The 72089-nt window shown below is 44.8% G+C and overlaps 2 protein-coding genes across 3 annotated transcripts in view; both read left to right on the top strand.

Moving 5' to 3' along the window:
• The window catches only part of ngfa (nerve growth factor a (beta polypeptide)), a 35275-nt gene extending 27981 nt beyond the window's left edge, over positions 1-7294 (top strand). Inside the window, exons 2-3 of the mRNA XM_042299858.1 lie at positions 5878-6307; positions 6343-7294. Coding sequence (XP_042155792.1) covers positions 5889-6307; positions 6343-6763 — 840 coding nt within the window. The 5' untranslated portion in view covers positions 5878-5888 and the 3' untranslated portion in view covers positions 6764-7294. The remainder of the gene's footprint in view (positions 1-5877; positions 6308-6342) is intronic.
• Positions 7295-26468: 19174 nt separating this feature from the next.
• LOC121839669 (CD9 antigen-like) lies at positions 26469-57981 on the top strand. Of its 2 annotated transcripts, none has more exons than XM_042299856.1 (8): positions 26469-26806; positions 48008-48110; positions 50580-50677; positions 54268-54342; positions 54534-54620; positions 56380-56436; positions 56543-56626; positions 57823-57981. In XM_042299856.1, exons 1-8 carry the CDS (start codon positions 26738-26740, stop codon positions 57886-57888), a joined length of 639 nt encoding a protein of 212 aa, XP_042155790.1. In that variant the 5' UTR covers positions 26469-26737; the 3' UTR covers positions 57889-57981. The 2 variants fall into 2 exon arrangements, with proteins under 2 accessions (XP_042155790.1, XP_042155791.1); XM_042299857.1 differs by lacking the exon at positions 26469-26806 and adding an exon at positions 28157-28282.
• The last annotated feature ends 14108 nt before the right edge of the window (positions 57982-72089 follow it).

Raw genomic sequence — 72089 nt, 5'->3', positions numbered from 1 at the left:
TCCATGGTGGCATCAACAGTCCTGAACCTAGTTTACAGTCCATGGTGGCATCAACAGTCCTGAACCTAGTTTACAGTCCATGGTGGCATCAACAGTCCTGAACATAGTTTACAGTCCATGGTGGCAGTAACAGTCCTGAACCTAGTTTACAGTCCATGGTGGCATCAACAGTCCTGAACCTAGTTTACAGTCCATGGTGGCATCAACAGTCCTGAACATAGTTTACAGTCCATGGTGGCAGTAACAGTCCTGAACCTAGCTTACAGTCCATGGTGGCAGTAACAGTCCTGAACCTAGTTTACAGTCCATGTGGCAGTAACAGTCCTGAACCTAGTTTACAGTCCATGGTGGCAGTAACAGTCCTGAACCTAGCTTACAGTCCATGGTGGCATCAACAGTCCTGAACCTAGTTTACAGTCCATGGTGGCAGTAACAGTCCTGAACCTAGCTTACAGTCCACGGTGGCAGTAACAGTCCTGAACATAGTTTACAGTCCATGGTGGCAGTAACAGTCCTGAACCTAGTTTACAGTCCACGGTGGCAGTAACAGTCCTGAACCTAGCTTACAGTCCATGGTGGCAGTAACAGTCCTGAACCTAGCTTACAGTCCATGGTGGCAGTAACAGTCCTGAACCTAGCTTACAGTCCATGGTGGCAGTAACAGTCCTGAACCTAGCTTACAGTCCACAGTGGCAGTAACAGTCCTGAACCTAGCTTACAGTCCACGGTGGCAGTAACAGTCCTGAACCTAGCTTACAGTCCACAGTGGCAGTAACAGTCCTGAACCTAGCTTACAGTCCACGGTGGCAGTAACAGTCCTGAACCTAGCTTACAGTCCACGGTGGCAGTAACAGTCCTGAACCTAGCTTACAGTCCACAGTGGCAGTAACAGTCCTGAACCTAGCTTACAGTCCATGGTGGCAGTAACAGTCCTGAACCTAGCTTACAGTCCACAGTGGCAGTAACAGTCCTGAACCTAGCTTACAGTCCACAGTGGCAGTAACAGTCCTGAACATAGTTTACAATACACCATAGTCCTTATCTTCAATGTCCTTTTCCTCCAATTACAGTAAATGTTCTATTCAGTTCAGTCCCACAATCCATTAAGAAATCTAATGAATCCAGCCTTGTATGTGTATCTGTAGTCTTCGTACCACTAATCGAAAAGAAAAATTGTCCGCATAGAAAAAGCCTAAATATTTTATCTGCGCCGGTCGGACTATAGTGTGCATTGTTTGAAACTCAGTGGTAAATTAAAATCTCCCTACCATCATATGTAGGCCAATATGACACCAATGTTGATTAAAAGAAATTTGCAAATCAACAATGTTTCGGAGGACGCATGACTCGACCTTGGCCTCTCCCGCGTTTGTTGGGGAGTTACAGCGACGAGACAATCGTAATTGGATCGCAATGGGATTGGGGAGAACAAAATGGGGTTAAAATGTATAAATAACTAAATGTATAAAATAAAATAATAAAAATGGCTGATTCTAACAGGACCAAAAGAAGACGTCCAAAAGACACTGGCGTAGGTACCCTTAGTGGGAAGTGGACGTCAACAACTAAACAACTGGATGGGGGTCTGGGGGAACTCTCCCGGATTTGGGGGGACTCCTTTCCGAATGCTCACTCAGCCAACAAATTCAGTACTTTCAGTCTCTTACAGGAACTGGTACGTGCCTGATGTAAAGCAGCTGTTGATTTTAACCCCCTTCCCCTCTTTAAAAGGAGAAACCATATGTTTTACATAAATGTAATAGCCAGGAGGCGATCTCCCGATAGCGATGGAACTTAAGCTTAACGATGCATAGTTTCTATAACAGCCAAAGAACACACACGCGTTTCCCAACACGTGCAGTAGTTAGAACATGTTTCTGATCAGATCGAAAGAAAGGCAGCCTTGATGATGAGCGTTCTCCATTCAAATCTTGCCTTAAGCTTAGATACCGAGGAAGGATCAGCTCCTAGAAATAAATGATCACCCATTGCTGCAAATATTGAGTCGGCTTATTCTAATGCTTAGGACACATGTTGTTAGACCGACACATCATGCAATTAGACAGTAGCCTACAATGAGCAAAATATAACTAATTGATTGAACATGAAAATGATTTCAATATGATTTAAATACACAGCTCAAAAAAATAAAGGGAACACTTAAACAACACAATGCAACTCCACGTCAATCACACTTCTGTGAAATCAAACTGTCCACTTAGGAAGCAACACTGACTGACAATACATTTCACATGCTGTTGTGCAAATGGAATAGACCACAGGTGGAAATTATAGGCAATTAGCAAGACACCCCCAATAAAGGAATGGTTCTGCAGGTGGTGACCACAGACCACAGACCACTTCTCAGTTCCTATGCTTCTTGGCTGATGTTTTAGTCACTTTTGAATGCTGGCGGTGCTTTCACTCTAGTGGTAGCATGAGACGGAGTCTACAACCCACACAAGTGGCTCAGATAGTGCAGCTCATCCAGGATGGCACATCAATACGAGCTGTGGCAAGAAGGTTTGCTGTGTCTGTCAGCGTAGTGTCCAGAGCATGGAGGCGCTACCAGGAGACAGGCCAGTACATCAGGAGACGTGGAGGAGGCCGTAGGAGGGCAACAACCCAGCAGCAGGACCGCTACCTCCACCTTTGTGCAAGGAGGAGCAGGAGGCGCACAGCCCTCCATGTGCTCGCCAGAGGTAGCCTGACTGCCATTAGGTACCGAGATGAGATCCTCAGACCCCTTGTGAGACCATATGCTGGTGCAGTTGGCCCTGGGCTCCTCCTAATGCAATACAATGCTAGACCTCATGTGTCTGGAGTGTGTCAGCAGTTCCTGCAAGAGGAAGGCAATGATGCTATGGACTGGCCCTTCCGTTCCCCAGACCTGAATCCAATTGAGCACATTTGGGACATCATGTCTCGCTCCATCCACCAACGCCACATTGCACCACAAACTGTCCAGGAGTTGGCGGATGCTTTAGTCCAGGTTTGGGAGGAGATCCCTCAGGAGACCATCCGCCACCTCATAAGGAGCATGCCCAAGCGTTGGAGGGAGGTCATACAGGCACGTGGAGGCCACACACACTACTGAACTTCATTTTGACTTGTTTTAAGGACATTACATCAAAGTTGGATCAGCCTGTAGTGTGGTTTTCCACTTTAATTTTGAGTGTGACTCCAAATCCAGACCTCCATGGGTTGATACATTTGATTTCATTGATAATTTTTGTGATTTTGTTGTCAGCACATTCAACTATGTAAAGAAAAAAGTATATTTCATTCATTCAGATCTAGGATGTGTTATTTTAGTGTATATACACACACACACACACACACACACACACACACAGTGTATATAGGCCTATGTAGCCAACCATATTTATCTTTCGATAACGTATCTTTTTACCCTTAGCTTATTTATAAGACAACTTTATATGTAGTCAACTTCATTCTGAAGGAGGTCACAGAGAGGCCGCTTGATTTTATGTTTAGCGGTCTTCAGTGTATAAAGTGCTCAGGCAGAATTAGCGGTTCTACGAGTGGTTTGAGGAAGTCGCTAAATAACGATCGTTTTCAAGGGCAACTTTAGTAACTATGTTTTTTGGAAACAGCTCAGAGATTTAATGATGTGCGAGGTTCTAACCATGATCTTATCATTTCTGTACAGCTGATGTACGAAGGGCTATATAAATAAATTTGATTTGATTTGATTTGATCTTAGCCTTTTGGATGTTTTGGGGAAACTGGGTTCTGGACAATACATTATGCGAGACAAACAAAAATATATAATATAAATAAATAAACAGAAATATATTACATAAATAAATAAATATAAATATATTACATTTTCATCATTTGGTACAATCACCTTCCGGTGTAAAAACCTTGGAAATTAAAAACAAAAAAAACAATGTTTGAATTAAGAAGTGAGTGTTGGTCTTAAGCCGAAAAAGAAAGGAAATTCACATGAGTTTAAGGGTTGGAGGGTTGGTGGGTTGGAAGGTTTAAGGGTTGGAGGGTTTGAGGGTTGGAGGGTTTGAGGGTTGGAGGGTTTAAGGGTTGGAGGGTTTAACGGTTGGAGGGTTTAAGGGTTGGAGGGTTTAAGGGTTGGAGGGTTGGAGGGTTTAAGGGTTGTAGGGATGGAGGGTTTGAGGGTTGGAGGGTTTAAGGGTTTGAGGGTTGGAGGGTTTAAGGGTTGGAGGGTTGGAGGGTTTAAGGGTTGCAGGGATGGAGGGTTTGAGGGTTGGAGGGTTTAGGGGTTGGAGGGTTTAAGGGTTGCAGGGATGGAGGGTTTGAGGGTTGGAGGGTTTAAGGGTTTGAGGGTTGGAGGGTTTAAGGGTTTGAGGGTTGGAGGGTTTAAGGGTTTGAGGGTTTGAGGGGAGGGTTTAAGGGTTGCAGGGATGGAGGGTTTAAGGGTTGGATGGTTAAGGGTTGGATGGTTAGGGTTGGAGGGTTGGAGGGTTATGGGTTGGTGGGTTAAGGGTTCAAGTGTTTAAAAGGGTTGGATGGTTAATGGTTTGAGGGTTGGAGGGTTAAGGGTTGGTGGGTTGGAGGGTTGGAGGGTTGGATGGTTAAGGGTTGGAGGGTTGGATGGTTAAGGGTTGGAGGGTTGGAGGGTTAAGGGTTGGAGGGTTGGAGGGTTATGGGTTGGTGGGTTAAGGGTTCAAGTGTTTAAAAAGGTTGGATGGTGTAAGGATTGGAGGGTTTAATGGATTGAGGGTTGGAGGGTTGGTGGGTTGGAGGGTTGGAGGGTTAAGGGTTGGTGGGTTGGAGGGTTGGAGGGTTAAGGGTTGGTGGGTTAAGGGTTGGTGAGTTGGACGTTTTAGGGTTTTTACTTAGTGATGAGAATTGGTACACACACACACACACACAGGATGTTAAGCTCATCCCATAGACTTTGCTAGATGACACATTTTTGTATCGGTCCCATTATGAAGCATGTGCAGCGCCATTAAGGCCATCTCCATTTTGAAGTAGGCAATTTTCTTCCACTACTTCTATGAGTAGGTTGCATACAGTCACCTGGAGGTTTTTTACTGGTGATTTACTGTTATGGAATTCATCTACAGCTATGGAATGTTTTCTCAGGAGTATAATTCATTGGCTTATTCTTCCTGATAACCTGGATGGAATTGTTTGATTCTTCTTTAACCCATAGGAAGTCCCACCCAGTTCCTAAGTCTTCAATGTCCATGCCAAAACAGGTCATCTTTATCTCTATAGGGTATCTGTAGTGACTGTCTGTGTTTCAGGACGTGTGTCCATCAGGTCCATGTGGCTATGGCATGATGTTGTTGTTGTTGACATGCAATGTGTTGTTTTTGTTGACAGAATGTTGTGTTGTTGTTGTTAACAGGACGTGTGTTGATGCTGTTGTTGTTGACAGGATGTGTGTTGATGTTGTTGTTGACAGGATGTGTGTTGATGCTGTTGTTCTTGACAGAATGTGTGTTGATGTTGTTGTTGTTTACAGGGCATGTGTTGATGTTGTTGTTGACAGGACGTGTGTTGATGTTGTTGTTGACAGGTTGACAGGACGTGTGTTGATGTTGTTGTTGTTGACAGGGCGTGTGTTGATGCTGTTGTTGTTGACCGGACATGTGTTATTGTTGCTGACGGAACATGTGTTGTTGTTGTTGTTGACAGGACATGTGTTGTTGTTGTTGACAGGACGTGTGTTGTTGTTGTTGTTAACAGGACATATGTTGTTGCTGTTGTTGTTGATGACAAGACGTGTGTTGTTGTTGTTGACAGGACATGTGTTGTTGTTGTTGACAGGACACGTGTTGTTGTTGTTGACAGGACGTGTGTTGATGTTGTTGACAGGGCATGTGTTGTTGTTGTTGATAGAACATGTGTTGTTGTTGACAGGACGTGTGCCCATGAGGTCGTTGCTGTTGGTGCTTCTGCTGATTGGCGTCCAGGCTGTACTGAACATGGGAGGTGTCCTGGGCCCGGTGGCAGCCAACCACAGCGCAGAAATCCACACAGTAGCCAATGGCAGAGCAAAACAGCAGCGGGCGGCCCGCCTCTCAGTGTCACCTCAGCAGGAGCAGCAGACTCAGCAGAGACCCAGCTGGACCAGACAGGCCCACAGGCCAGCCTCTCTACCCCAGGGCAGGATCTCTTCCCTGGGCCACTCTGAGACAGGCTCCCCCTCTACCTCCTCCATCCCGGAGGTGGACACCAAACTGTTCAGCAAGCGTCTCTACCACTCCTCACCGCGTGTCGTCTTCAGTGACGTACCCCCTCTCACCACGGCCTGGGGGGGGAGATGGGGGAAGAGGAGGGAGAGGAGGAAGTGGGGAGGGTGATGGGTGGGGGAGTGAGGGTGAGGCGGAAGGCGGGGGGGCAGCCCATGCACAGGGGGGAGTACTCCGTGTGCGACAGCATCAGCGTGTGGTTGGGGAATCTGACCAAGGCCACAGACATCGCCGGCAACGAGGTGGAGGTTCTGCCAGAGGTGAAGATAGACAACGTCCGCAAGAGACAGTTCTTCTACGAGACCACCTGCCGTGTAGCCACACCCCCGGGGGGCGACGCTGGGGCTGGGGGAGGAGTTATGGGAGGCGGGCCCAAGGCGGGGGCCAAATCAGGGTGCCGCGGCATCGACAGCCGTCACTGGAACTCGTACTGCACCAACACGCACACGTACGTGCTCGCGCTCACCAAGTCCAAGGAGCAGATGGCGTGGAGGCTGATACGCATCAACGCAGCGTGTGTGTGTGTCCTCAGCCGCAAGTCCTGGAGGCACTGACCTTTAACCCCTGGGACTATGGACCCTGAACCACACACCATCATCACTGACCTTTAACCCCTGGGAATATGGACCATGAACCCCAAACCACACACAGTACACACACCATCAATACTGACCTTTAACCCCTGGGAATATGGACCCTGAACCACACACCATCATCACTGAGCTTTAACCCCTGGGAATATGGACCATGAACCCTGAACCACATACAGTACACACACCATCAATACTGACCTTTAACCCCTGGGAATATGGACCCTGAACCACACACCATCATCACTGAGCTTTAACCCCTGGGAATATGTACCATGAACCCTGAACCACATACAGTACACACACCATCAATACTGACCTTTAACCCCTGGGAATATGGACCATGAACCCTAAACCACACACCATCATCACTGACCTTTAACCCCTGGGACTATGGACCCTGAACCACACACAGTACACACATCATCATCGGCCATCATTAGGGGTCGAGTATGATTGCCCTCCTGGTGGGTCTCACACACACACTCTTGAATCACCCCCTACCTCAGTCAGTGTTCTGGTTCTTCTAAGTTATGAGGACTGTAAGTCATATTTATATTTTAAACAGTCAAATATGAATATATATATTATATAAGTGTTTATATATACACGCATCATGAAATCAAGCTTTCATTGTTGTGTTGTTGTTGATGCTGTTATTTATTAAACCCTTCAGTATATGCCTGGTTCCTTTCTCTCTGCCTCATTGGCTGTTGGAGGCTTTCAGAGATCTCTATTTACACCATGCAGAGAGACATGGTGTGTGTGTGTCTGGTGATACTCTCCTTATGGGTACCAGAAGTCCTCACAAGGACAATTCAAACAAGTGGGGACATTTTGCCGGCCCCTACAAGGTTAAAAGGCTATTTTAGGCTTAGGGGTTAGGTTTATGGTTCAACTGAGGGTTAGGGTTAAGGGTTAAGTTTAGGGTCAGGTTTAACGGTTAGGGAAAATAGGATTTGAATGGGAATCAATTGTTTGGTCCCCACAAGGATAGTATAACAAACGTGTGTGTTTGACTGTTTGAGTTCATGTGTGTATGCCGGTGTGAGTTTGCATGGTGCCTGTGGACATGTCGGAGAATCTCACCCTGGCCGCGCTGGGCCTCACTGGTCAACCAGGCAGAGTACAAGAATACACACACTGTCTGGGACCAACCTGATGCTGGAACTTCGGTATTCCTGTCACCTTGGAGTGCTGGTGTTAACAAAGCCGATGTTGTTGAGAACTATGTGATGTTAGAGCTATCACAGGAGGGACGGTCCCAACTAACATCTGGACACCAAAGGAGAGGTGGAGAGAGAAGGGAGAGGAGGGAGTGAGTGCAGGGGTAGGATAGAGTGGAGGAGTTCTGGAAGGAGAGAGGAGGGGAGAGAGGGAGAAGAGGGGGAGAGTATGAGGAGGTATGGAGAGGGAGAGAGGATGGAGGGAGAAAGAGAGGATGGAGGGAGAAAGAGAGGATGGAGGGAGAGAGAGGGGATGGAGGGAGAGAGAGAGGATGGAGGGAGAAAGAGAGGATGGAGGGAGAGAGAGGGGATGGAGGGAAAGAGAGAGAGGAGGGAGAGAGGGAGGATGGAGAGGGGCTGGAGGGAGGATGAGGGAAAGGGAGAGGATGGAGGGAGAATGGAGAGAGGATAGAGAGAGGATGGAGGGAGAGAGGATGGAGGGAGGATGGAGAGAGGCTGGAGGGAGAGGATGGAGGGAGGATGGAGAGAGGCTGGAGGGAGAGAGGAGGGAGGGATGGAGAGAGGCTGTAGAGAAGATGGAGAGAGGCTGTAGAGAAGATGGAGCGAGGATGGAGAGAGGATGGAGGGAGGGAGAGAAGGAGAGTGGATGGAGGGAGGGTGGAGAGGGTGGAGCGAGGATGGAGCGAGGATGGAGAGAGGGAGAGAGGATGAAGGGAGGCTGGAAAGAGGCTGGAGAGAGGATGGAGGGAAAGGGAGAGGATGGAGGGAGAATGGAGAGAGGATAGAGAGAGGATGGAGGGAGAGAGGATGGAGGGAGGATGGAGAGAGGCTGGAGGGAGAGGATGGAGGGAGGATGGAGAGAGGCTGGAGGGAGAGAGGAGGGAGGGATGGAGAGAGGATGGAGAGAAGGAGAGAGGATGAGGGAGGATGGAGAGAGGCTGTAGAGAGGATGGAGGGTTGGAGCGAGAGTGGATGGAGGGAGGATGAAGGGGAGAGGATGGAGAGGGAGAGAGGATGGAGGGAAGGGGAGAGGATGGAGAGAGGATGGAGGGAAGGGGAGAGGATGGAGAGAGGGAAAGAGGATGGAGCGAGGATGGAGATAGGATGAGAAAGGATGGAGAGGATGGAGCTACTTTCTTGCAATTCTATTTTGTAATGACTTATGCCATGTTAATATGATATCTGAGTGAGAATGTCTACCAAAATCAATGTGGTATTCAGCCATGATTACTACAAGTTTAGATAGCTGGATAGACTAACTACAATCTAAAAATGGTTAGCTGACATGGCTAATTGAGTGACTGACAGTGACTGACATAACAATAATGATAATAATAATAGTTTGTGAGTCGGGCCTGTTATGCCAAATAGTGTCCCCTGGCCTAATAGTGTCCCCCTCTGGTTCAACATGGGATTCGATGACTTCTAGCTTCTGTTGCTAGGGCTGTTGCTAGGGCTGTTGCTAGAAATTCTGACTGGATTACGTCATGAACCAAAGCGTCCGTTGCTATGCCGGTTGCTTGGTTACCACGTAGCGGTCGCGAAGGAAGGAGGACAGTTGGAGTTCCATTTCACCTCAATTATTACCTCAGAATTGCTCTCCAAGGACGGTGACAATCTGCCGCTTCAGAGGACCGAAAAGACTGGAAAGAGATCACTCTTTCTTTACCATATATTTGTTTTTATATAAGAACATTTGTTAAATCGGAATCAATTATTTAAGCTGTTTTTAGATTTGACGTTTACTGTACTTATTTACCTCAGCCTGTCGAGTCAGCTAAAGCCGGCTACAATAGCCAGACAGTTTTATTTAGCTAACGTCAGCTAGCTAGCTACTGTAACTGTTATTGTAGCTTTCTGTTTGTATGTAGCTTGCACTTCAATGGCATCCCTCGAGGAGATTTTATTTTATCTTTCCAACCAGGCGAGGTACTATAAAGACACCACTGATCTCGACAAGAGACACCACATTCAGAGAAATTCACAATTCAGGGTAACGTTAAGCAGTTCACTTCTATTAGATAACTGGTTGGATTTACCAATGAAAAAACATTTTTCAATGACCGAGATGCATGTCAGAGTGAAGCACATGATTGCCAAAATCAACCTACTCTTCTTCTGGTGGGGAGGTGGTGGACAGCTGGGTAAGTGAAAGAACCTTTTGTTTATCAATCACATTCTAGTATTTCTGAAATGATTAGGATTTCAATGAATGTCATATCAGAGAGCACACAATGTTTCAATGTGTCACTTTGTACTTAAAGGTCAGTACCTTGTCTTGCCTGCCAGAAGTCTGAGAGTGTGAGGACTGTGGTACCAGAGTCCTGTCTAGCCTGCCAGAAGTCTGAGAGGGTGAAGACTGTGGTACCAGAGTCCTGTCTAGCCTGCCAGAAGTCTGAGAGGGTGAAGACTGTGGTACCAGAGTCCTGTCTAGCCAGCCAGAAGTCTGAGAGGGTGAAGACTGTGGCACCAGAGTCCAAAAGAGCCAGCCAGAAGTCTGAGAGGGTGAAGACTGTGGTACCAGAGTCCAAAAGAGCCAGCCAGAAGTCTGAGAGGGTGAAGACTGTGGTACCAGAGTCCAAAAGAGCCTGCCAGAAGTCTGAGAGGGTGAAGACTGGCGCCGGAGTCCAAGTCCATCAAAGTTGTTTTCACCAGAGCACATGATCTGTAAGTGTCCCAATGCAAATGATGCCCTGATGATGCCCTGTAATGGTTGCTGTATTTGACCACAGCAGAATGTGTGCTTACAAATATGAACATCTGCATACTGTATGACACAGATACAGGTAAGAATGAAGTAATCTTGTATACACAATTATCTCATATTTTTTATTTTTTTTATTTAACCAGGCAAGTCAGTTAAGAACAAATTCTTATTTTCAATGATGGCCTGGGAACAGTGGGTTAACTGCCTGTTCAGGGGAAGAACGACAGATGTGTACCTTGTACCTTGTCAGCTCGGGGGTTTGAACTTGCAACCTTCTGGTCACTAGTCCAATGCTCTAACCACTAGGCTACCCTGCCGCCCCGTACCGTGGTCTTTCAAATGTGTGATTGACTTTTAGTGTTGTTGTTTGTCTATTGCTATTTTTGTATAATGTCCTTTCAGATCACTGAAACCCCACCTGGTGTGGTGGACGTTGTCGAACCAGATCAGGACCACCTTCAGGACCACCTTCAGACCACCTTCCGACCAAATCAAATCAAATCAAATTTTATTTGTCACATACACATGGTTAGCAGATGTTAGTGCGAGTGTAGCGAAATGCTTATGCTTCTAGTTCCGACAATGCAGTAATAACCAACAAGTAATCTAGCTAACAATTCCGAAACTACTACCTTACAGACACAAGTGTAAGGGGATAAAGAATATGTACATAAAGATATATGAATGAGTGATGGTACAGAGCGGCATAGGCAAGATACAGTAGATGGTATTGAGTGCAGTATATACAGTGCCTTGCGAAAGTATTCGGCCCCCTTGAACTTTGCGACCTTTTGCCACATTTCAGGCTTCAAACATAAACATATAAAACTGTATTTTTTTGTGAAGAATCAACAACAAGTGGGACACAATCATGAAGTGGAACGACATTTATTGGATATTTCAAAAAAAATTAACAAATCAAAAACTGAAAAATGGGCGTGCAAAATTATTCAGCCCCTTTACTTTCAGTGCAGCAAACTCTCTCCAGAAGTTCAGTGAGGATCTCTGAATGATCCAATGTTGACCTAAATGACTAATGATGATAAATACAATCCACCTGTGTGTAGTCAAGTCTCCGTATAAATGCACCTGCACTGTGATAGTCTCAGAGGTCCGTTAAAAGCGCGGAGAGCATCATGAAGAACAAGGAACACACCAGGCAGGTCCGAGATACTGTTGTGAAGAAGTTTAAAGCTGGATTTGGATACAAAAAGATTTCCCAAGCTTTAAACATCCCAAGGAGCACTGTGCAAGCGATAATATTGAAATGGAAGGAGTATCAGACCACTGCAAATCTACCAAGACCTGGCCGTTCCTCTAAACTTTCAGCTCATACAAGGAGAAGACTGATCAGAGATGCAGCCAAGAGGCCCATGATCACTCTGGATGAACTGCAGAGATCTACAGTTGAGGTGGGAGACTCTGTCCATAGGACAACAATCAGTCTATATTGCACAAATCTGGCCTTTATGGAAGAGTGGCAAGAAGAAAGCCATTTCTTAAAGATATCCATAAAAGTGTCGTTTAAAGTTTGCCACAAGCCACCTGGGAGACACACCAAACATGTGGAAGAAGGTGCTCTCAGATGAAACCAAAATTGAACTTTTTGGCAACAATGCAAAACGTTATGTTTGGCGTAAAAGCAACACAGCTCATCACCCTGAACACACCATCCCCACTGTCAAACATGGTGGTGGCAGCATCATGGTTTGGGCCTGCTTTTCTTCAGCAGGGACATGGAAGATGGTTAAAATTGATGGGAAGATGGATGGAGCCAAATACAGGACCATTCTGGAAGAAAACCTGATGGAGTCTGCAAACGGGACGGAGATTTCTCTTCCAACAAGACAATGATCCAAAACATAAAGCAAAATCTACAATGGAATGGTTCAAAAATAAACATATCCAGGTGTTAGAATGGCCAAGTCAAAGTCCAGACCTGAATCCAATCGAGAATCTGTGGAAAGAACTGAAAACTGCTGTTCACAAATGCTCTCCATCCAACCTCACTGAGCTCGAGCTGGAGGAATGGGAAAAAATTTCAGTCTCTCGATGTGCAAAACTGATAGAGACATTCCCCAAGCGACTTACAGCTGAAATCGCAGCAAAAGGTGGCGCTACAAAGTATTAACTTAAGGGGGCTGAATAATTTTGCACGCCCAATTTTTCAGTTTTTGATTTGTTAAAAAAGTTTGAAATATCCAATAAATGTCGTTCCACTTCATGATTGTGTCCCACTTGTTGTTGATTCTTCACAAAAAAATACAGTTTTATATCTTTATGTTTGAAGCCTGAAATGTGGCAAAAGGTTGCAAAGTTCAAGGGGGCCGAATACTTTCGCAAGGCACTGTTAATATGAGATGAGTATGTAAACAAAGTGGCATAGTTAAAGTGGCTAGTGATACAGGTATTACATAAGGATGCAGTAGATGATATAGAGTACAGTATATACGTATACATATGAGATGAATAATGTAGGGTATGTAAACATTATATTAGGTAGCATTGTTTAAAGTGGCTAGTGATATATTTTACATCAATTCCCATCAATTCCCATTATTAAAGTGGCTGGAGTTGAGTCACTGTGTTGGCAGCAGCCACTCAATGTTAGTGGTGGCTGTTTAACAGTCTGATGGCCTTGAGATAGAAGCTGTTTTTCAGTCTCTCGGTCCCAGCTTTGATGCACCTGTACTGACCTCGCCTTCTGGATGATAGCGGGGTGAACAGGCAGTGGCTCAGGTGGTTGCTGTCCTTGATGATCTTTATGGCCTTCCTGTGACATCGGGTGGTGTAGGTGTCCTGGAGGGCAGGTAGTTTGCCCCCGGTGATGCGTTGTGCAGACCTCACTACCCTCTGGAGAGCCTTATAGTTGTGGGCGGAGCAGTTGCCGTACCAGGCGGTGATACAGCCCGACAGGATGCTCTCGATTGTGCATCTGTAGAAGTTTGTGAGTGCTTTTGGTGACAAGCCAAATTTCTTCAGCCTCCTGAGGTTGAAGAGGCGCTGCTGCGCCTTCTTCACGATGCTGTCTGTGTGGGTGGACCAATTCAGTTTGTCTGTGATGTGTACGCCGAGGAACTTAAAACTTACTACCCTCTCCACTACTGTTCCATCGTTGTGGGTAGGGGGGTGTTCCCTCTGCTGTTTCCTGAAGTCCACAATCATCTCCTTAGTTTTGTTGACGTTGAGTGTGAGGTTATTTTCCTGACACCACACTCCGAGGGCCCTCACCTCCTCCCTGTAGGCCGTCTCGTCGTTGTTGGTAATCAAGCCTAACACTGTTGTGTCATCCGCAAACTTGATGATTGAGTTGGAGGCGTGCGAGCCACGCAGTCGTGGGTGAACAGGGAGTACAGGAGAGGGCTCAGAACGCACCCTTGTGGGGCCCCAGTGTTGAGGATCAGCGGGGTGGAGATGTTGTTGCCTACCCTCACCACCTGGGGGCGGCCCGTCAGGAAGTCCAGTACCCAGTTGCACAGGGCGGGGTCGAGACCCAGGGTCTCGAGCTTGATGACGAGCTTGGAGGGCACTATGGTGTTAAATGCCGAGCTGTAGTCGATGAACAGCATTCTCACATAGGTATTCCTCTTGTCCAGATGGGTTAGGGCAGTGTGCAGTGTGGTTGAGATTGCTTCGTCTGTGGACCTATTTGGGCGGTAAGCAAATTGGAGTGGGTCTAGGGTGTCAGGTAGGGTGGAGGTGATATGGTCTTTGACTAGTCTCTCAAAGTACTTCATGATGACGGAAGTGAGTGCTACGGGGCGGTAGTCGTTTAGCTCAGTTACCTTAGCTTTCTTGGGAACGGGAACAGTGATGGTCCTCTTGAAGCATGTGGGAACAACAGACTGGGATAGGGATTGATTGAATATGTCCGTAAACACACCAGCCAGCTGGTCTGCGCATGCTCTGAGGGCACGGCTGGGGATGCCGTCTGGACCTGCAGCCTGGGAGCAAGACATCCTGGTCCGTGACAGTGCTGGTTTTCTTTTTGTAATCCGTGATTGACTGTAGACCCTGCCACATACCTCTTGTGTCTGAGCCGTTGAATTGAGATTCTACTTTGTCTCTATACTGACGCTTAGCTTGTTTGATTGCCTTGCGGAGGGAATAGTTACACTGTTTGTATTCGGTCATGTTTCCAGTCACCTTGCCCTGATTAAAAGCAGTGGTTTGCACTTTCAGTTTCACGCGAATGCTGCCATCAATCCACGGTTTCTGGTTTGGGAATGTTTTAATCGTTGCTATGGGAACGACATCTTCAACGCACGTTCTAATGAACTCGCACACCGAATCAGCGTATTCGTCAATGTTGTCGTCTGACGCAATACGGAACATATCCCAGTCCACGTGATGGAAGCAGTCTTGGAGTGTGGAATCAGATTGGTCGGACCAGCGTTGAACAGACCTCAGCGCGGGAGCTTCTTGTTTTAGTCTCTGTCTGTAGGCAGGGATCAACAAAATGGAGTCGTGGTCAGCTTTTCCGAAAGGAGGGCGGGGCAGGGCCTCATATGCGTCGCGGAAGTTGGAATAGCAATGATCCAAGTTTTTTCCCGCCCTGGTTGCGCAATCGATATGCTGATAAAATTTAGGGAGTCTTGTTTTCAGATTAGCCTTGTTAAAATCCCCAGCTACAATGAATGCAGCCTCCAGATATATGGATTCCAGTTTGCAAAGAGTCAAATAAAGTTCGTTCAGAGCCATCGATGTGTCTGCTTGGGGGGGAATATATACGGCTGTGATTATAATCGAAGTGAATTCCCTTGGTAGATAATGCGGTCTACATTTGATTGTGAGGAATTCTAAATCAGGTGAACAGAAGGACTTGAGTTCCTGTATGTTGTTTTGGCCACACCACGTCCCGTTAACCATAAAGCATACGCCCCCGCCCCTCTTCTTACCAGAAAGATGTTTGTTTCTGTCGGAGCGATGCGTGGAGAAACCAGCTGGCTGCACCGTCTCCGATAGCGTCTCTCCAGTGAGCCATGTTTCCGTGAAGCAAAGAACGTTACAGTCTCTGATGTCCCTCTGGAATGCTACCCTTGCTCGGATTTCATCAACCTTGTTGTCAAGAGACTGGACATTGGCGAGGAGAATGCTAGGGAGTGGTGCACGATGTGCCCGTCTCCGGAGTCTGACCAGAAGACCGCTTCGTTTTCCCGTTTTTCAAAGTCGTTTTTTGGGGTCGCCGGCTGGGATCCATTCCGTTGTCCTGGGTGAAAGGCAGAACACAGGGTCCGCTTCGCGAAAGTCATATTCTTGGTCGTACTGATGGTGAGTTGACGCTGCTCTTATGTTCAGTAGTTCTTCTCGACTGTATGTAATGAAACCTAAGATGACCTGGGGTACCAATGTAAGAAATAACATGTAAAAAAAAAAACTGCATAGTTTCCTAGGAACGCGAAGCGAGGCGGCCATCTCTGTCGGCGCCGGAAGTAACACCTCCAGGACCACCTTCAGGACCACCTCCAGGACCACCTTCAGGACCACCTTCCGACCACCTCCAGGAGCACCTTCAGGACCACCTTCAGGACCACCTCCAGGACCACCTTCAGGACCACCTTCAGGACCACCTTCAGACCACCTTCAGGACCACCTTCAGACCACCTTCAGGACCACCTTAAGAACCACCTCCAGGACCACCTTAAGGAACCACCTCCAGGACCACCTTCAGGACCACCTCCAGAACCACCTTCAGGACCACCTTCAGGACCTCCTCCAGGACCACCTCCAGGACCACCTTCAGGACCACCTTCAGACCACTTCATGACCACCTTCAGGCCACCTCAGACCACCTTCAGGCCACCTTCAGACCACCTTTCAGGACCACCTTCAGACCACCTTCAGGACCACCTTCAGACCACCTTCAGGACCACCTTCAGTACCACCTTCAGACCACCTTCAGGACCACCTTCAGGCCACCTTCAGGACCACCTTCAGACCACCTTCAGGACCACCTTCAGGACCACCTTCAGGCACGAACTGAGAAGGACGGGGAGGTTTCTGACCAGGTAAAAATGATGTGAGACTGAACATGGACGAGGTGCAGGAGAAACAGGAGAGCTACCTGAGGAGAATCAAGAAGGGGACCAAGTGCTACGACATCTGGGCCAATTACTTGGTTTGGAAGAAGGTTGAAAGGAAAGCGAGACCTGCGAAACCTCGCTGCTCTTTCGCTCCTAGCTGGGGTCACCATCTGTTAAGGTAAATATAAAACATCTCTGATAATAACTATTTGCAAAATGAGCTCACATCAACCACATCCATCATAACATCAACCTCGACCACAAAAACCAACCAGAGCCTCAACCACACATCAAACTTAAACTGAACCACAGCCATCAAACTCAAACAAAACCCCAAACTCCAACCTCAACCACACTGCCCTCTGGTGACTGTTACCATGTAACTATATCAGAGGTCGGCAACAGGCGTCCAAAACCGGCCCACAAGTGATTTATTTTGCCCCCCCCCCCTAAAGTTTTTAGTAAAATTATTGACTTTTGTTTTTGGTTTTAGAAAATTAGGACTTCTGCTAAAAATGAAATTTGTTCCCATGAATAAAAATAAAAGTTTGGGATTGTGTCTCAATGTAATCAAGGTATGAAATCAGCATGTTATTTTAAAATGCAAGGTCTTCATGGACTTACTTGTGGTCAATTTGCCGGGTTCAAAATTATTATAACTATGTTCTGTCCTCACAACCATCCGCTCAGACAAAAAACCTTCCCGCTGCTGAGTTGCCTACCCGTGCACTAGATGGTGCTGTTTACCAATAACAGGGACTCATGACTTCTTCTTGAGAAATGAATGAAACTGTTAGCAGCTGATGTTGTTCTTTAATAACACAGACCCCAAAGCAAATAGCTAGCTTTAAGCACCAACTGTCAGAGCAGCTCACAGATGACTACACCTGTACATAGCCCACCTATAATTTTTGCCCAAACAACTACCTCTTTCCCTACTGTATTTATTTTATTTATTTATTTATTTAGCTCCTTTGCACCCCATTATTTTTATTTCTACTTTGCACATTCTTCCAATGCAAATCTACCATTCCAGTGTTTTACTTGCTATATTGTATTTACTTTGCCACCATGACCTTTTTTTGCCTTTACCTCCCTTATCTCACCTCATTTGCTCACATCGTATATAGACTTGTTTATACTGTATTATTGACTGTATGTTTTTTACTCCATGTGTAACTGTGTTGTTGTATGTGTCGAACTGCTTTGCTTTATCTTGGCCAGGTCGCAATTGTAAATGAGAACTTGTTCTCAACTGGCCTACCTGGTTAAATAAAGGTGTTCTCAACTGGCCTACCTGGTTAAATAAAGGTGAAATAAAATAAATAAAAATAAATAAAAATCAGGGGGAGGAAAACAGGTTTATTTGAAGAGGACAAATCATACAGGGAGGTAGATGGTCATTCTTCCCTGTCCTCAGTGGTTCTCTCCTCAGTGATGCTCTCCTCAGTGGTTCTCTCCTCAGTGATGCTCTCCTCAGTGATGCTCTCCTCAGTGGTTCTCTCCTCAGTGATGCTCTCCTCAGTGGTTCTCTCCTCAGTGATGCTCTCCTCAGTGATGCTCTCCTCAGTGGTTCTCTCCTCAGTGGTTCTCTCCTCAGTGATGCTCTCCTCAGTGATGCTCTCCTCAGTGGTTCTCTCCTCAGTGGTTCTCTCCTCAGTGGTTCTCTCCTCAGTGATGCTCTCCTCAGTGATGCTCTCCTCAGTGGTTCTCTCCTCAGTGATGCTCTCCTCAGTGATGCTCTCCTCAGTGATGCTCTCCTGTGATTCTCTCCACAGAACAAAGGGACAGGATCTAGTTTTATAACCCAGCCTTAGCCTGTGGTTGACCAATTGGAATTCCTTGCAGTGAAACTGGGCCAATGACCCAATAACAAGTAACCTATTTCAGGCTCACTGTATAGACAAATTCCTCCCATGTCTCTGACCCATTAATCAATAATTCCCTATAACAGAAAAAAAACACTATTTACATTGATCATTAGTCCTATCGACTTCTCGTACTCTGTCTCTGTGTTGTGTATTTATGTTCCAAATATTCTTCAGAAACCTAAACATGATTACTTTTTGGTTGGTGTCAAAATAATGTTGATCGCACAACTCAGTTTGTCAGTTAAAATGTCTCGTATTGTACTGTTCCATATGACTCTGTTTAAAATGTCTCTTGTGTTGTACCGTTCCATATGACTCTCTCTATTTAAAATGTCTCTTGTGTTGTACCGTTCCATATGACTCTCTCTATTTAAAATGTCTCTAGTGTTGTACCGTTCCATATGACTCTCTCTATTTAAAATGTCTCTTGTTTAATAAAGCACTAATTCACCTTCGCTTTGTGCAGCTTAATGTTCCAGGAAAACCTCTGGGCCCTAGTCATAAAGGTTCAAGGAAAACCTCAGGGCCCTAGCCATAAAGGTTCAAGGAAAACCTCAGGGCCCTAGTCATAAAGGTTCAAGGAAAACCTCTGGGCCCTAGTCATAAAGGTTTAAGGAAAACCTCTGGGCCCTAGTCATTGTCACGTTCTTTCAAAATTGAACCCAGAAGCAGACCAGGACAAGGAAAGTAGGAAGAAGGTGAGTATTTATTTACAAGTGAATGTGAATGGGTAGATATATCCAGGTGGCGTAGCGGGCAGCGGTGGTGAGTTGATGGGAGTAAATAGGTGGATCCAATGGGGTAGCGGAATCCTCCGACGACCAGGCGGGAATGGGGTAAATGAGCCGGGTGAGTAACTGAAGACAGAACAAACGGAGGTAAGTTTAAGGCAAGCAATACGTAAAAAACAACAAAACAAATTCTATCCAACTTGAGGCTGATACTATGGCACAACATACTGTTCATGGCTAACGATCCGGCAGGGAATGGATGTCAGGTAAGAGTTTTTGAAGGGGAGAGGTGATGATCAGGACAGGTGTGCAGATTACTGATGCGATACAGGTGCGGGTGAACATCGATCTCCCAACAAGCTAATTCGCCCGGCAACCAGACAGGGTGCGTTCCAGGACACCGGAAACACACTCCAGGACAGAAACACAGGCAAACACAGACTCAGGAAGCGGGATTCGTGACAGTAACCCCCCTCCGACGAACGCCACCGGGCGGACTACCTGGAGCGCCACGGTGGAGGCGGTAGAAGTCACGAAGCAGGTCGTCATCAAGGATCTGACGCCGAGGAATCCAACTCCTCTCCTCTGGACCATATCCTTCCCAATCCACGAGATATTGGAAACCTTGACCCCGCCGTCTGGAATCCATTATGCGGCGCACCATGTAGGCAGGACCACCTCCGATCATCCGAGGAGGAGGGGGCAACAGAGGACTGAGGAGAACCGGCTTGAGGCAGGAGACATGAAAGGTGGGGTGTACTCGAAGCGTTGCAGGAAATTTGAGTCGGACCACAACAGGGTTAATGATTCTCTCCACCACAAACGGACCAATGAACTTTGGTGACAGTTTCCTCGACTCAGTCCGTAGTGGAAGATCCCGTGTAGCCAACCAAACCTTATCTCCGATGGTATAAGCGGGAGCAGGAATACGGCGACGATTCGCCTGGATCTGATACCGGTCAGAAACTCTAAGGAGGACCTTCCTGGCCCGATGCCAGGTCCGGTGGCAACGACGAATGTGGGCCTGGACAGAAGGAACCGAAAGATCCCTCTCCTGAGAAGGAAACAAGGGAGGTTGGTATCCGTACAGGCATTGGAAGGGGGACATCCCAGTGGCAGATGAAGGAAGGGTATTATGGGCATACTCGACCCAGGGTAATTGAGATGACCAAGAGGTGAGATCAGAGGAGACAAGACAACGCAGCGTGGACTCCATCTTCTGGTTGCTCTCTCCGCCTGACCATTAGATTGTGGGTGAAATCCAGAAGTGAGACTGACTGTAGCTCCAATGGCCAAACAGAAGGATCTCCAGACAGCAGAGGTAAACTGAGGACCACGGTCAGAAACAATGTCACTGGGCAATCCGTGGACCCTGAAAACCTCCCTAACCAGGATCTCGGACGTCTCCGTGGCAGATGGAAGCTTGGAGAGAGGGACAAAATGAGCAAACTTGCTGAATCTGTCCACAATGGTCAGAATGACCGTGTTCCCAACAGAAGGGGGCAATCCCGTGACAAAATCCAGGGCCAGATGCGACCAAGGTCGCCGAGGAATAGGTAGGGGGTGAAGAAGCCCAGAGCTGGGCCGATTGGTACTTTTGTTCTGAGCACAAACAGGACATGCGGCAACAAACCTCCGGGTATCTTCTCCCATGGCAGGCCACCAAAATCGTCTGCGCAGTAGCGCCATAGTCCGAGCAACGCCAGGGTGACAAGCTATCTTGCTGGCGTGGGACCACTGAAGAACAGCCGAACGGACCGACTCAGGCACGAACAACCGACCGGGTGGACCGTTACCAGAGGCCGGGCTGCGTCCGAAGGGCCGCCATCACATCCTCCTCAATCCTCCATGTAACGGATCCCACGACAAGGTTCTGGGGAAGAATCGTCTCAGTCTTAGCCCCACTCTCATCCGTCTTGGAGAACATCCGGGACAAGGCGTCCGCTTTGCCGTTCTTCGACCCAGGTCGGAACGTCAGGGAAAAATTGAAGCGTCCAAAAAACAAAGCACACCTGGCCTGACGGGAGTTGAGACGTTTAGCCGATTGCACGTAAGCCAGATTCTTGTGGTCAGTCCAGACCACAAACGGTTGCTCCGCTCCCTCCAACCAGTGAAGCCACTCCTCCAAGGCAAGCTTCACAGCGAGAAGCTCCCGGTTACCCACATCGTAGTTTCTCTCAGCTGGTGAAAGACGACAAGAGTAGAAGGCGCAGGGATGGAGTTTACCGTCAGTGGAGCTACGCTGGGACAGGATGGCGCCCACCCCCACATCAGACGCGTCCACCTCAACAACAAACTGACGGGAAGTGTCAGGTTGAGAGAGAATCGGCGCGTTGGTGAATCGGCTCTTCAAGTTCAGAAATGCTCGGTCTGCCTCAGGAGTCCAACAGAAAATTCTGGTGCAAGACGTCAGAGCAGTTAAAGGGGCGGCCACCTGGCTGTAATCACGGATAAACCTCCGATAGGAGTTCGCAAATCCCAGGAATCTCTGGAGCTGCAATCTCGTACCGGGCCGGGCCCAATCCCGAACCGCCCGAACCTTCTCTTGGTCCATCTTGATCTCACCCCTGGAGATGATGTACCCGAGGAAGGATGTAGTGTGGGCGTGAAAATCACACTTCTCTGCCTTCACAAACAGACGGTTCTCCAATAACCGCTGCAGGACCTGCTTAACATACTGGATGTGGCTGGAAAGCTCCTTGGAGAAAATCAGGATGTCATCCAGGTAAACGAACACAAACAGACCGATCATATCCCTCAGCACGTCATTCACCAAACTTTGGAACACTGCTGGAGCGTTGGAAAGTCCAAACGGCATCACCTGGTACTCGAAATGTCCCATAGGTGTATTGAATCCAGTCAACCACTCGTCCCCCTCTTTGATCCGAACCAGATGATACGCATTGCGTAGATCAAGCTTCGTAAACACAGTAGCACCCTGTAAAGAATCTAAAGCGGAGCTCATCAAGGGCAAGGGGTACTTGTTCTTGACCGTAATATTATTCAACCCCCGATAATCAATACACGGTCGAAGAGAGCCATCCTTCTTACTCACAAAAAAAAAAATCCAGCTCCCAGGGGTGATGACGAGGGACGAATGAGACCTGCAGCAAGAGACTCCTTTATGTAGGTCTCCAGGGCTTCCCGCTCAGGTCGAGAAATACTGTATAACCGTCCCTTGGGAAAGGCAGCTCCAAGGAACAGCTTAATTGTACAATCATAAGGTCGGTGGGGAGGAAGTGACTGAGCTTTCTGCTTACTGAACACCTCACCCAACTCGTGATATGTTTCAGGAACCAGGGACAAATCAGGAGGAGCAGACTCACTGACCCGACTGGGGACAGCATGAGAACAGGCAGTCCTGAGGCAGTTAGCATGGCACTCAATGCTCCAACTAGTTACCTTACCAGTCACCCAATCGAACGAAGGATTGTGTTCTCTTAGCCAGGGGTATCCAAGAACCAGAGGAACATGGGGGGGAAGGCAAAATGAAAAAAGAAATAACCTCTGAATGATTCCCCGACAACATCTTAACCGGTTCAGTCCTCATAGTGATCCGTGCCAGAATACTGCCGTTCAGAGTGGTTGCTTCAATGGCTTCCGGTAATTGCTCCTTGGAAAGCCCCAGCTGTTCCACTAAGTCGGCATCAATGAAGCTGTCATCGGCACCTGAATCGATGAAAGCGTTAATCGCTAAACTCTGATTCTTATTTATGAGGGTAGCAGGAAAATGAGGTCTGACAGGGCTCTTGAGAGGTTGAAACTGGCTCGCTAACAAACCTCCCAAACTTAACGAGCCAAGCAGTTTAACGGGCGCTGAGGACAAACGGAGATGCAATGTCCCGAGCTACCACAGTAGAGGCAGCTGTTGGTCTCACGTCTACGTTGGCGCTCGTCCTTAGTTAACCCGTGCCGCCCCACTTGCATAGGTTCAGGATCTGGCGGCAGGACTCCTCCACTAATCCCGTGTGAAGGAAAATTATCAACCCGTTCTGGTCCACTTCCTGACCCGAATGGTAACCGAGTCTCAGATTGATTAGATGGACCCCACTGCTTCTCCCTCCTTCTCTCTCGGACTCTGTTATCTACCCGAATAGCTAAGGTGACCAAGCTGTCTAGATCACTAGGCTCTGGATAGGATATCAGCTCGTCCTTGAGTTGCTCCGACAACCCCTGGTAAAAAGCCGCTTGTAGTGACTCCTCATTCCAACCACTCTCCACAGACAATGTCCTGAACTCGATCATAAAGTCTGCCACCCTGCGAGCTCCTTGGCGAAGAGTGAACAAACGTTTAGCTGCGGCCTTACCTCGGATCGGATGGTCAAAAAGCTTTCTCATCTCTCCCGTGAACTCCTGGTATGAAGCCATGCAGGTCTCCTGTCGTTCCCAAACGGCTGAAGCCCATTCCAGAGCTCTTCCACGCAGCAGTTCAATAACAAAGGCTATCCTAGCTTTGTCAGTGGCGTAAGAATGGGGCTGCAGATCAAACACTAACCCACACTGCATAAGAAAAGAACGGCATCTTCCCAAATCCCCTTCATATTTATCAGGCGCAGGTACCTTGGGTTCACGGAAGGAAACCGCACCAGACACGGCAGGTGAGATGGGTGAAACAGGTGGTGAATGAATCGCCGGCAAACTGAGCTGATCCTGGATTTGTGTCAAGCTAGCAGATAAGTTCTGGTTGAACCCGCTATCTCCTGTAGCGCCTTCTTGTGTTGTCCCAATGTCTTCCCCTGCTGGGTAATGGCATGGCAAACGGAGTCCAGGTCCGCTGGGTTCATCCTTGGCCGGATCGTTCTGTCACGTTCGTTCAAAATCGAACCCAGAAGCAGACCAGGACAAGGAGAGTAGGAAGAAGGTGAGTATTTATTTACAAGTGAATGTGAATGGGTAGATATATCCAGGTGGCGTAGCGGGCAGCGGTGATGAGTTGATGGGAGTAAATAGGTGGATCCAATGGGGTAGCGGAATCCTCCGACGACCAGGCGGGAATGGGGTAAATGATCCGGGTGAGTAACTGAAGACAGAACAAACGGAGGTAAGTTTAAGGCAAGCAATACGTAAAAAACAACAAAACAAATTCTATCCAACTTGAGGCTGATACTATGACACAACATACTGTTCATGGTTAACGATCCGGCAGGGAATGGATGTCAGGTCAAAGCTTTTGAAGGGGAGAGGTGATGATCAGGACAGGTGTGCAGATTACTGATGGGATACAGGTGCGGTTGAACATCGATCTCCCAACAAGCTAATTCGCCCGGCAACCAGACGGGGTGCGTTCCAGGACACCGGAAACACACTCCAGGACAGAAACACAGGCAAACACAGACTCAGGAAGCGGGATTCGTGACAGTCATAAAGGTTCAAGGAAAACCTCTGGGCCCTAGTCATAAGGGTAAGTGGTAGGGGCACTTTCTCTCTCGGGTAGCCTATCCTCACCAGAGAGGTCTTTGAATAAACCTTAAATAAGGGTTTCAAATTTGGAGAAATGACACTAATTGTTTTATATTTTTGACATTTTGTCAGGAAATGCAGCTCCGTCTCAGGTTCTGCTGTGGTGCAGTGGTTGCACAGCCTTTCCTCTACAGGAAGACAGGTTTTCCTGTGTCTACCCTCCTCAATGGCAAGGCTGTGATCACTCAGCCTGTACTTTGTCAAGGTTTTTGATAAACTATGGTCAAATAGTTTGCCATGGTATACTGTCGATTAGGGCCAGATAGCTCAGCATTTTGCTTTGTGCAGGTGGCAGAGCTTGTTTTGAGCCCCACTTGTTTTGCATGTTATTTTGGCAATAATACGTGTCACATATCAGTTTGCAAACAATGTAAAAAAATAAAGAAAAAAATATATAATTGAGTTAATGAAGCCGCATACGAACATGGTCTCTTTTTTGTTTTCTTGAGTAAAGCAGCTCCAAAGTGCAGGTGTTTTAGTCTAGCTCAGTGCTTTCTATGGTGGTGGGGCAGTCAGTGGGAAATACAGAGCGTAGGGGTTGGTAATGTTCTCTAGTTGAGCCGTGATTGGCTCAGTGTTCTGTCACTCATGGGGACACTACATCACTGCAAAGTCTACAGGGAGAGCACAAAAATTCAAGCCCCTTCTTTGGTGCTGCCATAGAGTTACATTAGAGGTGCCCATCCAAGAAGGCTCAAGGTCATTGGACACAGATAAAATTGTTAAATCACATTATATCTATCGTAGCTTTGATTGGACTGATCATGTCAACATTATACTTTCAAAATCTTAGCTAGCGGTCATCATGAATCAAGTCGACAATCTACTGGCAAATCCTTTTTAATCCTTGTCATGTGAAGAGAAATTATAAAGTGAAATTATAGATAAAGCATATCGGTGCGCATCGGCCATAAACATTACACAACATGTTGGAAATCGCAAATTCAACAATGGATGGTTTGGAAGGAATCAGTGGCTAACAGCAAGCGCTGCAAAGCAATCATTAGTCTGTTATTCAGTGGAGAGGGTGTGTAGTCCAAGTCTGGGTTTAAGGGTCTCTCTTCCAAGCATAAAACCTGAGTGTTGTTAATGTCTCTAGGACGGTCTCTGCTGCCCTACGGTGACAGGTGGAACCATGACACTGTATGGCAGCACCCGAGGGGCTAGATAAGAATTTACCCTTAGACTTGGTGGTGATGTAGTATCCCCATGAGTGACAGAACACTGAGCCAATCATGGCGCAACGCATTTTCTGCTAGCTTGCCCCACCACCACAGAAAGCACTGAGATAGGCTGAAACACCGATTGTCAGTAGAAACCACATTTGTTCAAGCAAGTCAGCCATGTCAGCTGTTTTTTTTAAGGCAGTTAAATGAGGTTGAATTAGTTGTTTCCCTGATAGCCAAGAAAGCGCTGCTGTTCGGGACAGCTTTATGTATGCCGTAACAGCTTGTGTGCACCGTTTTTCACGTTATCGTGCAATTCATGTTGTGCTATGGCTTTGCTGGCATGGATTTTTTTTAAATGGTTTGCCCCACCAAGATTTACATGCTAAAATCGCCACTGATTCAGCTCTGTCTGAGGAAAAAAATAAGAGACGGCCTAACCACCATCAGACCAAATCATGCAGGAGAGGACACGGCCAGCCAGCTTCATATCCAATCAGAATCAACCATGCAGTCACTGGACTGGAATCAGCGAGTCCGCATGTCTGCTGTCCCTGTCTGTCTGTGTCGAGTTGGAACCGCCGGTCTGGAACCCCCCTCCACTCCCCCTTCACATTGAAATGGGCGGTCTGGAAACACAGTGAGAGGAACCTCAGGTGCTTTACTCTGCTGACGATATTGACATCAGCACCGTGCACCGATATATTGTTTACATTTTTTTTTAAGAGAAAGAATAGCGACAAACTCCGATTTACGTTTTGTGAATTAGCGGTGCATTTTTTTTGAGCCAACAATGGGGAAAGTGGAAGGAGGAATGAAATGTGTCAAATATCTACTTTTCATCTTCAACTTCATATTCTGGGTAAGTCGTGATACAGTTTTTTATTTATTTTTGGCGAAATATGTTTGTGTTTGAATGAAGCGGTCTGCTGTGTCGATGCTGCAGTTAACGTTCGCCTATCCAGCCTACAACAAATGCATGTTGCATCGCCATGCGGACATACCAAACCGCAGAATTATTTGAGCCTATTGTTTGTTTTTTGTAACATTGCTTCTCGAATAGCGACCTTGCAGCTCTAGTCATTTTGCCGGTTAATTTGAGTCTCCCCCCGTCCTCGGCTATTTTTGTCCCTTTATTCATCGCGTATATTAAGTAAATCGCGTCGGCATGGATAGGGTGACTGTTAGGAGGTTGAGTTTTGGCTCGTCGGACACTCGGACTCAAATCACATTTTCCACTGAAGGAAAATCCGCCCTTTCCCCTAGCCTTGGCGCGGTGTGTTTTTGATCGGAAGGGGAGACGGATAGTCAGGGAGTTATATTACGCTGGCCCGGGATGAACGGGGTAATGGCCCGTCACATCATCGGTCGAAAGCAGGGAGGTAGTAGCGATCTTCCCAAATCAAACAGTAATTTGCACCACTCTAGGTGCATCGACCAGAATTTTTTTTTTTTTAACATAAAATACATGTTTTGAATATAAAGATCGTTTTCATTGGGAAGGCAGATGAAGCGTTTATCAAAAGCAATCACCTTTGCATGTGAAAACACATGGGCCTAATCCTATTCGTCACTCCACGTGTTTATTTACGTTATGTTTGTTTTGAGCCGACTTCGAGAGGGGCATCTAGCTCATTCCCGGGAGGCAGCCAGGTTCCAAAACGAACGCTATTGTTTTACACCAGGAAACTCCCCAGACTGTGTAACGCGGGCCAGATAAACGAATCCCCTCGGAGTGAGTTCGGGGCAGTATGGAACAACACCATCTCAGCAATTGGCGCTCTCTGTCTACGTCTGGGTCATTCATTATAAAACAGACATATGATTGATAAACACACAGTGGGGTGTATTCATGATGCCAGACTTCCTCAGATATTTGACCAATAAGTTATCTTATTTTTTGTATCTTTCGTCTCTCTGTGTGTTTCATAATTTTCCATCAATTCGCAAGTGTCTGAATCAATCTGGATAAAAAATCCAAGCAAGGGAAACAACACCCGTCTGTCTCAGTATGTGTAGACCATAATAGTATAACTTGTTTCTGCCGTAGCATTTGCTTGATTGATGCCAGCAAGTGTTTGGCCTCCCTTGATACAAACAATTATAAAAAAAAATTAGCCAATCAGAGTTGGTCTGGCGCAGCAAAACGTTCCCCAAGGGAGGTCAGTTTGGATTTGGCTTCAGACCAAATTACTTCCTTTGCAAAACATCAATTTCAGAAAAACGTGTCTGTTTCTGGTCTGTTTGTGTTTGATGTCCTGCAGTAGCGAGCTTGCTAACTCAGTCCTTTCCTAAGCCATGGATGGAGATGGTGATTTGGACTTAATTCTCTGTTCAGGTAATTCTGATGTAACCATACACTAATTAATATGTTGTGCCACTGGCCTGAGACAATTGGACTTCAATATGTAGCTTAGATGTAGGCTCACGTTAACTAGCTAGCTAACTTAGCTGGTTCAATGTTGACTATGCTAGGAAGTCAGGTTAGCAAGCATTTTAGCTAGGTAGCCTATGACAACAAACTAAAAGTGTACTGTATGACAGAGCGGTTTGCCAACATGAAGGAGAGGAGGGTGACATTGGAGTTCAACTAGTCTACAAGTAGGATTAGTTTTAAAAAACTATGTTTTAAATCAGCGGGCACACAGAAATCAGTCCCATGGATCGCCACGTTATATTAAGGAACGTTGGACTAAATTGTTTTTGGTATCTTTTAAGTTTGTTTTCAGTGTATTAAACTAAGCGTTTATAGCCTTGTTGATTTGATGATGTATTTAAATGTTGAAGTGTAAATGGTGCAGGAATAGCAGAGGCAGTGCTCCTGTTGTCATTGTGCTGACTTGCAGTAACTCATTGGTTCTAAATCGGTTGAAAACATTAACTTGCTTGACCGTGCTGCAGGTCCTATAACTGTTTGTCTGTGTAGCCGATGTGAAATGGCTAGCTAGTTAGCGGTGGTGCGCGCTAGTGGCGTTTCAATCGGTGACGTCACTTGCTCTGAGACCTTGAAGTAGTGGTTCCCTTGCCCTTGCTTTGTGGAGTGATGGGTGACTGTTGACGTGTGCAGAGCGTCCCTGGTTCGCGCCCGGGTCGGGGCGAGGGGACAGACGTAAAGTCTATACTGTTACATATGCAACATCTGTTTTGTGGACTTCGCCGGACAGGTGTTGCTCTCCAGTTTTGTGATGAAACAAACGTAGGCAAAATGTGCATTTTGAATATATTCTACCTCTTTGTGACAGTTGTCTTTTTGTTGTCACAGGCCTTATTGTATATCACTGTGGCTTAGGGGTTATAGACAATAAGGCCCGCGATGAGGCTCTATCACTGTGGCTTAGGGGTTATAGACAATAAGGCCCGCGATGAGGCTCTATCACTGTGGCTTAGGGGTTATAGAGCCTCATTGCGGGCCTTATTGTATATCACTGTGGCTTAGGGGTTATAGAGCCTCATCGCTGGCCTTATTGTATATCACTGTGGCTTAGGGGTTATAGAGCCTCATCGCTGGCCTTATTGTATATCACTGTGGCTTAGGGGTTATAGAGCCTCATCGCTGGCCTTATTGTATATCACTGTGGCTTAGGGGTTATAGAGCCTCATCGCTGGCCTTATTGTATATCACTGTGGCTTAGGGGTTATAGAGCCTCATCGCTGGCCTTATTGTATATCACTGTGGCTTAGGGGTTATAGAGCCTCATCGCTGGCCTTATTGTATATATCACTGTGGCTTACTGTGGGGTTATAGAGCCTCATCGCTGGCCTTATTGTATATCACTGGCTTAGGGGTTATAGAGCCTCATCGCTGGCCTTATTGTATATCACTGTGGCTTAGGGGTTATAGAGCCTCCTCGCGGGCCTTATTGTATATCACTGTGGCTTAGGGGTTATAGAGCCTCATCGCTGGCCTTATTGTATATCACTGTGGCTTATTAATGAATGGGTTAGAGCAAACTACACAATTATCACAACATACAGTAGGTTGTAACATGGCTTTTATACTGGCTTGGCTTCCCCAGCGATTTTCCCCACGTACCTCTACTGTTGTGTACACAGCTAAGCAGATGTTATAGCGGGTGCAGTGAAATGCTTACGTTACTAGCTCCAAACAATGCAGTAAAATGTCACACAGGCAGTGCTTGGAACTGTTTACATGTAGGTACAGGAGAGCTCCACAATACTTCTGATATGGTGTTGTATAAAAGGAACAGGCTGCTCAAGCAGTACACCATTTGAGGTGCCAGTGCTCGGCTCCTGTGAGCTCCTGCCCATTTCAAGCACTGCAAACTAAGGGTATAACACACTTAATCAATTACAAAAGAACAGGGGCGGGGCAGCAGGGTAGCCTAGTGGTTAGAGCGTTGGACTAGTAACCGAAAGGTTGCAAGTTCAAATCCCTGAGCTGACAAGGTAAAAATCTGTCATTCTGCCCCTGAACAAGGCAGTTAACCCACTGTTCCTAGGCTGTCATTGAAAATAAGAATTTGTTCTTAACTGACTTGCCTTGTTAAATAAAAGTTAAAAAAAACAACAAGAAATGACAGAAATATTCCAATTACTTGGAGGTATTGAACAGGGGCTATTCAACACTGTTGGAATGTTCTAGGCCTGCCTACATTATGTCCTTGTTTAGAAGTTGCATATGGCACAAATAGTAGTTTTTCATTCCTTAAAAGTCTCAACATGGAACATTTTTTTGGGGGCAAACTGACCAAATTCACATAGAAATGTAGTTGTAGATCTGTCATTCTACTTGACAGCAAGTCTAATAAGCGGTAGATCTGTTCTATGTGTGCTATTTCTATGCTTCCTGTTATGTTTTGTACGTGCATCTTATACTGTGGGTTTTGTACACTAGCTGAAACGACCAGTATTTTTGGTTATGGAAAATATACTTCATAGTGGTTTAGATGGTACAATGATTCTCTACACTATACTAGTTAATTTTTGTCACAAACTGAAATTAAGCAAACTAGTAGAATTTTCACAACTAGTAAATGGCGGAGGGATTTATGCGTAGTGCGGCTTTAAAGTTATCTCATCTCTGCTCAGACAGTCTAGCTGGCTGACTGCTACTATCTATTATCTCTACCATCTCTGTTCTCCCCGTACTGTCTCTAGTCATCCTATCTAACTAGCCTGACTAAGGATGCTGCAGAGCTGTCTGACTAAACTATCTCTACCATCTCTGTTCTCCCCGTACTGTCTCTAGTCATCCTATCTAACTAGCCTGACTAAGGATGCTGCAGAGCTGTCTGACTAAACTGTCTCTACCATCTCTGTTCTCCCTGTACTGTCTCTAGTCATCCTATCTAACTAGCCTGACTAAGGATGCTGCAGAGCTGTTTGGTGAAAAAAATTGACTAGTTTTTCAAAGTAGATAAGGTGTACTTTCACAAACTCTCTATCCCACCTCTCTCTCTCGTTGTTGTGTACATTCGTCTCTCGCTGCGGTCTGTGTGTATCTAATCTAAGTGTGTATCTAATCTAAGCAAGCCTAATGGTGTACCCATTAGGGTGTACCCATTAGGGATAGCAGGGTAGCCTAGTGGTTAGAGAGTTGGACTAGTAACCGGAAGGTTGCAAGTTCAAATCCCAGAGCTGACAAGGTAAAAAAATCTGTCATTCTGCCCCTTAACAAGGCAGTTAAACCCACTGTTCCTAGACCAGTTAACCCACTGTTCCAAGGCTGTCATTGAAAATAAGAATTTGTTCTTAACTGACTTGCCTAGTTAAATAAAGGTAAAATAAAAATCTGAAAGAACAAGCGCAAGGATTGTGGTCATTGTAGTTAATTACCACGTTTTATGAACTGAACTAGGTTGAATATTTGCTTAATGAAAGCTACAACTCCCTGAAGCCCAGCATCCCACATAGTTCTTGACTTCATATTTCTCGTGAATGATTTGATTTCTTCAGAGAAATTGCGTGTTTGGCTCCCACACAAAAAAAACAGAACTAAATGGAATTGAAGAATTTGAACCGATGTGAGTCAATTAGTTCCGTTTTAATGAAACCCACGAAGAAATGGGTTAATCGCTGAGCACTAACAAGTTGCCTAGTTATGTTATGCACATGCAACTGATGTTTTTTAATTTATTCATATCAATACAGGCTTTAGGCTGCCCTTGGGCTTGGTAGAATATCAGAAGCCAACCTCCAGGCCGTGAAGACCAAATCTAGGTTCATATGGTGGTCCTAAGTACCTGCTCTCTCTCACTCTCTCTTTCTCTTATCTTACACACAACAGGAAGTGAAGAAAGTGTTGCCACTGTGACAGGATGTGAAGAAACTGTTGCCACTGTGACAGGATGTTTGAACTTAGCCTCTGAAATTAGTGACACACCTGCTGCCGTGACACTTTAGACTCATGAGCATGGTTTTCGTTAGCCGGTAATAGCTGATAAATGAAATTGGTTCCGGCCAATTGTCCAAGAGAAGAAGAAAAAATCCCATTGTGAAATAATGTTTTATATCCTCTACACTGATGGAAATACCACTTGAATGGTCGGCTTTATAGCCTCGACACTGATGGAAATACCAGTCAATAAATACATTTTGACTGGTAATGCTCTTTGGTCTATATTTGCATAATTTAGAGGAATTAAATTGGCGCTTGTTAACAATATATTAGTTATGTATTAGGGATGTACCGATGTCCAATATTTTCCTTGCCCAGAAAAACTATACCCGATAACCAATATTAAAAGTTTTAGCGGCCTTTTAAGCATTCTAGTACAGTTAAATAGTTGAAATACACCACACTCACCAAAAACGTCCATTTGTTGGCATTTACATATGTCCCCAATAACAGTAAAACATCTATTTATTTACTAAACCTGTTTCTTTCACTTACAGCTGTTTCGTTGTTCATTTGTTCATTCTCAACCAGGATTTCATCATACATGTCAAGCAGCGAAGTTTCAGCTCTGTCTGTCCGTGGTCACTGTGTCGGTTTCCATCTTGTCCAGCTGTGTCTAACATGTCACGTAAACCCTGTTTCTTGTCTGCATCGAAGTAGCGGTCCTTGTACCTGGCATCGAGCATGGTGGTGACACCGAGGTCATTGTACCTAGCATCTAGCATGGTGTGACAGTAGAGGTCCTTGTACCTATCATCTAGCATGGTGTGACACCGAGGTCCTTGTACCTGGCATTGAGCATGGTGGCGTCACAGTAGAGGTCCTTGTACCTATCATCTAGCATGGTGGTGACACAGTAGAGGCTCATAGAGAATGCCACCGCGTGTTCACAGCCTCTACTAGAGTACTTTTTCCAAGTTAACCCGATGGTCTGTGTTGGCATTTCTGTTGAGCAGGTGTTTCAATTCCATAGCAGGGGGTTTCAATTCCATGGCGGGGGGTTTCAATTCCATGGCGGGGGGGGTTTCAATTCCATGGCGGGGGGGTTTCAATTCCATAGCGGGGGTTTCAATTCCATGGCGGGGGGGTTTCAATTCCATGCGGGGGGTTTCAATTCCATGGCGGGGGGGGTTTCAATTCCATGGCGGGGGGTTTCAATTCCATGGCGGGGGGTTTCAATTCCATGGCGGGGGGTTTCAATTCCATGGCGGGGGTTTCACGTCTGCTGCAGACCCAGTTGAGCTTCTTTCTCCAGTCAGTTGTTCAAATGGAGCTGGGAGTGTGTTCATGTTTCCACGTTGCAAACATGTTCTCAAATGCCGTTGAAATGGCAGCAGTGGTATGAGAACCAGCACATTCATGAGCATGCAATACGACTTTCCTCAGTATGGAATCCTCGCCGACCCTCGTCGAACTCTGAGGGGTGGGGGGTTCAAATCATGAAATCAGTGATCTTCAGGTCACAAAGTCGTAGCTCTAGAAAGAGGCCAGAGTTCACCAGTTGGATGACCGTTCAAAGTTATTTTTTCCTCAGTTGGAGCTCGTTTAATTTTTTTTTTCAGCAGTTCCCAGTTGTCTTGAATGCGCTGAAGTTGGAAGTCAGGGATTTCCCAGTTGTCTTGAATGCGGCATCAAACAGCAACGGAAGGCAGGCTTTATCAGAGCCTCTCACACCCCTTTTCAATGAGCTGTAGAAAGCATATACTTCATTGTTTGAAAGCTGAACGTCCTCATACATATGAGGCATGTCTTATCTTGCTTACAAGTAGCCTATCAGATCTCCTCTTTCTACATTACGAATGGGCTTTTTCATCTGTCACATGAAACAGCTCGCATGTGCAGTGCCCTTTTGACAAAGCTGTTAAGTTTTAGCATAGCCTAGTGGAGTGGGTTTTAGCATAGCCTAGTGGAGTGGGTTTTAGCATAGCCTAGTGGAGTGGGTTTTAGCATAGCCTAGTGGAGTGGGTTTTAGCATAGCCTAGTGGAGTGGGTTTTAGCATAGCCTAGTGGAGTGGGTTTTAGCATAGCCGTTAGCTTAGTGGAATGGGGTTTAGCCTAGCATACCTTAGTGGGTTTTAGCCTAGCCGTTAGCTTAGTGGAATGGGGTTTAGCCTAGCCGTTAGCTTAGTGGAATTGGGTTTAGCCTAGCATACCTTAGTGGGTTTTAGCCTAGCCGTTAGCTTAGTGGAATGGGGTTTAGCCTAGCCGTTAGCTTAGTGGAATGGGGTTTAGCCTAGCCGTTAGCTTAGTGGAATGGGGTTTAGCCTAGCATACCTTAGTGGGTTTTAGCCTGGCCGTTAGCTTAGTGGAATGGGGTTTAGCCTAGCATACCTTAGTGGGTTTTAGCCTGGCCGTTAGCTTAGTGGAATGGGGTTTAGCCTAGCATACCTTAGTGGGTTTTAGCCTGGCCGTTAGCTTAGTGGAATGGGGTTTAGCCTAGCATACCTTAGTGGGTTTTAGCCTGGCCGTTAGCTTAGTGGAATGGGGTTTAGCCTAGCATACCTTAGTGGGTTTTAGCCTGGCCGTTAGCTTAGTGGAATGGGGTTTAGCCTAGCATACCTTAGTGGGTTTTAGCCTGGCCGTTAGCTTAGTGGAATGGGGTTTAGCCTAGCATACCTTAGTGGGTTTTAGCCTAGCCGTTAGCTTAGTGGAATGGGGTTTAGGCCGTTAGCTTAGTGGAATGGGGTTTAGCCTAGCATACCTTAGTGGGTTTTAGCCTAGCCGTTAGCTTAGTGGAATGGGGTTTAGCCTAGCATACCTTAGTGGGTTTTAGCCTAGCCGTTAGCCTAGTGGAATGGGGTTTAGCCTAGCATACCTTAGTGGGTTTTAGCCTAGCCGTTAGCTTAGTGGAATGGGGTTTAGCCTAGCATACCTTAGTGGGTTTTAGCCTAGCCGTTAGCTTAGTGGAGTGTGTTTTGTTTTATCCATGTGAATTCATTTAGTTTTTGACAGCATCCCTTTTGATTTAAACACAACTTTCCATACATGTTAGGCCATGTTGCTCAGACAGTGCCTTTTTGGACCTGAATGCCAACACGTTCATGAGATAAAGGTACTCGAAGTTGACTCCTTTTGTATACTCCACCATTACGTTTCAATTGACAGTTTAGTTGTATTTATTTTTCACAAGACACAATCAAATCAAAATCAGATTCAATAGAAAACGTTACATTCTTCAGTAAGAAGGTAATCAATATTTTTAATTACCTGACTGTGACCAGAACATGAGGTCCTTTTTTAAAACATAGTGTATTTACCTAGTCGAGACCCGAGGAACTTGAAGTTAACAAACCTTGTGGATGGGTTTGGAATCTCTTGTAGTAGAGCTTTGTAATGAAGGGATCTATGGGACTTCATTTAGCAGACACTCTAATCCAGAGAAAATTACAGGAGCAATTAGGGTTGTGCCTTGCTTAACACATCGACAGATTTTTCAGCTAGTTGGCAAGGGGATTTGAACGAGCGACATGTTCAGGTCCTGGCTCAACGCTCTTAACTGCTAGGCTACCTGCCACCATGAGACATCCATTACTTATTTCCCTCATTAAAATGCAAATAAATGTATAACATTCTTGACATGCGTTTTTCTGGATGTTTTTGTTGTTATTCTGTCTCTCACTGTTCAAATAAACCCACCATTAAAATTATAGACTGATCATTTCTTTGTCAGTGAGCAAACATACAAAATCAGCAGGGGATCAAATACTTTTTTCCCTCACTGTAGGTTTCCTCTGAAGGATTGACAGTATCATTTAAAACAACAGATAGGGCGGCAGGTGGCCTAGTGGTTAGTTGGACTAGTAACCGGCAGGTGGCCTAGTGGTTAGAGAGTTGGACTAGTAACCGGCAGGTAGCCTAGTGGTTAGAGGGTTGGGCCGGTAGCCTAGCGGTTAGAGTGTTGGGCTAGTAACCGGTAGGTAGCCTAGCGGTTAGAGGGTTAGGCCGGTAACCGGCAGGTAGCCTAGCGGTTAGAGGGTTGGGCCGGTAACCGGCAGGTAGCCTAGCGGTTAGAGAGTTGGACTGGTAACCGGCAGGTAGCCTAGCGGTTAGAGGGTTGGGCCGGTAACCGGCAGGTAGCCTAGCGGTTAGAGGGTTGGGCCGGTAACCGGCAGGTAGCCAGGTAGCCTAGCGGTTAGAGGGTTGGGCCGGTAACCGGCAGGTAGCCTAGCGGTTAGAGGGTTGGGCCGGTAACCGGCAGGTAGCCTAGCGGTTAGAGGGTTGGGCCGGTAACCGGCAGGTCGCTGGTTTGAAAGCTGACCCGACAATCTGAAAACTCCTCTGTCCATGTGCCCTTGAGAAAGGCACTCAACCCTAATATGCTACATGATGGCTACTGAACCCTCATTTGATCCACCACGGTTACTGAACCCTAATACGATCCACCACGGTTACTGAACCCTAATACGATCCACCACGGTTACTGAACCCTAATACGATCCACCACGGTTACTGAACCCTAATACGATCCACCACGGTTACTGAACCCTAATACGATCCACCACGGTTACTGAACCCTAATACGATCCACCACGGTTACTGAACCCTAATACGATCCACCACGGTTACTGAACCCGATCCACCACGGTTACTGAATCCATCCACGGTTACTGAACCTAATACGATCCACCACGGTTACTGAACACGGTTACTGAACCTAATACGATCCACCACGGTTACTGAACCCTAATACGATCCACCACGGTTACTGAACCCTAGTTTGATCCACCACGGTTACTGAACCCTAGTTTGATCCACCACGGTTACTGAACCCTAGTATGATCCACCACGGTTACTGAACCCTAATACGATCCACCACGGTTACTGAACCCTAATACGATCCACCACGGTTACTGAACCCTAATACGATCCACGACACTATGTCTCTATCCATCAGAGAGAGAGAGAGACCCCAACTGTCTCTCTTTATGATCCTGACCTAGATAAAGAGAGGAGACACACCAGAGGGGATGTTGCTTCTATCTCTCCTTTCATAGTTTATCCTCCTCTCCTACCCAGTCCCCAGACCTCCTCCGCTGCAGACAGAGAGGGGGATGATATCCAGTGGGGGAGGGGCCTGGTAGTACTTTCAAATCCCTTGTTATGGAGAGATTGGAGAGGATAGAGAGACCAGACGGGAGAGATTGGAGAGGATAGAGAGACCAGACGGGAGAGGCTGGGGAGGATAGAGAGACCAGACGGGAGAGGCTGGGGAGGATAGAGAGACCAGACGGGAGAGGCTGGGGAGGATAGAGAGACCAGACGGGAGAGGCTGGGGAGGATAGAGGGACGGGAGAGGCTGGGGAGGATAGAGAGACCAGACGGGAGAGGCAGACGGGAGAGGCTGGGGAGGATAGAGAGACCAGACGGGAGAGGCTGGGGAGGAGGCTGGGGAGGAGAGACCAGACGGGAGAGGCTGGGGAGGATAGAGAGACCAGACGGGAGAGGCTGGGGAGGATAGAGAGACCAGACGGGAGAGGCTGGGGAGGAGAGACCCAGACAGGGAGAGGCTGGGGAGGATAGAGAGACCAGACGGGAGAGGCTGGGGAGGATAGAGAGACCAGACGGGAGAGGCGAGAGGACAGCCAGGAGAGGAGGAGAGGCGAGAGGACAGCCAGGAGAGGCTGGGGAGGATAGAGAGACCAGACGGGAGAGGCTGGGGAGGATAGAGAGACCAGACGGGAGAGGCTGGGGAGGATAGAGAGACCAGACGGGAGAGGCTGGGGAGGATAGAGAGACCAGACGGGAGAGGCTGGGGAGGATAGAGAGACCAGACGGGAGAGGCTGGGGAGGATAGAGAGACCAGACGGGAGAGGCTGGGGAGGATAGAGAGACCAGACGGGAGAGGCTGGGGGGGAGACGGGGAGGCTGGGGAGGAGAGACCAGACTGGAGAGGCTGGGGAGGATAGAGAGACCAGACGGGAGAGGCTGGGGAGGATAGAGAGACCAGACGGGAGAGGCTGGGGAGGATAGAGAGACCAGACGGGAGAGGCTGGGGAGGATAGAGAGACCAGACGGGAGAGGCTGGGGAGGATAGAGAGACCAGACGGGGAGGCGAGAGGACAGCCAGGAGAGGCTAGAGGACAGCCATGAGATGAGAGACCATCATATACCAAGATATTTATAACAAACTAGTTCAACTTCTATACCATTTAGACTTGTCATTTTATATTAATTTAGATTAAAATGATGTAGTTTAGAGAAGCGCATATATTTTGTTTTGTTCGCATTTTTAGCTCCAACTTAAGATCAGAAAGTGTCTTCTGCAGTACCAGAAAGTCAGATTTCAAATTTAGAAAATGCTTGGCCAATAGTAAGCGTGTAAATGAATTTGACAGTTTCTCGTGATATCATCGATGTTATTGATCTAGCTAGTACCAATGACTAGCGGGCCACCTTTCTGAAGCTCTAGAACCTCCGATACTGCCATGATGGCTAGGGTTCTTTCACGGCGATAATGCTTTAACCCTAAGCAAACGTCAGAGCCCAGTCCAATCGAAAGACTCTTTCGATAGGTCAGTAAACACGGCAGCACAACTTTTTCTACTATCCAAGGCGTTCGCAATATCATTCACAACAATGGTTGCTTAGCAACTGGATACCAATGTGTTCTGTGGAGAGAGAAAAAAAAGTGATAGTTCCAATATTTGGATAATTGTTGTGATTGGAGGATAAATTGGAGGGGTTATCGAATCAGGATCAACTCCTGTCTTCGCCTCAAGCTCATTTAATGATAGAATGTTGATATTTGAAGATGGCAGAAAGGCCAGTCTCTTTGGCAGTGACCAGGAGTACAATAAGTGGATTAGCTAAAGACACTGGCACCCAGGCTAGAATGTCTCTGCTGTAACCAAGAAGATTGATCTTGACCTATAGCTAACTTAGCTAGCAAGTTAGCAAACCAAATGCATAGCTGGAGCCCTGAGCTGGAGATCACTGACACATACCTGACATGTAGTTCTAAGCAGTGGCATAGCGCAGCTCCCAAGTACCTCCCATATTATTACCGATTTCTTTACACAGTATTAAAAATCATACCGTCTACCAACGTTGGTCAACGTCTTGACTAAAAGTGACCCGATCCAACTCGCCCAAAAATTCAGTCAGCCAGCCAGTAATTCAGTCAGCCAGCCAGTAATTCAGTCAGCCAGCCAGTAATTCAGTCAGCCAGCCAGTAATTCAGTCGGTCGGTCAGTCAGCCATAGATGGGCTGTAGCTCGTTTGGGCAGTAGATGAAAAGCATGTAGCTGTGCTGTCACTGTGACACTGGGAAACTGATGTATATCATGCAGGCAACTGGATAAACAGCAACCCTCAGTCACAGACAGACAGGCCTGATTAACAACAACCCTCAGTCACAGACAGACAGGCCTGATTAACAACAACCCTCAGTCACAGACAGACAGGCCTGATTAACAACAACCCTCTGTCATAGACAGACAGGCCTGATTAACAACAACCCTCAGTCACAGACAGACAGGCCTGATTAACAACAACCCTCAGTCACAGACAGACAGGGCTGATATAGCTCTGACACACTGGTACAGAACAGCTGATGGAGCTCTGACACACTGGTACAGAACAGCTGATGGAGCTCTGACACACTGGTACAGAACAGCTGATGGAGCTCTGACACACTGGTACAGAACAGCTGATGGAGCTCTGACACACTGGTACAGAACAGCTGATGGAGCTCTGAACAGCTGATGGAGCTCTGACACACTGGTACAGAACAGCTGATGGAGCTCTGACACACTGGTACAGAACAGCAGATGTACAGAACCAGTGACACACTGGTACAGAACAGCTGATGGAGCTCTGACACACTGGTACAGAACAGCTGATGGAGCCTCTTCTTGTTATGGTGACACACCAGATGACCAGAGATGCCTCTTCTTGTTTGCTTCAGGTCCTCAGGAAACTGTGCAGTATTTAGTTTTTTAATGTATTATTTCTTACATTGTTACCCCAGGAAATCTGAAGTCTTATTACATACAGCCGGGAGGAACTATTGGATATAAGAGCAACATCAATTTACCAACATTACGACCAGGAATACGACTTTCCCGAAGCGGATCCTCTGTTTGGACCACCACCCAGGACAATGGATCGGATCCCAGCCGGCGACCCAAAACAACGGCGCCGCAGGAGAGGCAGACGGAGTGGTCATCTGGTCGGGCTCCGTAGATGGGTTCACCGCTCACTGCTCCCGAGTATACTACTGGCCAATGTCCAGTCTCTTGACAACAAGGTAGACGAAATCCGAGCAAGGGTAGCCTTCCAGAGGGACATCAGAGACTGTAACGTTCTTTGTTTCACGGAAACATGGCTCACTCTGGATAGGTCATCAGTCAGAGTCGGTACAACCACTCGGTTTCTTCACGCATCGCGCCGACAGAAACAAGCATCTCTCTGGTAGGATGAAGGGGAGGGGTGTATGCCTTACGATTAACGAGTCGTGGTGTGATCATAACAACATGCAGGAACTCAAGTCCCTTTGTTCACCTGACCTATAATTCCTTACAATCAAATGCGACCGCATTATCTACCAAGAGCATTGTCTTCGATCACAATCGTGTACACCCCCACCTCCCCCCCAAGCAGACACCTCGACGGCCCTGAAAGAACTTCATTGGACTCTAGCTAAGCGTCAGTATAGACAAAGTAGAGTTGCAATTCAACGGCTCAGACACGAGACGTATGTGGCAGGGTCTACAGTCACAGATGACAAAAAAAACAGCCCCAACGCAGACATTGATGTCTTGCTCCCAGACAAACTACACAACTTCTTTGCTCGCTTTGAGGACAATACAGTGCCACTGACACAGCCCCCTACAAAAACCTGCAGGCTCTCCTTCACTGTAGCCAATGTGAGTAAAACATTTAAACGTGTTAACCCTCGCAAGGCTGCCGGCCCATACAGCACCCCTAGCCGCGCCTCAACATGCGCAGACCAGCTGGCTGGTGTGTTTACGGACATATTCAATCAAGTCTTATCCCAGTCTGCTGTTCCCACATGCTTCAAGAGGGCCACCATTGTTCCTGTTCCCAAGAAAGCTAAGGTAACTGAGCTAAACGACTACCGCCCCGTAGCACTCACATCCGTCATCATGAAGTGCTTTGAGAGACTAGTCAAGGATCATATCACCTCCACCCTACCTGACACCCTAGACCCACTCCAATTTGCTTACCGCCCAAATAGGTCCACAGACAACGCAATCGCAACCACACTGCACACTGCCCTAACCCATCTGGACAAGAGGAATACCTATGGAAGAATGCTGTTCATCGACTACAGCTCAGCATTTATCACCACTTTATTTTAAGAATGTAAAATGTCAGAATAATAGTAGAGAATGATTTCAGCTTTTATTTCTTTCATCACATTCCTCGTGGGTCAGAAGTTTACATACACTCAATTAGTATTTGGTAGCATTGCCTTTAAATTGTTTAACTTGAGTAAAATGTTTTGGGTAGCCTTCCACAAGCTTTCCACAATAAGTTGAGTGAATTTTGGCCCATTCCTCCTGACAGAGCTGGTGTAACTGAGTCAGGTTTGTAGGCCTCCTTGCTCGCACACGCTTTTTCAGTTCTGCCTACAAATGTTCTATGGGATTGAATACCTTGACTTTGTTGTCCTTAAGCCATTTTGCCACAACTTTGGAAGTATGCTTGGGGTCATTGTCCATTTGGAAGACCCATTTGCGACCAAGCTTTAACTTCCTGACTGATGTCTTGAGATGTTGCTTCAATATGTCTACATAATTTTCCTGCTTCATGATGTGAAGTGCACCAGTCCCTCCTGCAGCAAAGCACCCCCACAACATGATGCTGCCACCCCCGTGCTTCACGGTTGCGATGGTGTTCTTCGGCTTGCAATCCTCCCCCTTTTTCCTCCGAACATAGCGATGGTCATTATGGCCAAACAGTTCTATTTTTGTTTCATCAGACCAGTGGACATTTCTCCAAAAAGTATGATCTCTGTCCCCATGTGCAGTTGCAAACCGTAGTCTGGCTTTTTTATGGCGGTTTTGGAGCAGTGGCTTCTTCCTTGCTCAGCGGCCTTTCAGGTTATGTCGATATAGGACTCGTTTTACTGTGGATATAGATACTTTTGTACTTGTTTCCTCCAGCATCTTCACAAGGTCCTTTGCTGTTGTTCTGGGACTGATTTGCACTTTTCACACCAAAGTACGTTCATCTCTAGGAGACAGAACACGTCTCCTTCCTGAGCGGTATGACGGCTGCGTGGTCCCATGGTGTTTATACTTGCGTACTATTGCTTGTACAGATGAACGTGGTACCTTCAGGCGTTTGGAAATTGCTCCCAATGGATGAACCAAAGTTGTGGAGGTCTACATTTTTTTTTAGGTCTTGGCTGATTTCTTTGGATTTTCCTGTGGTGTCAAGCAAAGAGGCACTGAGTTTGAATTTGACTCAAATGATATCAATTAGCCTATCAGAAGCTTCTAAAACCATGACATCATTTTCTGGAATTTTCCAAGCTGTCTAAAGCCACAGTCAACTTAGTGTATGTAAACTTCTGACCCACTGGAATTGACACAGTGAAATAGTCTTTCTGTAAACAATTTTTGGACACATTTCTTGTGTCCTGCACAAAGTAGATGTCCTAACCGACTTGCCAAATCTATAGTTTGTTAACAAGAAATGTGTGAATTGGTTGAAAAACAAGTTTAATGACTCCAACCTAAGTGTATGTAAACTTCCAACTTCAACTGTAGTTCTGACACTGGTAAAGGCTGCTGAATGAATGTGCCCATGTGCCTGCATGTCTCTCCAGCACAGAATGCAAAGCCATTTTAGGAGATGAAAAACACACGAGTGTTTCCCCTATGATTTTTTTTTTTTTTCCTCAGCGGTGGTGGCAAAGTTGGCGTGGGGGGAGGAGTGGGTGTGGTCACCCACTCCTCCCCCCACGGTCAGACATGAGAGTAAAACCCTTTGGGCTGAGGTACCTAGCTGTATTTAGGCACACAATTGTCTGTAGCCAACCCCTCTGTAAAGGATGGTTATATATGTGGAGAGAGGGAGAGAATTGTTAAACAACATCGTACAACAGGGTTCCCCCTTTTAAACCCCCTTTCCCTCCACTCTCTCATCAGATACAATGGGGTTTGCCCCTCCCCTCCCCACCCGTCCTTCCTCTTTCACTCTCATACTTTCTTTTCATCTTCATTCTTTCTCTGTTTACCCACTATAACCCCCTACACCCCCCCCCTCTCTCTCTGCTGATAACCCACTATAACAGACCTTAGAGCTACACCCCCCTCTCTCTCTGCTGCTACACCCCCACCCCCTGATAACCCCCAGACCTCTCTCTCTCTCTGCTGATAACCCACTATAACAGACCTTAGAGCTACACCCCCTAACCCCTATAACAGACCTTAGAGCTCTCCCCTGATAACCCACTATAACAGACCTTAGAGCTCTCTCTCTCTGCTGATAACCCACTATAACAGACCTTAGAGCTACACCCCCCCTCTCTCTCTCTGCTGATAACCCCTATAACCTAGAGCTACACCCCCTCTCTCTCTCTCTGCTGATAACCCACTATAACAGACCTTAGAGCTACACCCCCTCCTGCCTATAACAGACCCCCCTCTCTCTGCTGTTAACCCACTATAACAGACCTTAGAGCTACACCCCCCCCCCTCTCTCTCTGCTGTTAACCCACCCCTTAGAGCTCTCTCTCTGCTGATAACCCACTATAACAGACCTTAGAGCTACACCCCTCCCCCTCTCTCTCTCTGCTGATAACCCACTATAACAGACCTTAGAGCTACCCTCTCTCTCTGCTGTTAACCCCTAACAGACCTTAGAGCCCCTCCCCTCTCTCTCTCTGCTGATAACCCACTATAACAGACCTTAGAGCTACACCCCCCCCCCCCCTCTCTCTCTGCTGATAACCCACTATAACAGACCTTAGAGCTACACTGTTAACCCCCTCCCCCTCTCTCTCTGCTGATAACCCACTATAACAGACCTTAGAGCTACACCCCCTCCCCCTCTCTCTCTGCTGATAACCCACTATAACAGACCTTAGAGCTACACCCCCCCCCTCTCTGCTGTTCTATAACTGCTGATAACCCACTATAACAGACCTTAGAGCTACACCCCCCCCTCCCCCTAACCCACTATAACAGACCTTAGAGCTACACCCCCTCCCCCTGCGCTGATGGAAATTACCCTCACAAACAGACCATTAGACTACACCATTAAAGCCTACACTGAGCAGACCATTAGACTACACCATTAAAGCCTACACTGAACTGACCATAAGCCTACACTGAACAGACCATTAGACTACACCATTAAAGCCTACACTGAACAGACCATTAGACTACACCATTAAAGCCTACACTGAACAGACCATTAGACTACACTGAGCAGACTATTAGACTACACCACCTACACTGAGCAGACCATTAGACTACACCACCTACACTGAGCAGACCATTAGACTACACTGAGCAGACCATTAGACTACACTGAACAGACCATTAGACTACACTGAACAGACCATTAGACTACACTGAGCAGACCATTAGACTACACTGAACAGACCATTAGACTACACTGAACAGACCATTAGACTACACCACCTACACTGAGCAGACCATTAGACTACACTGAACAGACCATTAGACTACACTGAACAGACCATTAGACTACACTGAACAGACCATTAGACTACACTGAACAGACCATTGGACTACACTGAACAGACCATTAGACTACACTGAACAGACCATTAGACTACACTGAGCAGACCATTGGACTACACTGAACAGACCATTAGACTACACTGAACAGACCATTAGACTACACTGAACAGACCATTAGACTACACTGAACAGACCATTAGACTACACTGAACAGACCATTAGACTACACTGAACAGACCATTAGACTACACTGAACAGACCATTAGACTGAACAGACCCTACACTGAACAGACCATTAGACTACACTGAACAGACCATTAGACTACACTGAACAGACCATTAGACTACACTGAACAGACCATTAGACTACACCTACACTGAACAGACCATTAGACTACACTGAACAGACCATTAGACTACACTGAACAGACCATTAGACTACACTGAACAGACCATTAGACTACACTGAACAGACCATTAGACTACACTGAACAGACCATTAGACTACACTGAACAGACCATTAGACTACACTGAACAGACCATTTACACTACAGACCCACACTACACCATTAGACTACACTGAGCAGACCATTAGACTACACTGAACAGACCATTAGACTACACTGAACAGACCATTAGACTACACTACAGACCATTGAACAGACCATTAGACTACACCTGAACAGACCATTAGACTACACTGAACAGACCATTAGACTACACTGAACACCTACACTGAACAGACCATTAGACTACACTGAACAGACCATTAGACTACACTGAACAGACCATTAGACTACACCACCTACACTGAGCAGACCATTAGACTACACCACCTACACTGAGCAGACCATTAGACTACACTGAGCAGACCATTAGACTACACTGAACAGACCATTAGACTACACTGAACAGACCATTGGACTACACCACCTACACTGAGCAGACCATTAGACTACACTGAACAGACCATTAGACTACACTGAACAGACCATTAGACTACACTGAACAGACCATTAGACTACACTGAACAGACCATTAGACTACACTGAACAGACCATTAGACTACACTGAACAGACCATTAGACTACACTGAACAGACCATTAGACTACACTGAACAGACCATTAGACTACACTGAACAGACCATTAGACTACACTGAACAGACCATTAGACTACACTGAACAGACCATTAGACTACACTGAACAGACCATTAGACTACACTGAACAGACCATTAGACTACACTGAACAGACCATTAGACTACACTGAACAGACCATTAGACTACACTGAACAGACTACACTGAACAGACCATTAGACTACACTGAACAGACCATTGAACAGACATTACACTGAACAGACCATTGAACAGACTACACTGAACAGACCATTAGACTACACTGAACAGACCATTAGACTACACTGAACAGACCATTAGACTACACTGAACAGACCATTACACTGAAAACTCCCTCAGACCATAGACTACAAAAAGGCCTTAACAGACCAGATATTTCCACTGTGTCCAGAAAATACCTGGCAGTTAATAAACTGAGCAGACCATTAGACTACACTGAACAGACCATTAGACTACACCACCACACTGTAAAACTCCCTCAATAAAAACACACACACTGTGTCCACACACACACACACACACACACACACACACACACACTGCTCTCCTTAATCCCTCCCAAAAAAGTATATACTGTACTAAAGTACTGTACTAAAGTACTGTACTAAACTACTGTACTACTGTACTGTACTACTGTACACTACTGTACTGTACTGTACTGTACTACTGTACACTACTGTACTGTACACTACTGTACTACTGTACTGTACTGTACTACTGTACTGTACTAAACTACTATTGTACTAAACTACTGTACTGTACTACTGTACTGTACTAAACTACTATTGTACTAAACTACTGTACTCTACTATTGTACTAAAGTTCTGTACTAAACTACTGTACTCTACTAAACTACTGTACTAAACTACTATTGTACTAAACTACTGTACTATTGTACTAAACTACTGTACTGTACTAAACTACTGTACTAAACTACTATTGTACTAAACTACTGTACTATTGTACTAAAGTTCTGTACTGTACTAAATTACTGTACTATTGTACTAAAGTTCTGTACTAAACTACTGTACTGTACTGTATTGACTTCCTACGGTACTGGCTCAGATTGGTCTGGTTCGGACCAACCAAATGTGGTCTTGTTTATGGAAGGAGGTAATTACGACAATAGCTGGTGTGTAGATCCCAAATATGCAAAAATAAGTGTGTTCCTATTTAGCATAAATGACCATGAAGAGAAGGATATTCATGTCCATTATTATGTCTTTCTGTATAGTACAGATCAGTTCTGTTACCGGGTGTTGATCCACCTCCTGTAGTTCAGTAACCAAAGGAAAACCTGTCGAGGTGTGATGTCATAGCTGACGCATCATTCTCTCTCATCATGTCTCATCATGTCTCATCATGTCTCATCATGTCTCATCATGTCTCATCATGTCTCATCATGTCTCATCATGTCTCTGCAGACATCTTGGAATGTAAATCCCAGATAGAAAACATTAAAAATGCATTTATTTATTTTTTTTAACCCAGAGGGAGATTTTTACCGTAATTCTGTTCACCATACTTTGCATCGTCGCAGTTATTAAACTAAATTAGTTTTTGTGAAATGCACGTGTAAATTGATCAAAGTAAGCCCCTGTCCATAGAGTTGAATGGTTTTTGGAATCAATGGTTTTTTGGCATACATTATGAAAGTGTAATTCCGTTACCGTGGAAATGCCCGAGAGGAGAGGGAGTGTGATGTAGGTGTATGCTGATGGTCTGGTGTTGAGGGGAAATGTGAGTAAGTTAGAAGGCTATTTGTGTCTATCTCTCTTATATTCTTTCCTCTCTGTCACACTCACTTTCGCTCCCCCTCTCTCCTCTCCCCCTCTCTCCTCTCCCCCTCTCTCCTCTCCCCCTCTCTCCTCTCTCTACTAGTTGATGGGCTCGTTGGTCCTTGCAGTCGGGCTGTGGTTGCGGTTCGATCCTGAGACCGTCGCTCTGCTGAACGGAGACGGAGCGCCAGACACCTTCTTTTATGGTGAGTACAGGGACAGGAATCAGCCAATCAGTAGGGAAGGGGATGTGTGAGTTAGCCAATGGGACTGGAGGAGGCCTATAAATGAACCAATGAGCATGGAGGAGTGACATTAATGTCAGAGAGGCTGAAAGTGGCCCTGGAGAAGCGGTGAGGATTGTAATTTCAATAGGGTCACACAAATGTCTGCTTATAAACTGTATGAAAACAGCGATGTCGCCTCCATACTGAACAGAAATTTAAACACAACGTGCACCAATAAAAGGCCACTAAAATATTTAAAGTTTCGAGGGAATGTGTAATTGGCATGCTGACTGCAGGAATGTCCACCAGAGCTGGTACCAGATAATTTTATGTTAATTCTTCTACCATAAGCCGCCTCCAACCGGCCTCCCAATCGTAGACCACGTGTAACCAGCCTGATCAGCTCGATGCAAAGGAGATGTGTCTCTCAGCATGAGCCAAATGGTGATCACACCGGATACTGACTGGTTTCCTGATCCACGCCCCTACCTTTATTTTTAAAGGTATCTGTGCCCAACCGGTATCTGTGCCCAACCGGTATCTGTGCCCAACCGGTATCTGTGCCCAACCGGTATCTGTGCCCAACCGGTATCTGGGCCCAACCGGTATCTGGGCCCAACCGGTATCTGGGCCCAACAGATGCATATCTGCATGTCCAGTCAGTGTACAAAACACCAGTCTGAGTGTGTCAAGAACATTCACGTTCAACAGTTTCCTGTGTGTATCAAGAATGGCCCAACATACAAAGGACATAGACACACTGTCATCTATATGGTTAGTTAGTCTATAGACACACTGTCATCTATATGGTTAGTTAGTCTATAGACACACTGTCATCTATATGGTTAGTTAGTCTATAGACACACTGTCATCTATATGGTTAGTTAGTCTATAGACACACTGTCATCTATATGGTTAGTTAGTCTATAGACACACTGTCATCTATATGGTTAGTTAGTCTATAGACACACTGTCATCTATATGGTTAGTTAGTCTATAGACACACTGTCATCTATATGGTTAGTTAGTCTATAGACACACTGTCATCTATATGGTTAGTTAGTCTATAGATAGACACACTGTCATCTATATGGTTGGTTAGTCTATAGACACACTGTCATCTATATGGTTGGTTAGTCTATAGACACACTGTCATCTATATGGTTGGTTAGTCTTAGTCTATATGGTTAGTTAGTCTATAGACACACTGTCATCTATATGGTTGGTTAGTCTATAGATAGACACACTGTCATCTATATGGTTGGTTAGTCTATAGACACACTGTCATCTATATGGTTGGTTAGTCTATAGACACACTGTCATCTATATGGTTGGTTAGTCTATAGACACACTGTCATCTCTATGGTTGGTTAGTCTATAGACACACTGTCATCTATATGGTTGGTTAGTCTATAGACACACTGTCATCTCTATGGTTGGTTAGTCTATAGATAGACACACTGTCATCTCTATGGTTAGTTAGTCTATAGATAGACACACTGTCATCTCTATGGTTGGTTAGTCTATAGATAGACACACTGTCATCTATATGGTTGGTTAGTCTATAGACACACTGTCATCTCTATGGTTGGTTAGTCTATAGATAGACACACTGTCATCTCTATGGTTGGTTAGTCTATAGATAGACACACTGTCATCTCTATGGTTAGTTAGTCTATAGACACACTGTCATCTCTATGGTTAGTTAGTCTATAGACACACTGTCATCTCTATGGTTAGTTAGTCTATAGACACACTGTCACTATATGATGTTGTTTAGTCAGATGATAGCTTGTAAACACACTGTCATCTCTATGGTTGGTTAGTCTATAGACACACACACTGTCATCTATATGGTTAGTTAGTCTATAGATAGACACACTGTCATCTCTATGGTTAGTTAGTCTATAGATAGACACACTGTCATCTATATGGTTAGTTAGTCTATAGACACACTGTCATCTCTATGGTTGGTTAGTCTATAGATAGACACACTGTCATCTCTATGGTTAGTTAGTCTATAGATAGACACACTGTCTGCTGGTCACTGGTCCTGCAGGTCACTACATGATGTCTGTTTAGTCCACAGTTATAATACTGACTCTCCTGCTGGTCACTACATTATGTCTGGTTAGTCCACAGTTATAATACTGACTCTCCTGCAGGTCACTACATTATGTCTGTTTAGTCCACAGTTATAATACTGCCTCTCCTGCTGGTCACTACATGATGTCTGTTTAGTGCAGATGATGTTCAGCTTGTAAAGCTCTCTCGCATATGATCTGGTTGATAATCGTGTTGTTTGTGGTCTAATGCTGCCCTCTGCTGGTGCTCCTGGGAACTGCAACAGTCTCGCTGAATATATAATACCCTGAATGGTCTTTCATCTGATTTGTTTTCCTCTCTCTCTCTCTCTCTCTCTCTGTCTCTCTCTCTGCCCCCCCCCAGGTGTGTATATCCTTATCATAGCGGGCAGTCTAGTGATGTTGGTGGGATTCTTTGGCTGCTGTGGAGCCATAAGAGAGTCCCAGTGTCTGCTGGGGTCGGTGAGTTGACACTTCCCTGAGGGGCAGAAAACACAATCAAGCTAGCTAGATAATTAGTCCGATCTTGACTGAACTCAGAATCTTCAGTAACACTGTATTTTAGAAGTACACACATTAGCCACTAATTTGTAGTTCGTCAGTGTGCTTATAAGTCACTTATAGGCCCTTTTACTAGGTCTCAATCAGTGGTGGAAAAAGTACCCAATTCTCATACTGTAGTAAAAGTAAAGATACAGTAATAGACAATGACTCCAGTAAAAGTGAAAGTCACCCAGTAAAAAACTACTTGAGTAAAAGTCTAAACGTATTTGATTTGAAATATACTGAAGTATCAACAGTAAATGTATAAGCCACTTCAACTTCCTTATATTAAGCCAAGCAGACAGCACAATGTTGTTGTTATTATTGTTAGATAGCCAGGGGAACACTCAGACATCATTTACAGACAGCCAGGGGAACACTCCAACACTCAGACATCATTACAGATAGCCAGGGGAACACTCAGACATCATTACAGATAGCCAGGGGAACACTCCAACACTAGCCAGGGGAACACTCAACACACATCATTACAGATCATCATTACAGATAGCCAGGGAACACTCCAACACTCAAACATCATTACAGATAGCCAGGGGAACACTCCAACACTCACACATCATTACAGATAGCCAGGGGAACACTCCAACACTCACACATCATTACAGATAGCCAGGGGAACACTCCAACACTCAGACATCATTACAGATAGCCAGGGAACACTCCAACACTCACACATCATTACAGATAGCCAGGGGAACACAGATAGCCAGGGGAACATCATTTACAAATAGCCAGGGGAACACTCAATCACTCAGACATCATTTACAGATAGCCAGGGAACACTCAGACATCATTTACAGATAGCCAGGGGGGACATCATTTACAGATAGCCAACACTCAGACATCACACATTTACAGATAGCCAGGGGTCCAACACACATCATTACAGATAGCCAGGGAACAGACATCAGATACAGGGGAACATTTACAGATAGCCAGGGGAACACTCAGACATCATTTACAAATAGCCAGGGGAACACTCAATCACTCCGACATCATTTACAGATAGCCAGGGGACACTCCAACACTCAGACATCATTACAGATAGCCAGGGGAACACTCAGACATCATTTACAGATAGCCAGGGGAACACTCAGACATCATTTACAGATAGCCAGGGGAACAGTCCAACACTCACGCATCATTACAGATAGCCAGGGGACAGATAGCCAGGGGAACACTCAGACATCATTTACAGATAGCCAGGGGAACACTCAGACATCATTACAGATAGCCAGGGGAACACTCCAACACTCAGACATCATTACAGATAGCCAGGGAACACTCCAACACTCACGACATCATTACAGATAGCCAGGGAACACTCCAACACTCAGACATCATTACAGATAGCCAGGGGAACACTCAGACATCATTTACAGATAGCCAGGGGAACACTCCAACACTCAGACATCATTACAGATAGCCAGGGAACACTCCAACACTCAGACATCATTACAGATAGCCAGGGGAACACTCCAACACTCCAACATCATTACAGATAGCCAGGGGAACACTCCAACACTCAGACATCATTACAGATAGCCAGGGGAACACTCCAACACTCACACATCATTACAGATAGCCAGGGGAACACTCCAACACTCACACATCATTACAGATAGCCAGGGGAACACTCCAACACTCACACATCATTACAGATAGCCAGGGGAACACTCCAACACTCACACATCATTACAGATAGCCAGGGAACACTCCAACACTCAAACATCATTACAGATAGCCAGGGGAACACTCCAACACTCCACATCATTACAGATAGCCAGAACACTCCAACACTCAGACATCATTACAGATAGCCAGGGAACACTCCAACACTCAGACATCATTACAGATAGCCAGGGGAACACTCCAACACTGAACACTCCAACACTCACACATCATTACAGATAGCCAGGGGAACACATCCAGATACACCAACACTCACACATCATTACAGATAGCCAGGGGAACACTCCAACACTCAGACATCATTACAGATAGCCAGGGGAACACTCCAACACTCACACATCATTACAGATAGCCAGGGGAACACTCCAACACTCACGCATCATTACAAATAGCCAGCGGAACACTCAGACATCATTTACAGATAGATAGCCAGGGGAACACTCAGACATCATTTACAGATAGCCAGGGGAACACTCAGACATCATTACAGATAGCCAGGGGGAACACTCAGACATCATTTACAGATAGCCAGGGGAACACTCCAACACTCACACATCATTACAGATAGCCAGGGGAACACTCCAACACTCACACATCATTACAGATAGCCAGGGGAACACTCCAACATCATCATTACAGATAGCCAGGGGAACACTCAGACATCATCATTACAGATAGCCAGGGAACACTCAGACACATTACAGATAGCCAGGGGAACACTCCAACACTCCAACATCATTACAGATAGCCAGGGGAACACTCCAACACTCAGACATCATTACAGATAGCCAGGGGAACACTCCAACACTCACACATCATTACAGATAGCCAGGGGAACACTCCAACACTCACACATCATTACAGATAGCCAGGGGAACACTCCAACACTCAGACATCATTACAGATAGCCAGGGAACACTCCAACACTCACACATCATTTACAGATAGCCAGGGAACACTCAGACATCATTTACAGATAGCCAGGGGGCATCATTACAGATAGCCAGGGGAACACTCAGACATCATTTACAGATAGCCAGGGGAACACTCCAACACTCAGACATCATTACAGATAGCCAGGGGAACACTCCAACACTCAGACATCATTACAGATAGCCAGGAGAACACTCCAACACTCAGACATCATTTACAAACATTGCATTTGTGTTTAGTGAGTCTGCCAGATCAAAGGCGGTAGGGATGACCAGGGATGTTCTCATGATAATTGTGTACAATTGGACCATTTTCCTTTCAAAATGTATCGAGTACTTTTGGGTGTCAGGGATAATGTATGGAATAAAAAGTACATTATTTTCTTTAGGAATGTAGTGAAGTAAAAGCTAAAGTTGTCCATATTTCCATACCATATTTCTACCAAACTGTCCAGATATGACCTTATTGGACAGCCAACATTTATGTCAAACTTGGATAACTTATAATGTTTCAATAGGAAATCACTTAATTATGGTTCATGAGACCTATTAAAGGCCTTTATACGCTACTTATATACACATACACACTACAAATTAGTGGCTAGTATGTGTACCTTTTAAAAATACAATGTTATCGAATCATCTATTCCCAAGAGCTCAGGATAAAGCCAGATCAGAAACCATGGAAACAGTCCACTCTAACCTGTCTTTGTGTTCCAGATCAGAAACCATGGAAACGGTCCACTCTAACCTGTCTTTGTGTTCCAGATCAGAAACCATGGAAACGGTCCACTCTAACCTGTCTTTGTGTTCCAGATCAGAAACCATGGAAACGGTCCACTCTAACCTGTCTTTGTGTTTCAGTTCTTTGCCTGCCTGCTGATAATCTTTGGCGCAGAGGTTGCTGCTGGTGTGTTTGGCTTCTTGAACAAAGACAAGGTACCCATAATACACCGCTCCACTCCACCACGCTATTGTGGTTCCAACAGTCATTTATTGTCTTACTTCAGATAACAATTCAGACGGAGTGGTCGTGCTAAGGGACGAGCGTTTGCGTCGCAGTAACGCCACCTGTCAGAATATAATCATTATTTTTATTTTTATGGCCTTGTCTGATTCTTTTCTCACAGATAATCGAAGATGTCCAGAACTATTACATCAAATCCTACAACGACAACAAAAACAACACAATGATACAAAACTCGTACCACAGAGTTGTAAGTACATTAACGCTTGACATTTTTTCTGGTGAAAAAACGATGCTTGAAAACAATAGTCCATACGATAGATGCATATTGTTGATTTCAATGATACTAAACTCTAGTAGAACTACCGATTTACCCTCCATAATTATTGTGACATTTTCTTTTGTTATTTTGTCTCCAGCACTTTGTATTTTAAATTAAACAATGACTATGAGGTTGAAGTGCAGACTGGCAGCTTTAATTTGAGGGTGTTTGTGAGACAGCGTTTGGGACCATGTTTTGTGGAGGTACTACTTTAATTTGAGAGTATCTCCATTCATATCTGATCAATCATTTAGAAATTACAGTATTTTTGTACTTAGTCCCCCACATTTTAGTGGACCAAAAGTATTGAGACAAATTCACTTATATGTATAAAAGTAGTCAGAAGTTTAGTATTTGGTCCCATATTCCTATCACACAATGAACTACATCAATCTTGTGACTCTATAAACCTGTTGGATGCATTTGCTGTTTGTTTTGGTTGTGTTCCTGATTATTTTGTGTCCAATAGAAATGAGATGATAAATAATGTATTGTGTCATTTTGGAGTCACTTTTATTGTAAATAACAGAATATGTTTCTAAACACTTCTACATTAATGTGGATGTTACCATGGTTACGGATAATCCTGAATGAATCGTCAATAATGACGAGTGCGAAAGATACAGACGCACAAATATCACCCCCCAAAAAAATGCTAACCTCCTCTGTTATTGTGATGGTGAGAGGTTAGCCTGTCTTGCGGGTATGATATAAAATGCTAACCTCCCCTGTTATTGTAATGGTGAGAGGTTAGCCTGTCTTGGGGTATGATATAAAATGCTAACCTCCCCTGTTATTGTAATGGTGAGAGGTTAGCATGTCTTGGGGCTATGATATAAAATGCTAACCTCTCCTGTTATTGTAATGGTGAGAGGTTAGCATGTCTTGGGGCTATGATATAAAATGCTAACCTCCCCTGTTATTGTAATGGTGAGAGGTTAGCATGTCTTGGGGGTATGATATAAAATGCTAACCTCCCCTGTTATTGTAATGGTGAGAGGTTAGCATGTCTTGGGGCTATGATATAAAATGCTAACCTCTCCTGTTATTGTAATGGTGAGAGGTTAGCATGTCTTGGGGGTATGATATAAAATGCTAACCTCCCTGTTATTGTAATGGTGAGAGGTTAGCCTGTCTTGGGGCTATGATATAAAATGCTAACCTCCCCTGTTATTGTAATGGTGAGAGGTTAGCATGTCTTGCGGGTATGATATAAAATGCTAACCTCCCCTGTTATTGTGATGGTGAGAGGTTAGCCTGTCTTGCGGGTATGATATAAAATGCTAACCTCCCCTGTTATTGTAATGGTGAGAGGTTAGCATGTCTTGCGGGTATGATATAAAATGCTAACCTCCCCTGTTATTGTAATGGTGAGAGGTTAGCCTGTCTTGCGGGTATGATATAAAATGCTAACCTCCCCTGTTATTGTAATGGTGAGAGGTTAGCATGTCTTGGGGCTATGATATAAAATGCTAACCTCCCCTGTTATTGTAATGGTGAGAGGTTAGCATGTCTTGGGGCTATGATATAAAATGCTAACCTCCCCTGTTATTGTAATGGTGAGAGTTTAGCATGTCTTGGGGGTTTGATATTTGTGTATCTGTAACTTAGTCACTCATCATTATTCACGATTCATTCGGGACTATCCGTAACCATGGTAACATCCACACTCCCTCTCCCCCTGCAGCTCAACTGTTGTGGAACGTCCCAGAGCTTCTGCCCTGAGGCCCCAGCTGATACCAAGGTGGGACTAATAACCGTAGATAACTACCTCGATAGCCATCATCGCTAACTTGGGCAAAAGATTGGAACTTTAATTTAAATCTTTTTGTTGTTTCTAACGTGTGTAGGACTGTGAGGTGGGCATCAAGGAGTTCTTCAACAGTAAACTCTACATCATCGGTTACGTGGGGATCGGCATCGCTGGAGTCATGGTGAGAACAGGACTGGGGAGTGTGTCTCTCTCTCCCACAGACAGACACATAAACACACTACTTTAAATTCCTCTCCAACAATGTCTCTGTCTCTGTCTCTCTCTGTCTCTGTCTCTCTCTCTGTCTCTCTCTGTCTCTCTCTCTGTCTGTCTCTCTTTCTCTTTCTCTTTCAAAATTCAATTCATGGAATTACCATTAACTACAACAATATTAATGAGAACAACAATACATTAAAGCAATGGTAGTAGACCAGTGTCAACATGACTGAGAAGACACATGACCTGGTAGTAGACCAGTGTCAACATGACTGAGAAGACACATGACCTGGTATTAGACCAGTGTCAACATGACTGAGAAGACACATGACCTGGTAGTAGACCAGTGTCAACATGACTGAGAAGACACATGACCTGGTAGTGGACCAGTGTCAACATGACTGAGAAGACACATGACCTGGTAGTAGACCAGTGTCAACATGACTGAGAAGACACATGACCTGGTAGTGGACCAGTGTCAACATGACTGAGAAGACACATGACCTGGTAGTGGACCAGTGTCAACATGACTGAGAAGACACATGACCTGGTATGAAAGACAAAATATTATTGACATCTTTCCCTCTCTACCTCGATCTATCAGTTCAAGGGGTTTTATTGTCATGGGAAACATGTGTTAACATTGCCAAAGCAAGTGAGGTAGATAATATATAAAGTGAAATAAACAATACAAATGAACAGTAAACATTACACATGCAGAAGTTTCAAAACAATAAAGACATTACAAATGTCATATTATACATGTATATATACAGTGTTTTAACAATGTACAAATGGTTAAAGTACACAAGGGGAAATAAATAAGCATAAATATGGGTTGTATTTACAATGGTGTGTGTTCTTCACTGGTTGCCCTTTTCTCGTGGCAACAGGTCACACATCTGGCTGCTGTGATGGCACACTGTGGAATTTCACCCAGTAGATATGGGAGTTTATCAAAATTGGATTTGTTTTTGAATTCTTTGTGGATCTGTGTAATTTCATCTTTTCTTTCTTTCTTTCCTTCTTTCTTTCCTTCTTTCTTTCCTTCTTTCCTTCTTTCTTTCCTTCTTTCCTTTCCTTCTTTCCTTCTTTCCTTCTTTCCTTCTTTCCTTCTTTCCTTCTTTTTTCTCTCTCTTATCTTTCTCTTTCCCTCTCTAGGTTATAGGGATGATCTTCAGTATGGTGTTGTGCTGTGCCATCCGCAACAGCAGGGAGATCATGTAACCAGGCAGAGCTTCCACAACAGCCCAACTCCAGTCCCCCTCAACAGCCCAACTCCAGTCCCCCTCAACAGCCCACTCCAGTCCCCCTCAACAGTCCCCCTCAACAGCCCAACTCCAGTCCCCCCCCCCTCAACTCCAGTCCCCCCAACAGCCCAACTCCAGTCCCCCACAACAGCCCAACCCAGTCCCCCCACAACAGCCCAACTCCAGTCCCCCCACAACAGCCCAACTCCAGTCCCCCCCACAACAGCCCAACTCCAGTCCCCCACAACAGCCCAACTCCAGTCCCCCACAACAGCCCAACTCCAGTCCCCCACAACAGCCCAACTCCAGTCCCCCCCAACAGCCCAACTCCAGTCCCCCCACAACGGCCCAACTCCAGTCCCCCACAGCCCAACTCCAGTCCCCCCACAACGGCCCAACTCCAGTCCCCCCACAACGGCCCAACTCCAGTCCCCCCACAACGGCCCAACTCCAGTCCCCCCACAGCCCAACTCCAGTCCCCCACAACAGCCCAACTCCAGTCCCCCCACAACAGCCCAACTCCAGTCCCCCCACAACAGCCCAACTCCAGTCCCCCACAACAGCCCAACTCCAGTCCCCCCACAACAGCCCAACTCCAGTCCCCCCACAACAGCCCAACTCCAGTCCCCCCACAACAGCCCAACTCCAGTCCCCCACAACAGCCCAACTCCAGTCCCCCCACAACAGCCCAACTCCAGTCCCCCACAACAGCCCAACTCCAGTCCCCCACAACAGCCCAACTCCAGTCCCCCCACAACAGCCCAACTCCAGTCCCCCCACAACAGCCCAACTCCAGTCCCCCCACAACCCCCAACTCCAGTCCCCCACAACGGCCCAACTCCAGTCCCCCACAACGGCCCAACTCCAGTCCCCCACAACAGCCCAACTCCAGTCCCCCCACAACAGCCCAACTCCAGTCCCCCCACAACAGCCCAACTCCAGTCCCCCACAACCCCAACTCCAGTCCCCCCACAACAGCCCAACTCCAGTCCCCCCACAACAGCCCAACTCCAGTCCCCCCACAACAGCCTCCAGTCCCCCTCAACAGCCCAACTCCAGTCCTCCCCTCCCACCCCACTGACATCTCCACTTCTATGTACGTTCTGTAGTCATCGTGACAAAGCTTTTCCACAGCCAGCACACTCTCTTCATGTGCCTTTTTTTAAAAACACAAAACAAACATATTAAAAAACTAATCAGTGGCCAGAAGCAAAGTTTGTATTAATATCTAAACTGCCCGGCAACTAGATTCCAAGACATTACACTGCAAGGTTTTAAAAGACATCTGTAGGTGATATATATATATTGGGTTTTTTTGGCCAACAAGTAGCACTAGTGACATGACTGTTGACACGATGGTCACCTTCCAGACCAACTACATTACAAACGTTGCATTGCATCAACCAATGGTTGTGTCCCACGTCATCGACTACACAGTCGGACATTAGATGGCTGTATCATGTGATGAGGCTTTAGCTGATATGTCAAACACCATTCGGAGTATTGTGTAATCTGGCAGGCGTATGGCAATGTAGTTAGCCTGGAGCGTGGCCATTGTGACAGCCAGCTCTGCGAGGCAGACGCCCCTGGTAACAGTGGTGGTGGTGGTGTAACCGTGCTAACCGTGGTGGTGGTAGTGTAAATGTGCGTCCCAAGCGCCACCCTATTCCCTTGATATTGCACACTGTTTTAACAGGGCCCATACGGCTGTGGTCAGACGTAGTGCAATCTAAAAGGAATCAGATTTAATTTTTTGTTGTTTTTTTTACGGTAAATTGACTGAACACGTTCTCATTTACAGCAACGACCTGGGGAATGGTTACAGGATTGGGGCGGATGGTCATACCGGTATTACACGGTATTACCAGAAGTGCACACAAGGGCGCTATTTGAAATATATATATATATATATATTTGGGGGGTTGACATGCAAAACAAATTGGGCAATAGGGATTTAGATCCAGGAGAGGATTGGATGTCTCTAGTCTGGGTAACAGTCTATTTAGCCAACGTTCCACTCCATGTCATCGCCAAAGAGACTGGCCAATCAGCTATCTCAACGCTCAATATGCAGCTGGATCTATGGCGGAGTTGCTCATTGGTTGTTGGAAATAACATTATTAATATTTTCCATGACAAAATGTAATTATAATTAAGAACAAAGTCATATTCAAAACATTGAGCTGTTAGCTAGGTAAGTTCTTATGTTTTTAGGTTTAAATTCAATTCAAAGTGTTATTTTGGTGTGAATTACAGTATTTATTTAGTTTTTAAAAGTGAGCTAGCAACTTTTGACAGACTGGTTTCATTTGGACAAACAAAAAAATGGTTGCTTAGCAACTGGATACCAATGTGTTCTGTGGAGAGAGAAAAAAAGTGATAGTTCCAATATTTGGATAATTGTTGTGATTGGAGGATAAATTGGAGGGGTTATCGAATCAGGATCAACTCCTGTCTTTGCCTCAAGCTCATTTAATGATAGAATGTTGATATTTGAAGATGGCAGAAAGGCCAGTCTCTTTGGCAGTGACCAGGAGTACAATAAGTGGATTAGCTGAAGACACTGGCACCCAGGCTAGAATGTCTCTGCTGTAACCAAGAAGATTGATCTTGACCTATAGCTAACTTAGCTAGCAAGTTAGCAAACCAAATGCATAGCTGGAGCCCTGAGCTGGAGATCACTGATTTGACACATCTTAGATTTCTTTTAGTTACACTTAACTTGTTTCTTATAGTTATACTTAACGTGTAAGGGATAATCAACGAGATAATAATAATAATCAATCAATGAATATCCCTTTCATACCACGGCTATAACTTAACACATTTGCCGCTAGTTTTAACATCCACTGAAGTAGCTAGCAAGTTTACTAGATAGCTACAGTAGTTGCCTTGGTCACCAAACAAACAGACTTGCTAGTTTAACTAACCAAACCATCTGTCCTAGCTTTCCATTATGACAATCGAATTCAACAATGCTAGTAATGTTTTCAATTTGACTTCTGCTTTTAAAAGCAGCTCAACTATTAGAACATGTAAGAATGAACTGTAGCGTTTGAATTCTACCGTGCTGATATACCGTGCGTTATAGAGAAATAATGCACGTTCTAGAATGCCCTTCAAGCGAATCAGAAAGGAGTATTCAACAATGCCATGGTATAAATAGTTCTAGGCAGTTGTGTAGTACTCAGCCTCCCAGTGCCCCTAACCCACCCCAAAATAAATATTATATAAACGCTATTGAAAATAATACAGTCTGCAGGCTTGTGTGGTATCCAGATTGTCATACTTTTTATACCGACCTTGTGCCATACCGGAATATTCGGGAATGCCGGCACTGAACACAAGGGCTGCTATTTTCAAACCCTACCTCCTGTAATCTAAAGGTTAGCAATGCTAACAGGTACATATAAAATCCCATAGAGAATAGTAAATTAATGCTAACGAGCGCATTGCGAAAATTTTATAGTCTCTGACCTAAGCTATTGCAGGACAGACATCCCAGCTCAGGGGATTCTCTGCTGCTACCAAGTGAAGCTTGATTTTGGAAGAAGCTAAGCACTTAGCTAGATGGCTAACGAGCTAATAAATTAGCAAACCAATGCAAAACTCCAGAGCATTTTAGCACATTGTAGACAGTTAACTTTTAATAGTTAGAAGATATCTAGCTGGCCGACATTTAGTTGTGAATCCCCTACGGTAACTAGATCACTTGGTGTATAACAGTGAGTGACTTGCAAGGCTCCGGTCTCTAGTCATTGTGTGCTTCTAAACCACGTGACTGGGGACTACCGGTAAACTTCATAATGGAGACGTTTTTTGTGACCGCTGAAATTAAGAATGCGATCTTTATCTCCTCACGCATTACACAAGCTAACTGCAGGTATTTACTTAAAATAGATACAAATATTCAAAATCAGATTTAAAAAATTGTTTCAACGGTATTGAAAAAGCATCCAACGGCTATTTTCAAATACCCCGGTATACAGTATATACGGTATACTACCCAAGCTTAATGCCAAGGTCACTAAACTCCTCCTTGTGAAGGACAATAAAGTTGTTTTGTACTGAATCTTATTCCCTAAAGACCTGTTGCAGTTACGCTGTCTGTGATTGTGTGTTAATTTATTCTTTCATTTTAATGGCTGATGTAATTTGAGTTCAGATGGCATCCCGAGCCGCTCAGGAAGATAGATGTTCTGTTCAACTAATAAACTTTTAAACTGTTTTACCCACTTGTCTCTTTACTGCCGTTCTCCTCGTCTCTCTGCCTTTTCATTCTTTTCTGTTTCATCAGAATGTGAATCCATCTTCAGAAGTCACACACAATCTCAATCATGGTCATCAGACATTACAGATGCTGTATCTTAATTTGACCGTGCTGTTGCTGCACGATTTAAAATGCAAACCTGTATTTGTATGTCGAATTTATTTTTATGGATCCCCATCCTGGGTTCATGCAAAATGTAAGGTTTTTAAAAACAATGCAATTACATTCACAGATTTCACAACACGGTGTGTTCCCTCAGGCCCCTCCTCCACCACTACCACATATCTACAACACACTGTGTTCCCTCAGGCCCCTCCTCCACCACTACCACATATCTACAATACAAAATACGTGCATGTGTCTGTGCCTATGTGTGTGTATGCATGTGTCTGTGCCTATGTGTGTGTCTCTTCACAGTCCCTACTGTTCCATCAGGTGTATTTTGATCTCTTATTAATTCTAATTTAAATCTCTTGTTTTACTTTCATCAGTGACTTGGTGTGGAATAGAGTTGCATGTACACTACCAGTCAACAGTTTGGACACACCTACTCATCAAGGGTTTTTCCTTTATTTTCACTTTTTTCTACATTGTAGAATAATACTGAAGACATCAAAACTATGAAATAACACGTATGGAATCACGTAGTAACCAAAAAAAGACATTTTATATTTGAGTTTCTTCAAAGTAGCCACCCTTTGCCTTGACAGCTCTGCACAGTCTTGACACTGGATCTTTCTTCGGTAAGTTCCTTCATTTGTTTTTCCTCTTCACTTATTCTGTGACTCTGGTACAGTTTTTATTGCCATCTAACTGTACTGTTAGTCCTTCAATTTCCTTTGTTAATATGGACTCTTTTTTTTTTTAACCTAAATTTATTTTGTTTTAGCGATGAGTACTAAATTGCATGGCCTCTAAAGGCACATTTTTAAAAGTGTCCCATACAATAAGGGGATCTGCTGTACCTAATGTTATGTCTGAAAAAGTCAGTTATAAATTATTCTCTCCTAGTTCAAACAAGGTATCATCTAGTAGGTTTTGATTAAATTTCCAATATCTTTCACGTGGAAATTCTGTAAGAATAATATACAGTTGAAGTCGGAAGTTTTACATACACTTAGGTTGGAGTCATTAAAACTCGTTTTTCAACCACGCCACACATTTCTTCTTAATTAACAAACTATAGTTTTGGCAAGTCAATTAGGACATATACCTTGTGCATACAAACCTGACTCAGTTACACCAGCTCTGTCAGGAGGAATGGGCCAAAGTTCACCCATCTTATTGTGGGAAGCTTGTGGAAGGCTACCCGAGACGTTTGACCCAAGTTAAACAATTTAAAGGCAATGCTACCAAATACTAATTGCGTGAATGTAAACTTCTGACCCACTGGGAATGTGAGGAAAGAAATGAAAGCTGAAATAAATAATTCTCTCTACTATTATTCTGACATTTCACATTCTTAAAATGAAGTGATGATCCTAACTGACCTAATACAGGGAATTTTTACTTGGAATAAATGTGGAATTGTGGAAAAACTGAGTTGAAATGTATTTACTGGTAGCTAAGGTGTATATACATTTCTGACTTCAACTGTATATGCCGATGATGTGACGGTTTGACCGCATTCTGTCCCCTATCAACACTTTTTAAACCTTTTGTTTGACAAGAAGGTAATCAAGACTATATTGATTGAGCCTCCGCCAGTACCAGTCAAAAGTTTGGACACACCTACTCATTCAGGTGCCATTTGTGTTGGCTCTGGCCACAGGTGTGTTTACAGTCTTTAATTGGAGCCTTTATTAGTGGACCGGCTTGAGGCACCAGTCCTATTATGTGTTTGATATCAACTTCTCCAGGAATTCCTACAGGTGTATCAGCTGGAACAGAACCACAGTAAGACTTGTTTTTTTCTTCCACTGAACAATAGTGGGTAAGTACAGTATCTGAACAATAGTGGGTAAGTACAGTATCTGAACAATAGTGGGTAAGTACAGTATCTGAACAATAGTGGGTACGTACAGTATCTGAACAATAGTGGGTAAGTACAGTATCTGAACAATAGTGGGTACGTACAGTATCTGAACAATAGTGGGTACGTACAGTATCTGAACAATAGTGGGTACGTACAGTATCTGAACAATAGTGGGTAAGTACAGTATCTGAACAATAGTGGGTACGTACAGTATCTGAACAATAGTGGGTACGTACAGTATCTGAACAATAGTGGGTACGTACAGTATCTGAACAATAGTGGGTACGTACAGTATCTGAACAATAGTGGGTACGTACAGTATCTGAACAATAGTGGGTACGTACAGTATCTGAACAATAGTGGGTAAGTACAGTATCTGAACAATAGTGGGTAAGTACAGTATCTGAACAATAGTGGGTACGTACAGTATCTGAACAATAGTGGGTACGTACAGTATCTGAACAATAGTGGGTACGTACAGTATCTGAACAATAGTGGGTAAGTACAGTATCTGAACAATAGTGGGTACGTACAGTATCTGAACAATAGTGGGTAAGTACAGTATCTGAACAATAGTGGGTAAGTACAGTATCTGAACAATAGTGGGTACGTACAGTATCTGAACAATAGTGGGTACGTACAGTATCTGAACAATAGTGGGTACGTACAGTATCTGAACAATAGTGGGAACGTACAGTATCTGAACAATAGTGGGTAAGTACAGTATCTGAACAATAGTGGGTACGTACAGTATCTGAACAATAGTGGGTACGTACAGTATCTGAACAATAGTGGGTAAGTACAGTATCTGAACAATAGTGGGTACGTACAGTATCTGAACAATAGTGGGTACGTACAGTATCTGAACAATAGTGGGTAAGTACAGTATCTGAACAATAGTGGGTAAGTACAGTATCTGAACAATAGTGGGTAAGTACAGTATCTGAACAATAGTGGGTAAGTACAGTATCTGAACAATAGTGGGTACGTACAGTATCTGAACAATAGTGGGTAAGTACAGTATCTGATCAATAGTGGGTAAGTACAGTATCTGATCAATAGTGGGTACGTACAGTAACTGAACAATAGTGGGTAAGTACAGTATCTGAACAATAGTGGGTACGTACAGTATCTGAACAATAGTGGGAACGTACAGTATCTGAACAATAGTGGGTAAGTACAGTATCTGAACAATAGTGGGTACGTACAGTATCTGAACAATAGTGGGTACGTAAAGTATCTGAACAATAGTGGGTAAGTACAGTATCTGAACAATAGTGGGTAAGTACAGTATCTGAACAATAGTGGGTAAGTACAGTATCTGAACAATAGTGGGTACGTACAGTATCTGAACAATAGTGGGTAAGTACAGTATCTGAACAATAGTGGGAACGTACAGTATCTGAACAATAGTGGGTACGTACAGTATCTGAACAATAGTGGGTAAGTACAGTATCTGAACAATAGTGGGTACGTACAGTATCTGAACAATAGTGGGTAAGTACAGTATCTGAACAATAGTGGGTACGTACAGTATCTGAACAATAGTGGGTACGTACAGTATCTGAACAATAGTGGGTACGTACAGTATCTGAACAATAGTGGGTAAGTACAGTATCTGAACAATAGTGGGTAAGTACAGTATCTGAACAATAGTGGGTACGTACAGTATCTGAACAATAGTGGGTACGTACAGTATCTGAACAATAGTGGGTACGTACAGTATCTGAACAATAGTGGGTACGTACAGTATCTGAACAATAGTGGGTACGTACAGTATCTGAACAATAGTGGGTAAGTACAGTATCTGAACAATAGTGGGTAAGTACAGTATCTGAACAATAGTGGGTCTACAGTATCTGAACAATAGTGGGTACGTACAGTATCTGAACAATAGTGGGTACGTACAGTATCTGAACAATAGTGGGTACGTACAGTATCTGAACAATAGTGGGTACGTACAGTATCTGAACAATAGTGGGGTACAGTACAGTATCTGAACAATAGTGGGTACGTACAGTATCTGAACAATAGTGGGTACGTACAGTATCTGAACAATAGTGGGTACGTACAGTATCTGAACAATAGTGGGTACGTACAGTATCTGAACAATAGTGGGTACGTACAGTATCTGAACAATAGTGGGTACGTACAGTATCTGAACAATAGTGGGTACGTACAGTATCTGAACAATAGTGGGTACGTACAGTATCTGAACAATAGTGGGTACGTACAGTATCTGAACAATAGTGGGTACGTACAGTATCTGAACAATAGTGAACAATAGGAACGTACAGTATCTGAACAATAGTGGGTAAGTACAGTATCTGAACAATAGTGGGTACGTACAGTATCTGAACAATAGTGGGTACGTACAGTATCTGAACAATAGTGGGTAAGTACAGTATCTGAACAATAGTGGGTACGTACAGTATCTGAACAATAGTGGGTACGTACAGTATCTGAACAATAGTGGGTAAGTACAGTATCTGAACAATAGTGGGTAAGTACAGTATCTGAACAATAGTGGGTAAGTACAGTATCTGAACAATAGTGGGTAAGTACAGTATCTGAACAATAGTGGGTAAGTACAGTATCTGAACAATAGTGGGTACGTACAGTATCTGAACAATAGTGGGTAAGTACAGTATCTGATCAATAGTGGGTAAGTAGTATCTGATCAATAGTGGGTACGTACAGTAACTGAACAATAGTGGGTAAGTACAGTATCTGAACAATAGTGGGTACGTACAGTATCTGAACAATAGTGGGAACGTACAGTATCTGAACAATAGTGGGTAAGTACAGTATCTGAACAATAGTGGGTACGTACAGTATCTGAACAATAGTGGGTACGTAAAGTATCTGAACAATAGTGGGTAAGTACAGTATCTGAACAATAGTGGGTAAGTACAGTATCTGAACAATAGTGGGTAAGTACAGTATCTGAACAATAGTGGGTACGTACAGTATCTGAACAATAGTGGGAACGTACAGTATCTGAACAATAGTGGGTAAGTACAGTATCTGAACAATAGTGGGTACGTACAGTATCTGAACAATAGTGGGTAAGTACAGTATCTGAACAATAGTGGGTACGTACAGTATCTGAACAATAGTGGGTAAGTACAGTATCTGCTCTTGTGTGTGAGAAGTGACAGGAGGAAGAACTGATGTGAATTAATAGTATGTTTAATAATAATAATAATTAATAGAATGTTGTTGTCGGGGTCGTAGATGTGAATTAATAGATCGATGGATAGATGAGCCATGACTGACTTGTCGGGGTCGTAGAGCAAAAACAACACCATCATGGTCGTGAGAATCTACCCTTACCGTAGTGCCCCATTGGTTCGTAGCCCAAACGGTTAGTGCCCCATTGGTTCGTAGCCCAAACGGTTAGTGTCCCATTGGTTTGTAGCCCAAACGGTTCGGACGCTCCTGACATTTACTTTAGAAGACCAATTTTCATCTCATGGACAAACATGGTCTCTCTCATCTTCCAGCGCAGATGCAGAAGTGCAACAGACAGATGTGGTGGATTGAGACATGTCCAATGCGAAGTGCAACAGACATGAGGTGGATTGAGACACATCCAATGCGAAGTGCGACAGACAGATGTGGTGGATTGAGACACATCCAATGCGAACTGCGACAGACAGATGGGGGTGGATTGAGGTACATCCAATGTGAAGTGCTACAGACAGATGTGGTGGATTGAGGTACATCCAATGTGAAGTGCTACAGACAGATGTGGTGGATTGAGACACATCCAATGCGAACTGCTACAGACAGATGTGGTGGATTGAGGTACATCCAATGTGAAGTGCTACAGACAGATGTGGTGGATTGAGCCACATCCAATGCGAAGTGCGACAGATGGGGTGGATTGAGATACATCCAATGCGAAGTGCGACAGACAGATGTGGTGGATTGAGGTACATCCAATGCGAAGTGCGACAGACAGATGTGGTGGATTGAGGTACATCCAATGTGAAGTGCTACAGACAGATGTGGTGGATTGAGACACATCCAATGCAAAACAGATACACTGTACAGGGCTGTTGTGTACAGGACATTCGGAAAGCATTTAGACCCCTTGACTTTTTCCACATTTTGTTACGTTACAGCCTTATTCTGAAATGGATTAAATAATAATCCTCATCAATCTACACACAATAACCCATAATGACAAAGCAAAAACATGTTTTTACACACCTGTCTATATAAGGTCCCACAGTTGACAGTGCATGTCAGTGCAAAAACCAAGCCATGAGGTTGAAGGAATTGTCCGTAGAGCTCAGAGACAGGATTGTGTCGAGGCACAGATCTGGGGAAGGGGACCTTCAATGCTACAGAAATGTTTTGGTACCCAAGAACACAATGGCCTCCATCATTCTTAAATGAAAGAAGTTTGGAACCAACAAGACTCTTCCTAGAGCTGGCTGCCTGGCTAAACTGAGAAAACGGAGAAGGGCCTTGGTCAGTGAGGTGACCAAGAACCCGATGGTCCCTCTGACAGAGCTCCAGAGTTCCTCTGTAGAGATGGGAGAACCTTCCAGAAGGACAACCATCTCTGCAGCATTCCACCAATCAGGCCTTTATGGTAGAGTGGCGAGACGGAAGCCACTCCTTAGGAAAAAGGCACATGACAGCCCAAAAAACACACCTAAAGGACACTCAGACCATGAGAAACAAGATTCTCTGGTCTGATGAAAGATTGAACTCCTTGACCTGAATGCCAAGCGTCACGTCTGGAGGAAACCAGTCACCACTCATCACCTGGCAGCGACGCTCCCCATCCAACCTGACAGAGCTTGAGAGGATCTGCAGAAAACAATGGGAGAAACTCCCCAAATGTGACGGACCGGCTCTATTTGGTCTTATGTAGCAAATTTTACATAGGATACATAAAGAGACTCAGAGCTAGAAAATGGTATATCATACATTGCAGTTGAGGAACAATGGGAAAGTAATTCTGCGAAGAAAGTTGATAAACCTGTAACCTCACTTTTGAGAAAATGTTCCTTGAATGTTTTTGTACATCTACTGGAGAGCTCTTCTTCATTCACAACCATTCAGTATCATTCTCACCCTCTAAAGCCTTGGCCCCACCCACCTCTTTAAGGAGTCACATGTGAGGCCGTGTACTAAACAACCAAAGATTTCAAGACTAAAGGCTAGTTTATACTACGGGTATATTCGTAAATTCAGAGCGCATACTGGATGCTCTGGCCGAGGGTTGATCTGATCTGACCTAACTTGGGTGCTTGACTGCTGTTGTTAACTGGCTAACGTTGGCTAGCTTGCGAGGTACTTCCAGACACACATGGGAGAAAGGCTCTTTCTGACTATTTTACTCTCCCTAGCAGAGCTGCTCAGGCTGTTTGTATGTTATCCAGAGCATTGGTGACGGTAACTGCTGCTGGCAACAATTTATTGATGCTTTTTTTTGCCAACGTTTACTGACACCAGTATTATTCAATGGGTGTCAGTTATTCTGCACTCTGGAACACTCCGAATGAGAGTTCTCTGAAATCAGAGTAGAAGTAACAGAACACTCCGAATGAGAGTTCTCTGAAATCAGAGTAGAAGTAACAGAACACTCCGAATGAGAGTTCTCTGAAATCAGAGTAGAAGTAACAGAACACTCCGAATGAGAGTTCTCTGAAATCAGAGTAGAAGTAACAGAACACTCCGAATGAGAGTTCTCTGAAATCAGAGTAGATAGCCAGTGCGAATTTAACAGCTACGTCTATCGACAGTTGTAACAGTGACATCATGAATATTCTATTGAAATGGTTACTTGCATAGTGGAGTCTTTTGTTTAGACATGTAGCTAGCTAGCTAAACAATGAACCATATTCCCAACTCATAATGTTACTACCCTGCATGAATCTCACCTCATTGGCTCACATTGGACTTATTTTTCTACTGTATTATTGAGTGTATATTTGTTTCACTGCATGTGTAACTCCGTGTCGAACTGCTTTGCTTTATCTTGGCCAGGTCACAGTTGTAAATGAGAACTTCTTCTCAACTAGCCTACCTGGTTAAATAAAGGTGAAATAAAACAAGATCTAACAAGTAATCTAACAATTCACAACAACTACCTTATACACACAAATGTAAAAAAATAAATAAAATAAAGGTAGATTGATTTTTAAATGTTTTATTCCATCAGTAAAAAACATCAACAATATATTAAGGCAAAAACTGATTTTAAAAAATGTACAAAAAAAAGTAAAATTATCAGGAAAAACCTCAAAACAGAGACCCAAATAATGTTGAATTAAACCTTCATTACTGTGAGACTTTAAAACTCCATAAACGTAAAACACTCAGAACCCCAAAACCAGAGTACAACAGCAAGCAATTGATGTTCATTCAGAAGTCCATAAACACAATCGTCTGTCAAACTTGGGGAAAAAAACATATTAAAAATCTAATCAAAAGAAATTAGTGATACAAAATGGTGTCTGTCTGTAGTCGTGTAACATCGTTTAAATCAATGCAAATGCAGAACAATGTATCAGAGTAACATGATGTCTCTAGAGTAACCTGATGTCTCTAGAGTAACCTGATGTCTCTAGAGTAACCTGATGTCTCTAGAGTAACCTGATGTCTCTAGAGTAACCTGATGTCTCTAGAGTAACCTGATGTCTCTAGAGTAACCTGATGTCTCTAGAGTAACCTGATGTCTCTAGAGTAACCTGATGTCTCTAGAGTAACCTGATGTCTCTAGAGTAACCTGATGTCTCTAGTGTAACCTGATGTCTCTAGTGTAACCTAATGTCTCTAGAGTAACCTGATATAACCTGATGTCTCTAGAGTAACCTGATATAACCTGATGTCTCTAGAGTAACCTGATATAACCTGATGTCTCTAGAGTAACCTAATATAACCTGATGTCTCTAGAGTAACCTGATGTCTCTAGAGTAACCTGATATAACATGATGTCTCTAGAGTAACCTGATATAACCTGATGTCTCTAGAGTAACCTGATGTCTCTAGACTAACCTGATGTCTCTAGAGTAACCTGATGTCTCTAGAGTAACCTGATATAACCTGATGTCTCTAGAGTAACCTGATATAACCTGATGTCTCTAGAGTAACCTGATGTCTCTAGACTAACCTGATGTCTAGAGTAACCTGATGTCTCTAGTGTAACCTGATGTCTCTAGAGTAACCTGATGCCTCTAGAGTAACCTGATGTCTCTAGAGTAACCTGATGTCTCTAGAATAACCTGATGTCTCTAGAATAACCTGATGTCTCTAGAGTAACCTGATGTCTCTAGAGTAACCTGATGTCTCTAGAGTAACCTGATGTCTCTAGAGTAACCTGATGTCTCTAGAGTAACCTGATGTCTCTAGAGTAACCTGATGTCTCTAGAGTAACCTGATGTCTCTAGAGTAACCTGATGTCTCTAGAGTAACCTGATGTCTCTAGAGTAACCTGATGTCTCTAGAGTAACCTGATGTCTCTAGAGTAACCTGATGTCTCTAGTGTAACCTGATGTCTCTAGTGTAACCTAATGTCTCTAGAGTAACCTGATGTAACCTGATGTCTCTAGACTAACCTGATGTCTCTAGAGTAACCTGATGTAACCTGATGTCTCTAGTGTAACCTGATGTCTCTAGAGTAACCTGATGTCTCTAGAGTAGCCTGATGTCTCTAGTGTAACCTGATGTCTCTAGAGTAACCTGATGTCTCTAGAGTAACCTGATGTCTCTAGAGTAACCTGATGTCTCTAGAGTAACCTGATGTCTCTAGAGTAACCTGATGTAACCTGATGTCTCTAGTGTAACCTGATGTCTCTAGTGTAACCTGATGTCTCTAGTGTAACCTGATGTCTCTAGAGTAACCTGATGTCTCTAGAGTAACCTGATGTCTCTAGAGTAACCTGATGTAACCTGATGTCTCTAGTGTAAC

The sequence above is a fragment of the Oncorhynchus tshawytscha genome, linkage group LG16, assembly GCF_018296145.1.
Source record: "Oncorhynchus tshawytscha isolate Ot180627B linkage group LG16, Otsh_v2.0, whole genome shotgun sequence".
Classification (NCBI taxonomy): domain Eukaryota; kingdom Metazoa; phylum Chordata; class Actinopteri; order Salmoniformes; family Salmonidae; genus Oncorhynchus; species Oncorhynchus tshawytscha.
Note: the sequence above shows the minus strand (reverse complement) of the source record. Positions and strands in the feature narration are given on the sequence as shown.

What these genes read in the sequence shown, in the direction of transcription:
- LOC121839669 (XM_042299856.1), top strand. Translation starts at nt 26,738, where the DNA reads ATGGGGAAAGTGGAAGGAGGAATGAAATGTGTCAAATATCTACTTTTC. An exon ending in GCCAGACACCTTCTTTTATG is followed by an intron (nt 48,111 to 50,579) that starts GTGAGTACAGGG and finishes GCCCCCCCCCAG; the next exon opens with GTGTGTATATCCTTATCATA. An exon ending in AAAACTCGTACCACAGAGTT is followed by an intron (nt 54,621 to 56,379) that starts GTAAGTACATTA and finishes CTCCCCCTGCAG; the next exon opens with CTCAACTGTTGTGGAACGTC.